This window comes from Nipponia nippon, unplaced genomic scaffold (assembly GCF_047370975.1).
Source record: "Nipponia nippon isolate SJK-2023a ecotype South Korea unplaced genomic scaffold, ASM4737097v1 scaffold_1, whole genome shotgun sequence".
Classification (NCBI taxonomy): domain Eukaryota; kingdom Metazoa; phylum Chordata; class Aves; order Pelecaniformes; family Threskiornithidae; genus Nipponia; species Nipponia nippon.
In genome coordinates this window covers 152,524,608-152,596,390 of record NW_028262290.1, presented here as the reverse complement: position 1 = coordinate 152,596,390, position 71,783 = coordinate 152,524,608, and the positions used below count along the sequence as shown (strand labels likewise).

General features: G+C 37.4%; 1 protein-coding gene across 9 annotated transcripts; it reads left to right on the top strand.

Annotated features, from left to right (window-relative positions):
• The first annotated feature begins 14,125 nt into the window (after window positions 1–14,125).
• On the top strand, window positions 14,126–69,961 carry CUL2 (cullin 2). 9 transcript variants are annotated; one of them, XM_087778520.1, is made up of 22 exons: window positions 14,126–14,304; window positions 17,748–17,886; window positions 24,082–24,184; window positions 26,078–26,199; window positions 32,847–32,952; window positions 38,315–38,397; window positions 41,182–41,268; window positions 44,684–44,780; window positions 44,872–44,982; window positions 46,907–47,069; window positions 48,225–48,349; window positions 49,961–50,068; window positions 52,303–52,362; window positions 52,756–52,884; window positions 52,989–53,075; window positions 53,586–53,738; window positions 54,135–54,212; window positions 57,878–57,944; window positions 59,150–59,352; window positions 61,877–61,978; window positions 62,712–62,828; window positions 67,607–69,961. In XM_087778520.1, exons 2-22 carry the CDS (start codon window positions 17,768–17,770, stop codon window positions 67,736–67,738), a joined length of 2,352 nt encoding a protein of 783 aa, XP_087634646.1. In that variant the 5' UTR covers window positions 14,126–14,304; window positions 17,748–17,767; the 3' UTR covers window positions 67,739–69,961. The 9 variants fall into 9 exon arrangements, with proteins under 9 accessions (XP_087634646.1, XP_087634671.1, XP_087634667.1 ...); XM_087778541.1 differs by having other exon boundaries at window positions 14,128–14,304; window positions 26,105–26,199; window positions 67,607–69,959; XM_087778527.1 differs by lacking the exon at window positions 14,126–14,304 and adding an exon at window positions 14,377–14,521.
• The last annotated feature ends 1,822 nt before the right edge of the window (window positions 69,962–71,783 follow it).

Genomic DNA, 71,783 nt, shown 5'->3' with positions numbered 1-71,783 from the left:
TTGAAGTACGACATCGTATTTTGTATTTATTCGGCTAAACAAAGCAGAAACTGCCAAGAGATAACGAAGGGGAGCTGCGTGCGTGTCTCCCCACTGGCTGCCACAGGATACGCTCAAATGTCATGAGTCATGTTTGGTTTGTACTGAATGTTTGAGCATTTCTTGTTCCAGGAAGTATAACGCCCATATTCTCAGTTTTAATAATATTAAAATGCCATAAATGCATGGGCTCTAAACTCTGGTGTTACTAGTGGTGTTTTAACATCATATGTCTTACTGCTGTTCAGTATTTTACAGAGTAGTGTCAGAAGGGATTATACTACAGTATATTTTAAATTACATGTTTATACGTTACTGCACTGACATTTTGAAGTCACGTAATGTATTTACCCATTTTTACGTCATCTTTTTTTCTGTGAGAAACTATTCAATAGTGTGCTAAATAAGAATGAAAAACCTAAGAAGTTAATTTCACATGACTCATTGTGATGGAAGAATTGGAGGATGTGTGTGTCAGGATTGGTAATATGTCTGTACAGGTCAAATATTCAGTCTTATTCATGGAGTGAAGAGAACCTAGGTGTTGATTTCCTGTGTTTAAAAAAAAGCCAAATAACTGTTATCTCTCTCTCATCTCATGAAAGATGAATTTGATTTATTTGCAAAGGTTTTTGCCTTTAAGCATTTTAAGTTTGTTAATTTGCCTCACAGAAGTTATTTAACACAGCTATCCAAATCACAATCTAGTGCAAAGAATACAAAATTGTTAATGTCCAATTGCTTATGCAAGTTTTCAGTTTTCATCCTACATTTCCTTTGTTGAAATATTGAACAACACCCCCTTCCTGTTTTGAGTTCTGTTTCCCTCCTTTTGTTTGGTGCATATATTTTATGTGTCTTTTCAGGGTTTTAAATAGGAGTTTCTCTTCCCGTGATGAGTAACGTTCTGGTTTGACAGGTAACCCATTAGGTACAAAATCGTTATGCCCATTCATCAAAAGGTGTGCTTTACTAGAAAACCTCTGGTGAATTAGAAAATATTTGATAGAATAATAAGACAATCAAATGAGCAAGCAAGGGTAAAACTACTGAGAATAACTCTGCTGAAGCCTTTGGAAGAAATTCCGTCTTTGGTTAGGATACTCAAAAAGGCAAAAGTAGCTGTTGTGATACTAGTAGCACCTCAAAAATATTTTTGAATGTAGACGTCTGATTACAAACAGGAAGGAATTTCAAATGAGTGTGTTGAATAACGGAAACCACTGGAATGAGTTATTTCTAAACAAGCTGAGAATTTCCATGGAACTCTTACAGTGTGAATTTGGAAAAGCAGTTATTTTCTATTAGTTTTCAAGTAAGTCATAAGCAGTTTTGAAATGTTTAACTAAGAATTTATTACTATTCATACCTCTTCTCTCTGGCAATTTAATGAAGTGTATCAGAGGAGTGAGTGAACTGCCAAAGGGATTTAGTCCTTGGTGATACAAAGACCACTAACCAGCTTCAGCTCTTGACGTGGCTTGCCAAAGTTGGTCAAGTTCTGCCAGGGTTTAGTCTGGCCACAGGGCTGGTGGGCTGGGAGAGGAGGGCAATGAAGAAGCGTTGCATTCTTACTGTGGCTGGGTTGGGGCGTGGTATTGGTTAGCTGAGGCCAAAACAACCTTTGCTACAGAAGTGCGTCACTTTAACTCAAATAATTCTGAAATTGTTCTAATTCAATTGGTATCAATCCCTGATATGAACCAATTCAATTTCAAATGCTAAGACCAAAAGCAATCCATAAGAAGACCGCACAGGTCAGGATTCTTTATGATTGTCATAATTTACATGGGATGGTACTGAACATAACTGTGGAATCCAGGCACTTTGCTGCCATCAGAATGACTACCTGGGTCATCCCTTCTCTCTGAGCTGAAACGTCCAACCTGATGCCGTATCAATGATTCAGTAGCAGTTACTTTTTCATTGTTTTTTGGCTTTGGTGGGCAAAGTCGGAAGTTCTGTACAGAGAAGTTAAAAGTGTAACTGAAAGAGCAGTGTCAATTTAAACAGCCCCCGGTAGCCTCCGGCATCTCATTCCCACCCCCTCAGTTACCTTGATACCACTGCCTGGGCAACCCAGAACCCTGTCTGGGGAAGTAATTCCAGTTAGAAACAATATATCAAGAAAGAAGGTTTCTTTCAACCTGCATCAGAGCTGAAGTCTGGTCCGCTGCACCATCACACAGAGAGCAGTACTACAGCAACTGAGGGGGGGGGGGGTAAATAGATGAGCAGGGAGTTGGAGCAACTTCAGCTGGCACTGACACCAAAAGAAATGCGATGCTCTTTACAGAGAACATAAATACTTCACCAATGCATATTACATCAATATGAATGCCATCTATGTAATCTTCAGACAGCTGATTTTACATACTGGGTCTTCTCAGCTCTCTTAAATAGTTTTTTGAAGGAATCAGATTAAAAGAACTTGGTTCATTGCAGTTATAATTTATGAAACGCCTATGTAGTTTTCTTGTAAAAAAAGTTCATAGATTGTCATGGCATAAGTAAAGATAGAAAAAGGGGGGTGCTACTTATATTGTAGATTTCTTTTTAATTAGGATCCAGACATTTGAAGATAATGTAGGTTAGACTGACAGAAAAACAGACTGGCGTTCTATTTGAAATAATAATGATATTTAATAATTTTGCTTTGGTTATCCATTATGGAAATGATCCCATTATTGCCATCTTGACTGACATTTAAATGTTTGTTCTGTGATATTTTTTTTTCGTCCTAGAGCCATTTGGTGTGTTACATATATCTCTTTTCAGCCCATTCCACACCTACACATCCTAAACATTTAGCAATGATAAAATATAACTTTTAGGTTAAAGAAAAACCTTTATTCAAATTATGTCTGAAATGCCCTAAATGTTATTTATATAAAGAAAATTATAACTTACAGGTAGTTTATTATGCCAGAAATAATTGTCACTGAATGCTTAGTTGAAAGATGTCCAGGAAATGTATTCTCATGTAACACTTAATGAAGCTCACCGTTAGGCTTTTCTAACAGTGTTCTGTTTTTCTTCACTTACGCAATGTGATATTTGATGTCTACATCTTTGTTTCCTTAAAGATTGCATGTTTATAATTATTGTCATAGGTCATAAATTAATTCCTTATTGGGTGTATGAACCTAGAAGAGACTGAATTACCATAAAATAATTGTACCACAGATCTCTTCACGGACCACTGAAATTTTAGCTGGTCATTAAATAACCCTACCTCTCCTCTTTCACTGCCTCTAAAGGAACAGAAGGACAAGTGCAGCACTTGTAGAGTGGTCACAGGAAAGTGCCGGCAACACACAGACATTGTTTTCACAACTTATTTTGTAAGTGTGATGAAAGTCAGAAGTAACCAATACCATCAGGCTGCAACAGAATCCTGATCTGTCTGAAACAGCGGACAGATTAGGCAAGAAGTACACTGTAATGAGTATAAAATATAAAATACTGTAATGAATATAAAATATAAGACATAATTTATTTTACCTATTCTCTTTTGATAAGCTGCTGGCAATGCAAGAAAAATGTGTATTTCAGTTGGCTTACAAATACAAACAGAAATGGCACACCCTTAAAAAGTCAAATATTGAACAATGTTGTAAAAGGTAAAAGCTTTATAAATAGGTTTGTTGGTTTTTTTTTCCCCAAATGTATATAGGTTTTAAAAAAAAATTATGTTTCATTTCCTAAACCTTGTTAAGATGGAACTAAGACTAAGTGACTGTATGAGTAGTATAAGAGCAAATTACTGCGTTTTTTTATTCTTATTTTTCGCTACTGCCCATTGCTGGAACCTCTGAAAATTAATACTGCCTAAATTAGTGCTGTGCTAAGGTACTGCCTTGACTTCTGTGGGCTGCAGAAGCCAGAAGCGCAGGAAGGAATAGCCTTGAGGAGTCCCAGGTACAGCATAGTGACAAGTGCGGCCGAACAGCTGTGAGGCTTTGCAGTACCTCAGCTAGCTCAGCATTGCCTTGTGTCATGTAAATAACAGGATTTCTTAATTCGGAAGGCTTGGAGGTTATTATTGTTGAAGGGAGTATCAAGTACTAATCTAGTTCAATTTTTAAAACTATCATTACTTTGATTTTCTTGTGTTTGTAATTATTTGATTTTGGGTAATAACTTGCAGTAATGCTACAATATTTTACACCCCAAAACACAGATGTACAGTCTGAAATACAACATTTCAATGTGTTTGTTTGTGTTTTGTTTTTTTCTTTTACTTTTTTGGGGATTAGTAATCAGAAATCTCATTTTATAAATACTGAACAGGAATCACAAGTGATGCGCTACTATCTGGTACGTCCTGTAGTTTGAAAGGAGGGGTACTTACTGATGCACCAAAACATGACAAAGTAAGCCAGAGTACACTAGCAGCTAAACTGCAGTCACATTATTAATCACTGCCTGAGCAACAACACAAATGACAAAAATGATCTGTGAATGTGTAGTTAGATATTTGATGTGGTGTTTGTAAGGAAAGCTTGATGAGAAGGAGAATTGACACAATTCACAGTGTCTGTTTTCTCATCTACCATTCCTAGGTCGTGCCTCCAGCACTGTTGTCTCCCCACACACCGGAGCCAGAACAAAGTAAAAAATGGGGAAACTCATAGTTTGGCAAATAAGTTGACGTTCTATGATTGCTGTGTACTCATTTGTTGCTTTCTCATTTCATGAGAAAAATTATTATAGTGAAAAATAATAGTCTGACTAGGTACCAGTGTAAGGTGGCTGAAATGTGTACAGGATTGACTGGTGAGTTCAGTGATGGTATTTCTGCTGCAGCAGAAAAAAAGAATGGCAGTTGAGATCTGTTACGTGACATTTTCTCATTTCCTCTGCTGCATAATGAACTTTCCCTATATAAAAATTTCCTTATAACATGAACATAATATGTACTTCACAGTATTCTTAACCATTTACAATTTATTACTGTTTGTAGAGAGCTGCTTTGGTGAAAAGCATAAGGTTTGTATAAAACATTATTTTGTACTTATGAATATTAATTGATGTCATTTTCCAAACAACTGCTTGGGTTCTATTTAAAGTGTAAATACATAAAACTTTACTATTAGAAGTCTTCTGAGTAGGCTGTGTTAAAAGAAGTACACAGAAAACAGAGTTTGCCAGTATGAAAAGCTTCCTGAAAGGTTTAGAAAGGCTCAGGTAGCTTAATGTGAATATACTGTACCACAGGAATACGCGTACCACAAACTTTGCTGTTGTACGATCATGCTTTGCAAAAGATTTATCCTGCAAAGCAAGGTAAGCCAATGCAAAAATGTGGCAGGCCCTAATACGGACATTGGGAAACTGCCTCACAGAAAGGTGAATGACATCAACCATTCAGATAATGCAGTAAAAAAATGCATAGAAAAATCTCATATTCATTCAAAAATATGCTATGAAAATATGAAAAAATACTAAGAAGAATTTGCATTTGGTTAACAGTGTGGCTGTAGATTAGATTTTCTAGCACCTGTAGGTTATTTTCGATGGGGGAGCAGACTGTGGTGGTGGTGGTGGTGGTGGTAGATGGTTGTAAATGACAGTGAAGGGCAAAAGTGGAGAATAAAAAACGAAAAGCAAAAGCAACTGAATAAATGGAGCTCACTAGCTGCAAAGTAGAGGTGTCTGGGAGCTATAAGAGAGGGAAGAGATATAAGTGGAAAATAATGAAATGGAATAGTATTCTGTATAACAGGAGATTATCAGGCTATTCACAGCCCAGTTTATGTGACAGAGCTTTTGTATTTCTTTCATGTCAAGAGTCCTACATTCTTAATCTACCAGTAACACACATAAATGGCTAAAGCGACATATTTTTCATGAAGAGGAAATCTCTTTTATCAAATGCTGGCCCAACTAGTCTATCTCCTTGATGATGCTATTTTGCCAGCTGGCTTCTTTACGAACTGTTTTATCTCGTTTTATTTATCCGCCACTTTTGCACATTACAGGAGGTTTCAATCTCCATTAAGTGTGAAAAGTGTGTTTTACTGAACTATTTGAGAAACAAATATAGATATTTATAAAATCATTTATCAAAAAACCCTGAGGAAACTGTCAGTGGAGTGATATCTAGTTTAATTTGGAAAATGATGTTTTAGAAATGGGCACTAGACATTTTCTATTTATCATATTTTAGTGAAGATGGATATTACTTGCTCTTTTTCCTTTTTTTTTTTTTTCCCTGGAAACAACAGCTCTGCAAATCCAACCTTGTCTCAAAGCTAAGCTGCATTGTCCAAGATTCACCGTCACTAAGGGTTGCGCAGTCACCGAGTTCAAATGTTTTTCTTCGGTCTACGTGTATTTATACATACCCTCCCCAGATGTCAAGGAGCAGTGTGCTGGGGCTTAAATTTTTAGTGTAGTGGTAGAACCACTCACGATTTACATGACCTTCTTCTCCAAAACATTGTGCCTAGCAAATAAAAAGAAGCAGACTTCTTCCTCTCACGGTATCTGTTGAGCAATATTTTCTTCATTGTGTTACAAGCACCTCCCTGTGAGGATTATTTTAATATGATTTTTAATATGATTTCACTGTGGTGCACATAGAATCATACAATCATAGAATCGTCAAGGTTGGAAAAGACCCTTAAGATCATCCAGTCCAACCGTTAACCCAGCACTGCCAAGCCCACCACTAAACCATGTCCCTAAGCACCACATCAACACATCTTTTAAATACCTCCAGGGATGGGGACTCAACCACTTCCCTGGGCAGCCTGTTCCAGTGCCTGACCACCCTCTCGGTGAAGAAGTTTTTCCTAATATCCAACCTAAACCTCCCCTGGCGCAGCTTGAGACCATTTCCTCTCGTCCTATCGCTTGTTACTTGGGAGAAGAGAGCGACCCCCACCTCGCTACAACCTCCTTTCAGGTAGTTGTAGAGAGCATGATCTATGCGTCTCTCACAAAAAGTCATACGCTAGAAAAGGGGGTCGCATCACGATCTGAAGGCACTGGCACTACTTCTGAGTTAAAGGGTCAGGAGATGAGGACGCTGGCCGGGTGGTGGCGGTTTGCGCGGTCGGCTTCGCCGCGCCGTTTGTCTCGGGGGTTTGACGCACACAAGCTAAAGCACGAAAACTGAAAGCAATAGCTTATTTACCATAGTAAACTTCAGCAGTAGTTTTATATTCAAATGAAAACCCTGAAAGCAAACTCCCGGTAATCAATTCAAACCCAGCCAGGTAATGACTCAGCCGGGACTCCTCCATTTCCAGCAAGTCAGAAAAAGGGTCACGTCAGAGCTTCATTAGAAGCCCCTTTATTCTTTGTCCAAGTTTGTTTAGATTAGCAATGTGATAAATAGCAACACTGAAACCTCTTAAATGCTAGATTACTTGTTCGTTAGTAAATTATATCTAATTCAACCCACCCTGTACCAAGTGAGTACCTGAGATGTCTGCTTTCGATACGCTCACCAAACAGGAAGGATATGCAATCTTGTAATGCAACAAATTAAAAGCTTTTACGGTTTTGATACCTCACATATAAAGCGATTTTATATCTGGAAAGTCTTCTAAGTAGAATCATTTAGATTCAGAGTTACTGCATTATAAACGTTTTACAACTCATTGATCTTTAAATACGCAATTGTACTTGTCAATAATGTTACAGAAAAATCTTTTTCAGCAACTTTTTTTGGCAAAAAACATAGGAAAATAAAATTATCTAGAGTTGCTCATACATACAGATAGTTTAACTGCTGAGCTACAATGACATGAAAATAAGTATTTAATAGTGAAGGGAAAAAATGACATTTGTGAATTTTTTTCAAGCAGTCTCAGCTCCTGGGGAAGGACAGAACAAATCTGGGAGCTGAACTAAGCAGTTGGTGGCTAGCTTATAAATGTTGTTTGGGAGAGCTCAACTGTTTATTTTCCTACTTCATGAACAACAAGACGTAGATTTTGTTAGTCTTAATGTAGGTTGTGGAAGTTCAAACGCCGAAACTGCTATTTTTTATATATTCAGCACTGCCATCTAGTGGACATGATTGGAGTGAGCGACCATTTCTTTTCAAGAGTCAAAGAGGTTTAGGCAGATAAAATAATCACACATTTAAAATTCTTCATAAAATTTAAAAAATGAAAGCTACAAGAATAATACTTTACTACTGTGGATTTTTATAATCACAAAAGGTACGCTCAACTTATAGTCATATTTTGTATGTCACCACATGAAAGACAAACAGCCACAATGAAAGTCTAGATTAAAAATAGCGGTAATGAAATAAAAGTTCATTCCTGCTTTCGTTTATCTTGTTTTTAGGAAAATTAAAATTATTTTAATATTATTATTGGCACCAATAATGCAGACTAAGTCATTTAGTGAAAATTTAATATAACATGAATACAACATGAATAATCCAGCATAAACCTTGTGCACAAACTAAAGGATGTGGTTGCAAGGGAAGGAGAAACAGGTAACTTGCTCAGAATTTAGTAAATATTCTCTTTTTCTACATGGAAAAGGCTAAAGGATCTGTTACTGTAAAAACGGGATTTGAAATCGGAGGCAAAACCCCCCGATAGTAGCATGGAAGAGATCTACAAATGAAATGGTGGTGGTGAGGAATGGTGACTATTTACTGGAAGGTCAGATTGCAGTCTGTAAAACAGCTTTTAAGTAAAGCAGGAGGTCATATAGTGGCATATTTCATACAGCATTTCTATTATCGCAGGCCTGTGGGATTCCTAATTTTGGACCAGAATAACACAGCGTTAGATGTAGCACAAACATAAACAAAATAGACAGCTCCTGCCAAAAGAGTTTATTATATAAGAGAAAAGAAGTTAATGCAAACAGAGGGAGAAACAGAGATATCAGATAAGAGAAAACAAATGCGTATAAACAAGAGGGGAATTTCAGGAAATATTGTAATACTGGTTAGAATGATGAGCAGACTCGATAGCAGATGTAATCATAGAAACGTTAAATTTGTATACGTGGTGTGGCAAAGTTTTAAGGTGGCATATGCATATATTACAAATTAACCTGTGTAGCTCACTACTGTAATCAAGAATTGATAAAGAATCAATAGGAATTTACTGAGAAGAAGTTGACTTCTCCATAGGACCATCCTATGAAAACTTCCAGTTTCCATCTGTGTCACCCATCTGTGACTCCACTGGCTACAGCTGCCAAAAGATAACACTGAGCTGGATTTAAAGTAGGTCTAGACATTTGCGGTCAGAAAGAAATGTGGCAAGACATGGCTAAGGTTGCTGAATACTCCATTGATTGATTAAGCTTTGTCAAATGGCAACTTTCTGAGCTGGTATTCTCAGGCATGCCTGCCCAGCAGGCTTAACTCACCTGGGCAACACCTGGGTTTAAGCAAGTAGGAGCAGCCCCACTGGAGAAGTAACACTGAATTAAACTCACTGATGCATAAATCATGGATCCACTCGTGTAAAGCACTGCTGCGTACACGCAAGTTTTAGTCTCGTTCTGAGCCGATACATTAATATTATTTCTTAATGGACTGTAGGAGAACCTCTGTTCTGTCGGATACGCAGGCAGCACTACGGGAGTGACAGGGTGGCTTTAGCAGCAGAGCTCGCAGCGTGCTCATCTCAGGCTCCTGCAGTACCCCTCTGTGTGTTTTCAGGCACTAATTCTCTGGCCAGCCTTGACAAAGAAACTTGATGAAAAGGGTATTCAGATTTTACAAAGTTCTGGGACTTAGAAATTGTTGTTTCCTGAATACATTTAAATCCAAGAACAATTTTTAAATACCTTACATAAAAAGCAATAATGAATGTTCATGTTCTTCCTCCTAATTGTGTTTCCCTGATCACGGTTCCTCAACTGCAGTCTTCCAGAACAGAGGTTGCAGAAGAGGAAAGGATTTGGTACCTAATGTAAAGTCTGTGGAAACTGTGAATATTTATCACCTCAGAAAATCAGTACGTGATTCTCCCATGCTGAACACCCAAAATTATTAGATTTGAAAATACCTTCCTTCCCATATCTGAGTTTCCAGTTCACAACAGTTAACTCAGGACAATACTTCCTCATATAACAGAGATTCAGAAAATATGTGCTGCGTAAAGTTTGGGTAGTGTACAGATAAGGATGGTTTCCATTAACTGCCGTCTAACTTGTGATATCTAATATGATCTTGTACAATTAATACATTCACACAGCATGATTAAATAGCATAATTCAATTGTGCCAGCATATATCTTAACTTCTAAGAGTTTAATTTTACAAGCTTGTTGCTAATGCTACCACTAAAAAAGAGCCTTCAGCCCTGCAAAAAGGTGAGAGTGCCACAGACACAATGTAACACTTGCAGGAAATAACAAGCAATCAAAAGCAGAAAGTTATAACCCCTCTCCCCCCAGCAAATGGAAGAGAGTTAAACCAGCAAAGCAGAAAAAGAGAGGGTTCAGATTGAAAACAGAGAAGGCTGAAATGGTGTTTAAAATGTCTAGAAAGAGCTAATAAAACTAATTAAAAAAACAGAGAAAATTATTAAGGCTTAATGAAAAAGTTGTAAGCACTGGAAATGAAACGGGCAAGGGCTTGATTTGAAAACAGGAAAAGGAATTATTTTGTTGAGTTCTGAGTAATTCGAACAATGGAGAGCTTTCCAAAATAAACGTCTGTTTTCCAGAAAACTATGTCTCTGTAGATACTTATACTGTATACTCTAAATGAATCCTTTTTTTAGCCTTAATAAAACATAAATATTGATGCAGAGACATTTCTGGAGAACCTCCTTAACATGCACAGGTTTTATGTAACACCTCTCACATTAACATGCTTTTAATTTTTCAGTGAAATGCTGCAGAAGCACGTGTATCCTTGGCACTCCATTTGCCCTGGTTAATTTTTCTGTCACCTAGGCGCTTCTAGGAAACCTGCCCCCAATACTTTTTAAATTTAAAATTTAAATTTTAAAAGATGAAACGTAAGATTCTATTCCACTTTGACAGGAACAAAGTTGGATCAGCTATATTTAGCAGCAGGTACTGGAGGGTCCTAAAGTCTGGCCAGTATTAAGGGATATATTCACAGCAGCAATGCATAGTCATATTTAAGGCTGATACTATACATATTTTAAAACAAGACGCTAAAGGTGCAATTTATCTGAACCAGTTTCACTAGGTTTCCTCTGTAACAGAGCCTTGGATGCTATTTATCCCATCCTAATGTAGAAATCTAAAATGAGGTAAATGACTTGCCTGCTTCCCTCAGTGTAAAAGGGGGGGGGGGATCTAAAATGACTAGCTCAGCTCTGGAAATCTACTTTGTAGATGCAGAACTAGCCTATTTGAGAATCTCCCTACTGCATCTCAAACAAAAAAAATGATGTCACCATACTATTGCTCACTACTTGAAGGCAAGTGTACTGAATAACCTCTGCAGTGAATGGATGGAAAGGAGATTTCCGGAAAACATTCTGGGTGTTTACCACGTTATAAACATTTCTGTATTTTGATGCTCTTTGGCTATATCTACACCCACAAAAGTGATACAACACATCTGTAGAAAAGAACTGTTGGCGCTGAGGACTTCATATCCACACTACATGATTTTCAGAGGTTTTACTTCAGACTTTTGATCCCGTGCACATTAACAGTTGACTGGCTGGACTACCTGCTGATGTACTTGCCTGATGATTACATAATTTTGGACAATTCTTTTTTTACAGCTGTTCACGTAAAGACCACTGGCAAACCGAGAGCCTAAAACATTCATATTTTTTAAAACTGAAGTTCAATTAGCTCTGTCATACTTTTTGAATATACATAGAAACAAGATATTTTGAAGTGCCATAATTATGTAAACCTGATACCTACATACAATTTTACAAAGATACAGAAATATGCACTATGACAATCTCTTATTCAATGTGGACTGCAGAGTGAGCACTCTTATCGTACGCCTATACGACTTGATTTTCCGTTTTCTAGTAAAGTGCCTCTTTATTCAAGACATATTTCAGCTTCCTTCTGCAGAACTGAGGAACTAGACTTGACTTTTAATAAAAAAGCAGCCTAAGCAATATTTTTGCACAACCAAGGGAAAAAAAGATATTTAAGAATTTGAAGTCAGTGGTTTTATACGTGCACATGTAGAAATACATCTCTGGCTGTCACCCAGGCCTGAAGAAGTTTGTTCTGGAAGTTACAAGGAGAACTGTAAAAGAATTTTCAGTCACTTTTCATAACACAACCTCACTGTACCAGCTGTGTATTTCCAGTGTTGCTGTTTTCAGTTGGAAAGGAAAAGAGTACTTGAATAGCACCTAAAGGAGGATACAGGTATGAAAACTCTCTTGCATAATAAGAGCAGCTGTGTGGCATTTCCATACTTAAACAAACAAACAAAGATGTGGGCTGAAATCAAACACAGGTTTCCCTCTGGCAGGAAACATACTCCAAGTAACAGAAAAAAGAAATTAGAATTATAAATGTGTTATATTTGAGTGATGCAGCAATTATATTAGTAATTACTATACTGAATTTGGTATTTTTCTCTGAGTTAATTTTCTTATTTTCCTCCTACCCCTCACATACCTGAACTTCTTAAGAGAAAAGAAAAACAAATTGAAATAGCAAAATTGATAGTGAGCTATTTTTAAGATTTTCTGAACATGGATACCTTTTACAAAGGAAATAAAAAGCATGTACTTTAAAAGTATTTCGTATGATATGATGGAACACAGGCACATGAGGGAAAAATAGTAAGGAGATTATATAATACCGTAAGGAGATACTACTTATTTCTTTGTAATCTAGTAAGCGTCTCTTAAAGGATCTCTTAAGAGCAATCTTTACCCACAGAAGGGATACAGTTACTGAAAAGGAAATACTTCAAGTTGTTCAAATATGTAAGAATGCATGGGTTCAGGAGCATTAGAAGATGCAAAAATTTGCGGAGGGAAGATGCAAGAAACTGCCACAAGAAAATTCAAGTGTGTTTCTGTAGCGTTGCATGTTAAACTAACCCCCAGTTCATTTGGAGAGGGGGAAGAGAAACAGGCTTCGGCAATCAGATGTCTTTCTCCTGCTCTCAGGAATTACAGTAGGTATCCCTCTGCCAACAGCTTGCAGAGCCATGGTAAATCGATAAAAAAGTTACACTTTTGCACCTAACTTTTTATGGTTTTACACGTTTTCTGATGTACTTCAGAACCATCCTCTCGTCTGTCAGCCCCATAGCCTTTCTTCCATGAAAACCAGAGATGGCTTTAAAACAAATCCTGTTTTTGACTCTGGGACAAGCCTCAGGAAACAGGCCCACACCTTCCTGCAAAATGGAAGGAACCAGACTTTCGTTGCTGTACGAACCGAGAAGAGAGGGAGCTGTGAGTGCTCTCTGAGCGGCCGGTTGCTGTTTAGCCCAGGGACTCAGGGCGAGCCCCGAAGGCACAGACACAGGCCATCTCTCACAGGGAAAACACACGGGCTCCGAGCACGTCAAGACTTTACACTACTTTGTCTCCACAGCGATTTCACTTGGTTACTTCGAGTTAAAAACTTTCTGTTGCAGTTTTCCGCCCAGGAGGCGGCAAGGCCAGCGGCGGGCGCCCTGCCCAGGCGGCTGGAGCAGGCGGGCAGCCGGGGCCAGGGCCGGGGCGGGGCGGCCCGGCCCAGCACCGCCGCTACACGGGGCCTTTTCCACTCGAGCCGGTGCTGGAAGTGGACGCAAGTCCCCGCCGGGAGCCAGGGGCTGGCGGCCGCCCGCTCCCTCCGCGGCGAGACGGGGACGCCTCCACCTTCTGGCGGAAACGGCGCTCTCCTCAAACCAACCCCCGGGCACCGAAACACCCCGCGCCCGGGGGAGGGACCCCGCACAGGGCTCGGCCTCCCCGACACCTGCAGAGCCGCAGACGGCGTCGGAGCAACGGCCGACGCAACCACCGCCCCGCCGCCCGCCGCGACTCCATTTCGGGTGGCGCGGCGGCCCGGCCCCGCCGTCCCCAGCGGGAGGGCGCCGCGCATGCGCGGAAGGGGAACCGCCACCAACGGGGGAGCAACGCCTGCGCGGGGGCCCGCCGGGACATGCGCCCTGCGGCCCCGGCCGGCCCGCTGCGGGGAAGTGCGGCCGCCCGCGCTTGCCGTAGAGCGGGCCGTACCAAGCCCCTCTCCTCGGGCGGGGGGAGCGGGGCCGGGAAGTGACGGTGCGCCGGGACCCGTCGGCCCCCGCCCCTCCTGTCGCCGGCGGGGAGAGCCCGAGGGCGGCGGCGCGGGGCGCGCAGCGCGGCGGGTGAGGAAGCGGCGCGGCGGCAGCGCGGGGGGCGCGCGGCCGCGCCGCACCCCGACCCCGGCAGTGGCGGCGCCGGCGGAGGGGCGGGGCGCGGGGGGCGAGCGGCTGGGTAATGGCAGCGCTGTGAGGACGGAGCGGGGCAGGGACCGCGGCCGCAGGGCAGGGAGCGAGGGAGGCCGGCGGGCGGGCGTCGCTGACTCGGGCCCCTTGCCGCCAGGTAACCCCGCTCGCCCGGCCCGGCCCGGCCGGGAGCGCCGCCGGGCCGAGGGGAGGGAACCCCGCGCTCCCGGGGGAGGCGGCGGTCCCCGTCCCCCCGCGCTGTGGGCGGCCGGGCCGGGCGCGTCTGGGGGCGCGGAGGCCCTGCCTCCCGGCCCCCCGCCCGCCGCCCCGCGGGGCCCTGCCCGCCGGGGTCTGCCGCTGCGCCGGGCCCGCCCCGAGCACCCGTCCCTGGGCGCCGTTGGGGCGGCAGCGCCCTCCCCCCGCGGGGGCCGGCGGGGGGGCGCGGGCCGGGCCCTGCCCTGCCCTTGCCCGGCGCGGAGGGTGTGGTGCGGCCGCCCCGGCGGGGCCGGTCAGCTCCGCGCTGCGCCCTGCCTCCTCGGCCGGTTTCGCTTTTGTTTTGGCGGGGAGGGGAGGCGGGGAGCGCCCGTCCCCTGCCCGCCGCCCGCCGCGGGGGGCCGTGGGCAGCGGGGTCCGCCCGCCGCTGCCGGCCGGGGGCACGGCGCGGGGCGGGGGGGGCAGCGGTGTTCCCATGCTGGACGCGGGCTCTCCTGTCCTTGGCTGTTCGCACACCACCAGCTTGTGACACCGTTTCTCGAGAGGGTTAAATAGTCTGGAAATTTGGGGAATGTTTTGACGCTGGCCAAAAACCTACATTTATTTGCGTGAACAAATATATTCAGTATGACAGCAGTAAGTTTCAAAGAATGAGGCGATGGAAGCAACGTCCTTTCGTTTTCCTCATGTGTAAATACGTTTCAACAATATCTCCTTACCTTAGGGCTTGTCAAACAGGTATGCTTTGGCCCCCCCTCCCCCCCCTGGATAGCATAAACCCAAGGGCAGATGTTCTGCTCTGCTGTAATTTTTGCCATGGAGGTTACTTGCATGCGTACCAGACATTTAATACTCTAAGCTGGTGAGCTTTGTCTGCTGCAGATGCTGAAGCACAGCAAACCCCCCAAACCCCAGCGTCTTACAGAAAAAGTTATACTGCATTTGTTAATGTGTCTATAAACCAGGTTTAAATTCATTTTGACATGAAAGCTGTAAGAGAATGCCAAATAACAGCCAGCTCTGTCTTAAACGGTTTAACCCCAGAATACCTTTACGACTATATGGATGCATAGTGCTTTAGATATTACTAGGTTTTGGTGATTCTAAACACAGTGTTACTGATTCTGTGTGATGTGTTGTTGGGAAGACTTTTTCTTCACCCTTCCTTCCTCCCCTCAGTTTTGCTTATTTGTGAAGGAATGGCTCTTTTACCCTGGAGGTACCAAGTGCATTTCAGAGAGAGCAGCCTATAACATAACACTCAACTAAGTCTAACTTCATTACCGCAAGAATTTCTTAGGTTTCTTAAAATTTTTGTGGACCGTTATTATTTTTTCTTGGGGTCAGCTGAAAATACTCTTGTGTTTTACAGCTTTTTATAATATTAGAGCTTTTAGAAGACTACTGTTTTTTTCTTTCTCCCCCCCTCCTTGCTCCTGGAGGTGAGCTCTACTGTTGTTTACTTCTACTGAGGTTCATGTTTCTTTGAAACATACATCAGTTTGTGTTTTTCAGCTTACTTTCTTTGATGGATATCTATTTGTTTTGTCAATTCTCACTGATTTTCTGTGTAGTAAGCTGCAACTGACATACATGGATTGAAGATTTTTTTTTTTTATTTCCAAAAGTGGTATTAGCCATGTTGCAAATATAACTTAAATGTTTCTGCTGGACTGAAAGTATTTATGCACCACTTACTGAGCTTTAGTTCTTCTTAAAAAAGTTTCCTGTTCATAAAACCTAGGATAATACCACTTCCTCGATATTACTTAGTTGCTACTCAGTTTCTTTATGAAATCAAAGCAAATGTGGGTTGGGTAATACATTGATTACATTTTGAACGGAAGCTGTTGTGTTGCAGGTAGAGGAGAACAACCCTCTGCGGTTCCTGAATTCACAGCAGTTAAGGAGCTTGGTTAGTCAGGGTGGCATTTTGTATGCATACAGTGTAAAAGTTGCATCTGGTTTTTTTTTTTTTTTCTCTTAAACTGAGAAGCTATATATCATGCAGTTTGAGAGAACTAATCTGCCACTTGAGAAAAATTAAGAGCTAGTAGCGGTTAAGGTAGTAAGCTGGTTGCTAAATAGTTTTTTAGCATAACATTTGATTCTTTCCCTTATAGAGGTGTGCCTCTTGTGCTAAAAGTCTGTTTGTCACTATCTTTTTTTTTTTTTTTTTTTCCCCTTCTGACCTTGAAAATTTGGGAAGACAAGTTTGAGTCACTTGTCCATCTATTTGAAATGGAAATAAAAGTATTCTTTCCACTTTTTTGGTTTAGTCTTACAATGTCGTGTTTCTGAGCAGGAACTAGCCTTGCTTTGTGCATGGAATGCCACACATCAGGTCCTTTCTAGATTAGGTGCATAGGACAGAGACAAATAGAAACAAAGAAGAGGCCTTCACAGTTGTCTCTCTCAGGACCTCTTTTTAAAAATTACCTTACTTTTTTCCTGGTTTTATTTAAGTAATTTAATGTTTTTCTTTCAGTGAATCTCTTCTAGAATTTTTGATATGAAATAACTAAAACAGCTTCTGTATTTTCAAGCCATGTCATATTTGAAAGAATTCACTGTGTGTCCTGCTGCACGGTGCAATAAGCTGCACAAGCTCTGCATAATGCTCTGTGTTTAGATGTGTTTTCTTTTTGTCATCCTGATCAGAGCTTTCGGGTTTTGTGGCTTTTTAAATATAACACTAAAAATGTCTAATGAAAGCTTGAGGTGAACATAGGCTACAAACTGACAGTAGTAATTTCCAGTATTCTGGTAATACGTTCAGTGTATTCCTGCCCAAAATTCTCTCAGATACAGCTGAAACAGTCTTTGCATAAAAGTGAACAAACAAAAATTTACAGGAAAGTTGTTTTCTTCATATGGCACTGTTAAACGGGCAGCTTGGTAAGGTGATGAACTTCATGAGGTACGATGTTTTTAGATAAATTGGTGTTATCTTATGGGCCGTTCATGCAACATTAATGTTCTGTAAGGTTAAAAATAAGGGCTTGTGAGCTTCATTTTGGAGGGTGGCGAAGCAGTGGTGGGTGTTCTTTGTGTTGCTGTATCATGGTGGTGCAACAGTGTACAAAGTTTAAATTGAAAAAATTGAAGGAAATGTATTTTTTTTTTTAATGATTGTGCAATGTTGTCTGACACGTTTAATTCTTCTACAGATTAACACTAAAGCCCCACAATGTCCTTGAAACCACGAGTAGTTGACTTTGATGAAACATGGAACAAACTTTTAACAACAATTAAAGCTGTTGTTATGTTGGATTATGTTGAAAGAGCAACGTGGAATGATCGCTTCTCGTATCCTTTAAGTGAAAATCTGACTTAATGTGCTTGTATGATGTGTTTAGCACGGAGGAGGCCTGCATTATATAACAATTTCTGTGGTCTTGATCAGAAGCCCCTTGTAAGGTTGAATCAGTTATTAAGCCTGTGGTTCAGTGGATATGTTGAAAGGGATGGGAAATTCTGCCTATTTGGGAAGTAATGTATATGAAAATCACCACGGTAATAAAAAGTAAACCAGTTTGAGTTTTACTCATTTTTAGTAGCTCTAATACTTAGGTTATGCTATAGCTGTTCACAAAAGTACATCTATTGAATTTCCCCTATTCTGATAATGAGTTTTTCTTGTATGCTTAAGTGTGTGTGTAGCAGGGGAAACACCTAAGACAGAGAATGCACACCTTTAATTTTGGGGAGGGGGTGAGGAGGGGTTAGGTTGTTCTGTTTAAAGATGTCTCCCTCTATTTTGCACTTGTAAGTGTACTGATGACTACCATATTAGACATTTCTATAACAAGGGTTTATAAAAAAACCCTTCCTTTCCCTCCGCTGTTACTGCCTCTCTATTCCTGACAGTTAGGCTATGTTTAAAAATAATTATTCTTTCTAGCTGTGAACATATGGTCTTGCTGTTCAAGTCACAGCTGTACATATATTGTTGTAGTGAAAGGTTTGCATTTTACTTATAAAATGGACTAGTAATTTTTTACAAGATTTAAGTTTCAGTGAACTTCTTGTAAAAGAAGTATAACTATTCTAACCAGTTATACTGTGCTCTGTGCCTATGCATTCATTAGCCATTACAGTGTGGTGAATAATTAGAGAATTTTAGGAGGCTTTGCAGCTGTTCTGCAGCAATTTGACTGAGTTTGGTTTAATTATAGGGGGGAAGAATGGTTTAGACTTATTTATCGATTTGTTAATTCTCTGGATGAAAAAAGAACCTCCTGAGAAGATCCTTATACATAGATTTTTACAACATAAGCTTGTTCTGTGTGCAGGCGCTAGACTCTAAAGTCTGTTCTCTTTCTGAATGTGTTACCACTTCTCGGAATTGCTTTTCCATGTGCCTGTGTTTTGAGTGTGTGCATGTGTATAAATACATAAAAGAAAAATTTAGTTGCTCATAGTCCTTGTGGAGCCTTGTTCTATGGTGCAATAATCTTTAAGGAGCTCTTTCATTTTAAAACTTTGTAATTAATTTCTGGGGGCAAGACTCTTCACCTGGTCTTGGAGTCAAGTTCAAATTACTCCAAAATTTACAGACTTTTTGAATTAATTAGCTGTGCACTTATGTGCTGACAAATTGTGCTGTAGTCATTCTTTGTAAGCAGTTTTTAAGAACTGCATATTTCAGTCTTCAACAAGTGGTTAACTTCTGTTGCTTAAAACTCTAGACATTTAAACAAGGGCACCTAAAATAGATTTAAATCTAAAATAATAATTAAATGAGAAATTATCACACTCGTTTCATTTAGAACTTCTTATGTGGGGGCCTGGTACACAAGTCTGCTGTTGATCCTCTTTTGGGATTTACTCCAGTTGATTGGACATCAGAAAGGGAATGCTTATGAATAGCAGACTCAGGAAGCAGTCTTGGAAGAATCATTTGGCATGTAATTCTTAAGACCTTACTTACTATCATCTCTTAATTCTGTTCCTTGGAAAGTGGCACTATTAGTGCCTAATTTGGCACAGGCAAGAGCCTTTTGGCTTATTCTCTATGGCTGAAGGGCCTGAGGAGCTTGTGCGCCTTGTAACTTCCAGCTTAAATGTTGGTTTTTCAGTACTTCTGTTACCTTTAACCAAACTGTATGTTTTAACACAAACTGCTCACTGAGTATTCAACAACTGGGTGAAAGTGGTAGTTCTATACAGCTGGTATGAAAGCTTTTTCCAGGTTTTAAATATATAAAGAAAACTAAAGTATTAATGATATCTTTTAGGAAGATGTGGCATTTAAAAAATACATCTTGTTCTTTGTTAGCTTTTTATTCTCTGTTAAATTCAATTTAATTGGAGTAATGTGTTTCTAAACATCTACAGGGAATTTAAAGGAAATGTCATATTACCTATTTTTCTTGCTACTTAATAAGCATAATAAAAAGGTGACAGATGATTTGAACTATGTCTTAATGAAATTCATACGGGTTATTTCACTGATTAGAGTACCACTTGATCTTTGTTGTCTCTCTATAGTTGAAACAGTGATGTGGAAACAAAGGGTAAGATAGAGCAAAGAATCATGTTTTCAGTCTGCAGCAGTGAATTCTAAGAAGTGCTTGCTTTCTCTTGTCCTGCTTGAGACAGCTGAGATCAAATGGTGTATGCAGACTAATAGTATTTTAGGGGTGAGAGTCTTGTACTGTGCAAGTTCCACTTGTAGAACTAATTTTTGCCTCACTACTTCCCCAAACTTGTTTGTCTTGAATATAATGTTTTCTTTGTAACTCTGATGGTAATTTTATTGTTTAACATCGTTTATCTTTAAATATAGCTTATCTCAAACTTGAAATGCTAGAACGGTAATGAGCTGGGAACCGCAACTGTGTAAGAGAGAAAATCTTATGGAAAAGATCACTTGAAAGACCATATGTCACTTTATTTAAACTGTGAGTCATCTTGAGCCACCTCTGACCTTCAGATTTCCTTTCAGGTTCTCTGCAGAAAGAAATGTTTCTGGAGTTGTTTCATTGTCTGGTAAATGAGTGACGGTTATGTCTTTCTATTTGAGGTATTTTTTACAATAATTTGGTTATTATGAATGCTTCGTATAACTTTTAAGACTTTGCTTCTAACTGTTCAGTAGGCTAGGGAGTGCTCTTTAAGTTAAGAGGCTGATCAAGCTTGATTAGAGAGTGGTAGTTCATCTGTACTTTGATAACTATCTTTTAGCAGTAGAACTATTTTGAACGGCTAGAACATCAGGATCTTCCTGTTGTTGTCTTGGGTTTTCCACCAACTGAGTAAATAGGATGAAGAGTACCCAGGGGGGAAGGTAGCCGTACTGCAAACAGAACTATTTTAAAAGTATGCAACATGGCCACCTGCTTTTTTCCACTTTCCTGCATGTTTGTTCTCCCTCCTCTAATCCTGCATTTTACCAGGATCCTATGATGAACCAGAAACTTCTAAACATGTATCTTTAACGTAAGAACCAACCCAAAGAGCAGGAAGAGTAAATAAAGTTCGTATGATTATGTTTCTTTCTGACCGTGAGTCCTCAAGTGCTCTATGAATTTTGATTCTGCTACACAGGAAGACCAACAATCACAAAAATTTTCCAAAAGCGCTACTTCGGTCTTCCAGAGAAGATCTATTCAAAACCTTCTGCTAATATATGTTCTTAACTACATACTTTTTTTAACCCTGAGGACAATATTTGTGAGCTTTTATGGCCTTGGATACAGTATTTTCTTGTTGATGGTCTTTTTTTCTTTTTTCCCCTTAGTTTGGAATTGCTTCAGTTTCCCATTGCTGGGTAACGCCCCTCAAATAGCAACTACTGGAGCACTTAAATTGCACAAGGCTTTTGATGTTCTTGTTGTCAACACAGAGTGAAGGCCCCTAAGCAGCAGTTTGGCTTCAGCTTCCTCTGACCTTTCTCACCCTGCAAAACTACATGCTGAACTGGAAGGACAGATGGCTTTCACCATTAAAGATAAATTATTGAACAGTAAAGGCTTCTTCCTGGTCTTCTAATGGACAGCAGCACAAAAAAAATGTGCTTTAAGTTTATGGAGTAAAATACCAGTGATGATTAATGATTCATCTCCCCTCAAAGATTTTTTGTTGTTGAGATTCACAACACACTGAACACTACACTTAAATTTGGATTCTGGACTGCAAGATGTAGTTAGATGAATAAACTACTACAAATTGAGCAAGAATGTAAACGTTCTATAGCAAAGCTATTCCGTAATGTGTTTTTGAGACTCACGGTAGCTCTTTTTTGTAGAAATCCAGAGAAACTTAGTATCCATCAAGTAGAATTTGCTGTTGATTTTTATCATTTGGTTGATACAGGAAAACGTGAGGTGCCAGTGGACGTGCTTCTGTGATTAAGCTGTTAGTTTAATTTCAGCAGGTATGCAAACTGCGTGTTGTCTGTCAAGGAAGAATACTAGATTCAGCTTTCTTCATTCGTAAGAATATGCGACTGTTCCCTAGAATAAGGAAACGCATGTTTGGAAGATGTGCATTTTCATGAAGGAGTACAGATACTGTTTTCATTATTAAATAGGTTTATGACAACTAAGAAACTTGTTTACAACAGTCAGGTCATCTGAACTCCTAACTGAAGCCTAGGGCACAGAGGCTAGATAAATTCAGAGATACTTGTTTGCTGCTTTCATCAGATAAGCTGCCACTATTATTTTCTTGTGCTGTTGTGGTGAAGACTGCCTGTTTCCTCTAACTTTGAAGTAAGTAGTTCTTGTAGCAGACATCCGTAACAGTTTTGGTGATTCAGATAGTGTAGTTGTGGATCTAAAGAGAAAAGTCATGTCCCCTTTGCTTGTGAGTAGCTTACAAAGATTTCTAATTCTGGAATTTGCATTCTCAGAAATCTCTTATCTGCGTAGTAAAGAGGCTTGTGATCTGAATGGTACTGAGGATGGGTTGGACTAAGGACCATCCTTGGACTGACAGCATTTGTTTGGGGCGGGGGGAATGTGTGAAAAACAATTGTTCTTTACAATCTATTTAAGAAAACCTGTCATTCCTCACTGCTAATTTAATAGTTTGTTTTGATATTTTATTGGTCATAACTTTGTAAGTTGGTGTAATGCAATGCTAGCTACTGTTACAAAGCAGTGAATGTTGCTAGTTTTGTTTGGGGTTTCCCTTTGATGCTTCTTGCTATTTTGAGGAGAATTCTGATAAAGATGATCTATATGGATGAAATAACTGTACTGGAGATTAGACTCTGATTAGGCTCTCCGAGATTCAAGTTGCCAAATAAAGGCTTTTTCCATTTAGTTGTCCTACATCAGTATCTTCTCTGTTTTGAGTAGTACTTCTATATAAAAAATGAAACATGCTTTTGCGAAAAACTGTGTGATGAAAGCTTGAAGCTGTTCTGTAGACTAAGCAGGTGACTTGTCAACTGTTCTTATGTCTTGTACCTCCTTTTACACAGGCATGTGCTTTCTTTAAGGTAGACTAGAGGGAAGCTGATCTTTTGTCTTTTCTTAATTAAACCACTTACCTTAAAAGGTAATCTATACTAAATCATTATTTGTAGCGTGGCAGGCTTCATAAAATGCCTAGACTTAGTGGATAAGCATGATGTTTTTAAATAATTTTTGCAGAACTAGTTTATTTCCCACAGTTGTTCACCTGAAGCTTGACTTAATTCTTGCTTGACTTTACTGAAAGCAAAGTTCTTAATCATAAATTCTTTTCCTGACAAAGTATCAAGTTTAAAAAAGTCACTTGATATAAACCTTACAAACCAAAGGTGTAGCTCTGCAAGGTACTTTAGGGACAAAACCACCTTAAGGGGTTTAACTGTTTGCTGCTGCCCATTTAAGTGAGCAAGTATAACTGGTTTGTGTGGCTGTGATCTAAACAGGGTTACTGAAATGGTAATAATGGTTAAAAATAAAATGAAGTTTTTTGCATCCCCACCGCCATTGTGATGACCTAGTTTCCAGTCTCCCACAAAATTGTTTTACCTGTGGTCTTGGGGGGAATATGCAAGGGCGGTAAATTGTTTTGGACCTGGGGGAGGAAAACTTGAAGTTGGCTTCACTTAGTGTTTGCTCTGCTCCATACTTGGCTAATCACATTCTTAACCTAATCAGTGCTGCTTTCCATTATCCGAAGAGATTCTCAATTTCACTTTGGCTACAGATACAGAGGGAGAATTTTGGATGAAACTTCACTTTGAGATAATCATATGTTATTCATAGAAGGCAAATAAGTGGTAGAAGCCATGTCAATGTGGGGCTACCAGAAGTTTCAGGATCTTAGCTCTAACATACCCTCACTTTCTACTACTTAAGATTTATTATTGACACTGAAAACTTAGCTTCTTCACAAATCAGGACTTACACCAATATCAGAAAATGATCTATTTTATCTTTTGTGCTCAACTGTAAAAAGGTCTAAAATGTGTGTGTGAGGAAAAAAAGGTTCTGTAAATCTTAAATTTTGTTGATAAGTTTTCACACTTTAAGCAGACACAAACCTTGACTCTGAGCCCAGAGACATTTATGCTTTGTGTGTGGCCTATCCTGAACCTCTTGGAGAGAGACTTTATACTGAGACTAAAATTTTTTTGGAAAATCATGTACGCCATTTGCACAAGGTAACCTATACAGTTACTGATGTACGTGTAGGTATTGTTTGTCCTTTTTTGACTTTAGGGAGGCGGTTTGTTTGTTTTGTATGTGTGAAGGTATGCAGATTTTATGAGACTAAATCACAGATGACAGAATTTCAGAGACAGAATGTATATATCTATGTATCTGATATATACAACACATATGTCACACACCACTATGTAGACAGATACATGGATATCTGTCTATATGCAACACAAAAGAAAGAACTTTCTTTTTTAAGCCAACAATTACGGTTTATATAAAATATTCATTGTTGGCTTGAAGAGTAAGTTCGTTCTTTTCTGTTGAATGCTTATAATCAAACAAGTTACAGAAATGTCTTCGTTTTCCAAATGTGCTATTGTTTGTCATTAGCCTTCTGTTACAGTGTAAAAGTGTCTACTTTAGTGTCTTGGAAATTGATTGTATATACGCTACTCAAGAAAACCTCTGACATATGTGAGAAATAAAATAACAAATATGCTTGGGGGGGAGGAAGTAATAACAAATTATTTATTATGACGAATAACAATACTTGTATACCTATATAGCTGTGAATTAACTTCTGTCTCATCAGCTAAGACACCGAATTTCAACAGAATCATGATTCATCATGTTGAATATATAGGATGGATGAACAGTGTCTCCTTGTATTTCAGTAAAAAGAGAAACAGATGTAAATAAGATGTCCGCCTGTCTTTGGTGTCTGTATAGGGAATGAAGAATTGCAAATTCTGGATAGTACTGCTAAATGGCTTGATGCTATTTTCTGAGCTTAGGTACCTGTGTATTTGACAAGGTAGGCTGGGTATCTTAAAGGGTAGTTCCACTGGTTGCAGAGAGGATATCTCTGATGCTTTGGTAGACTAAATCAGTTCACTAAACTGGCAGACAACTCAGCCAAAGAAGTTGTTCTTCATTTATTTAGTGAGCTGAATGAGCTCGCTGAGGATAATCAGGCAGGTGCCAGCACAGTTGAAGCTGTGGGAAGTAGCAGAAAGCATACATCTGGTTTTTTAAATTGGCTGTCCACCGTTTGTCTCGGAAATAATGTTGGAAAACCTTTGCAAAAATCATCCTGCAGAGGTAAGCACTCTCAATTCTGTTTTGTCTGCTAGCTTTCCTCTTTTACATTATTTTTGCATTGGCTTCTTTGCTGCTTGAGCCAGAGTTTAAAATTACACACTCTAGCTAGAATTATAATTGAATTCCTAGGATCTCATCCTCCTTCACCTATCATACGAATTTGTTTAAATTGTTGAACTTATTCCTTTGATGTATGAATATATTTTGAGAAGTTCAGTACATCAGCAACTTCATAGGTGATGATTCACTTAAGTTCCAAAAGATTGGGCCTAGATTTACAGAACTTAAGACATGTTTAAGTTTGCACAAATCTGTGCTTTGTTAAACTTGTTTTCTTCCAGGATTCTTGGTAAGTATAAGGGCTTGTCTAACCAGTAAGGCATACTGATATTAAGCAGTTATAGTTAAGCAATTCCTATAGTGTGCATGTGGCTACATGAATTTAAAATTGATCTGTGTCAGTGAGGGAATAGTTACGTGAGGTACGCCACCAGTATGATGTGAGAATGTGAACCATGCTTACTCAAGCAAGTACTTCTGTAAAGACGAATGCAAACTAATACATTATAGAGATTGTTCTTTTTAAATGCAAAACAACTTCAGGTAGCTGGCTTACCAAAACTTCGTAGTATGAAGATTTGTTAGTTTTCTAGTCATTGCAACAATGTTATTTTTAGACTGGCTAAAGCTTAGGTGTGGTCTTAATTTTGAATCTGTGATTGTTATTCCAAAATGATAATCTTGTTACAACTTTCTATGTATGTATTCTGTGTTCATACTAATTTTAGCAGCGTGTGTGTGTGTGTCCTCCTTCACAGAGAGTTCTGGAAGCTGAAGAGCAAGTACTGGTTATGTATCACAGATACTGGGAAGAGTATAGCAAAGGGGCAGACTATATGGACTGTTTATACAGGTAAGCTTTGCAAATGAGTTTTTAAACTTTTGAAACTATTACAATGATCTGCAGCTTAAGTCTAAGAATGTTGCTTGAAGAGAGCAATAGCTGAATATGTCCCAGGTCAGTTTTGGAGAGAATATAGTTATGGTAGCAGAACATGAGAAAAAAGGAATAATGCTCCAACAAGTTTTTCTGTGCACTGCTCCTTACCGCTGCAGTCGTTATCTAAGAGGATTCCTACTATTCTTTCATTACTAATATATTCTACCTCTGTTGTTTCTGACGTTGCAGTGCCAAATATGTTGGTGCTACTCAACCCTGCAGTGAAGTAGCTCATAATTCCAGGTGTTCTCCTACAAGGATGGCATTGTACTGAAGTGTCCAGTTGAACCAACATGGTTTGTTTCAAAGCTTAGCCATGTACATTGGCAAAAACATAGCTTTCCCTTCTAGAATAACTTTTCAGACAAGGCTATGTCCTCTTTGGGTCTTTTCGGGTGAATGTTTGAACTGAAAGGATTGGAGAGGGAGAGAAAATTTTGTTTCTTTTCTGAGAACTTCAGAAACTAATAGACTAGTAACTACAGGCAATCAATTTTACAGTTGTTTTCAGTAGATTACAGCCAAGCTAGAGCATTTTTTCCAGACAGTTATTATGCACACAAACCAACCTGTACATATATATAAGCTCAGTAGGGTGGTGTTCATATATCAGTGAAGCCAAGTTCTTAAACTCTGAAGTTAGTTATTTCATGCCAGCTCTGCCCATTCTGACTCTTCTTCCTGCTTTGCATATGGTGTTTTGGTCCAGAAAATGTACTTATTAGGTGTTCTGTTAGGACATAATTTTACCTCAAAGTTATATCTTCTTTCTTTGTGTTGAAATTCTGAGTTTTGTCATATACTATCTTTTAAAAGTCTCTGAAGGGTATGACTTTGTGAAAGTATGATTTTTCTCTTCAATAATAAAAAAGTACATTGTAATGAGAACTAAAAAGACCCTCTTACATGAAGGCAAGAAATAATTCAGTGCTTGATTAGTAGAGTCATAATGTCTTTCATGCATTGGAAACACTTCATTAAGTGTTATGTCACTTTTTTTTGTTTTTTGAGAGAGTGTTTTGGCTGAAAGTACTTCTGAGACCATAAGAAGTTATTCTGGTTTTTATAAAGCAGTTGGAGTTCTTTTCTTACTTGCATGCCTGCTCTCAAAAAAGTACCATAAATTAATCAATACTGTTGTATCTGGGAATCTAATTTGTATAATTCTTCCAGCAGTGACAACTGATTAATCTTTACATCTAGTAATCTTAATGTTTGAAATAGATTCCTTTAAAATTTAAATAGGCTTGTGTCTCTCCTTCCTAAACCTTCTACCCTGATAAGTAGTATTTGAAATACTACTAAAATGTGAGACATTTTACTTTTGAGCAAAATTTATAAAATGTGAGACCAATCATGTGACTGGCAATGCAGTCGAATGTTTTCTTTCTTTGGTGTTAGTTTTGGTTTGGGTTTTTTTTGGTTGGGTTTTTTTTTGTTTGTTTTTTTCAACCAACCCTCTGGGTGCATTTTGCTACGAAAACAAATTTGGATTCAGTTTGAAAACTAAAATCCCATACATGCTTGACTAAACCAAGATGATAAAACTGATGGAATAAGGAACACTTGATGTTAAATAAGCTTCTTCAGTTCTTTTTGTTAGTTCTGATGATAAACATACTAGATAAAAATAATGCTGGACATTGGGGCTTATCAGTGTCTTGGTGCTGTAACTGTTTTCATAGGTAATTGTACATGTAAAAAATCTGGTTTTTGTACCTTTATTTCAAGTAACTAGATTAATTTAAATTATTTAAAAAAAAAAAAAAGCTGAAGTTTTAAAATCTGCTCATAATAAAATCCTGAAAACTAAACACACATAGTGCAGCTTTTGCTTTATTCTTTTTTTTAAGCACTTGTAATAATAATAGCATATTAATGTATAGTAATTTCTAGTTCTTTAGGCTAATATTAGTTCTCTTTCTTTTTGTACTTTTGTGTGAGACATCTTCCTTCCCTTTTAGGATTAAACTTCAGCCAGTTTTGTCATGACAGGAGTAATTTGTATTCTGATTCTAAGCATAATATCACAGTAACCTGTAACACAATTCAAATTGGTATTAGTTCCAGTCCCCTTCTCAATTTTTCGGTGTTAAGAAGCTGCTGCTCTTAGTCTTCCTTGCTAATTAGGTAACTTAATAAATATGGGGAAGATTTAAACAAACAAGAAGTCCCGTCAACTTTCGAAGCCTAACATTAATGGTATTTTTCTGTTGAAACTTCTTCCAATGAAGCAACTGCCTTCATTTTAGTTATAGCATTTGGTAGCCCTGAGGGGTTTACTTCCACATCAGATATTTATTATTGGTCTCATCATTTTGATACGGCTGTTGGAATCATAAAATTTTAGTATCTGCAGTGCTTTGTCGTAATAAAATGGCTTTCATGTATTAGCTAATCCTCAAATTGTGGTAGATGACTTCAACCCTATTTTACAGATCTCTAAACCAGTGAATGCTTTATCTGTGCTTAAGAGTGAATCAGAACAAATACTGGATTATGAAAATTTCCAGTGCTGAGCACTTCTATGTGTACACTACTAGACTTATTAAAGCATTCTGCTTGTATAAAGCACAGTGGTTCTGCTGCTTTTAGTATAGCTCTTATGAAGTCACCATTGCATGTTTTCATTGAAACATTTAAAAAAAAAAAGTAGATGTGAACAAACCTCTGAAGGTCATTCATTTAAATCTTATGCTCGGAGTAGGGCTAGCTTCAAAGTTAAACCAGGTTGCTTAAGGTTTGTTGAGTCAAATTCTGAGCTGCTTCAAGGACAGAGATTTTGCCACCTTTATGAGCAGCCTGTTTTAGTGCTTGATTACTCTAATTCTGAAAAATTTTCCTGTACGTCTGTTTGGAATTTGTCATGCTGCAGCTTGTGTCCATCGCCTCTTGTCTTTTCTCTGTGCTCCTCTGAGAAGAGTTTATCTTCATCTTATGTCTGTTATGTCCTGCACCCTAGCTATTTCAGTGAGCTCTCTCTGTGCTGTTCCATTTGTCCAGATTTGTTGTATTTAGGTACTCAAAACTGGTCGTAATATTCCAGGTATGTCCTCACAAGTGCTGAGGGAACAGTTGACTTGCTGATACACTCTTGCTAATGCAGCCAAGGAGGTAGTTGGTTCACTGTCAGCTCCTCAAGACAAACTGCTAACTTAATATCCACCCATGACGAACACTGTTCCTAACTGGTCCCTGGATAGATTTAGCACCGCTGACCATACGAATGCACATGGAAATTATTGAAAACATTGATACAATTGCTAATTCCTATTGTACAGTGATGTACCCATTTATAACTTTGTCATGTGGTTGCATACACATTCTGTAGCTTGCTAAGCAATTTAATTGTGCAAGTGGTAGGTTGAAGAAAATCTTGAAAAACAACCTGAATGCTTCTTAAAACTAACTGTAATAATTATTCCTAGCTAATTTGTTACCTTTTTTTTTAATTTCCTCCTACATCAGAAGAGTGAGCTCAACTCGCGTGCTGTTTTGGGGATTAGAGTAGCAGTCTGACTACATGTGTAGAAGGAGGGCACGAAGAGGGACGGGAAAAAAAAGACTGGTTACTCAAAAGTTTCTTCTTTATCTTTGGAGAGCTTTCGGAGGAGGAAAAGGTCTGAATAGAGGGCATCTACCGTTTTTGCTTAAAAAAGTATGGTACTTCTAGAAATATATATAATCACTTGTGTTGTTTTGTGGTATCATATCATGGATGGACAAAGAGTTGAAGGAGGTAAATTCTTTTGGGCTTATCATGGAGAACATAAGAAAATAACCGGGAGCTGACTTGAGACAAGTACGCTTTTAGGTTTATTACATTCAAGCTAAATTTCACAATGTCTATTTTGCCAACACTAATGTTTGTTTCTTATCCAGGAGTATGTAATTGAAACTACTAAAACCAAATAGAACATTAAAAGAAAAAAATATACGTTTAATCCTTCTGACAAGGCTTTGCGAAGTCTGTCCCCCCCAAAGACGCTGTGGGCTATTGAGATGTGGAAACATTGCTTTTGGGAATGTGGTCACTGTGTCTAGAATAGTCATCTGTGGTTAGAGTATTGTTCTTGGTTGATCTAAAAGTACCAAATACATGAAAGTTACAAGGTAACCTGTCCCAATACTTAGCTAATAATTGTTAAATTAGTTTTTGCAGTTTATTTTTTTGCTAAATTCCTTGTAAAAGAACTTATCCTTTTATTTTGTTGAATTACCAAATCCTTTATACTGAAAAATGTGCCCACAAAAATACTCACGTACCAGACATTTTCCTGATATTGTTAATTTAGATGGAACACTGTCTTTCAGTATTGCACTGTAAAGTAGGTATTTGTTTTGAATGAACCTTGTAACACTCTCCTAAATTCCAAACTTTTTAACCTTTCTGGAGTGGAAGCTTGGTGGGTGTGTTTTGAGGTTTGGGTACCAAAAGGTATATTGCTTTGCTAATGCCATGAAAGGAAACAAACCTGAATTTTCTCATCTTGTTTGCCATTTTCCTCATTGGACAGTAAACCATAAGCCTGCACAGGTGCAGCCTCAAGTAATTGGGCCTGAGCTGTGTGATCAGGTATTTAAAATTTTCACCTGAAGGTTATATCTCAATAGTAGCAAGAGTCTGTGGGTAACTTCTGGTATTATCAATTCATGCCTAATCTTTGTCTCCACAGTAAGTTACAGATGAACCTTATGGATTGTCTTCTAAAAGTAAGAAACACAGATGAAGTGTTTGAAGTAGTTAGTCAAGGTGAAAAATGGTTTATGACTTCAGTGGAGAAGTTGATTTGAGATTATACTGTTTGCACTTCCTTTGCAGTTATTTGCTTCCGCTTGGTTCTGGAAGTTGATGGTAAAAGTAGGGGAAGGGGAGAGGAAACGTGGGCAAATTTGGTTTTGGTTTTGAGGCAGAGTGTGGTGAAGTTCTTGCCACGAGTGGTTCTGCCTGCCCACTTCTTGCCACCCACTTTTTGCTTGAATCAGGTAGGTCTTTGCAGGGGCACCTGATCTAGGTTAACTTGTTTAGTTATTTGTGGCTATGTTAGTTTTAAGATGGATCAGTTGTCTGATCTGGATTTGTTGAGAAGGCACGTACTGATGGAAGAGAGGGTGTGAATGGGGAGAGCACAGGGCTTTCTCTTTTAGCAAGCTTAACAGGAAGAAGCAGAATGGCAGCTGCTGCCTTTGTTCACGTGACGGGTGGGAAATATCATCCAGGAGTAAGCCTGCTTCAGGCTTGTGTTCCAACTCTTCCGGATGCCCACACAAGTTTTATATGAAATGGTGAGCCTGTAGCCTTCTACACAGACTTGCATTTACAATTTGTGAAGGTTATTGATGGTAGCAGAGCAGTTTACAGTACTCTGTAAGACTCTGGAGTCTGAAAGTAGGTTAGGCCACTGTATTCCAGTTTGTTACCACTGCACTATCACAACTCTTCCTTCTTTGGAATCTGTGGTGTCCCAAATTCTTTCAAGTTCACAGGTTTCCATGGCGTATTTCTCCTTCTTTGCCTGTCATTTGCCTTCCTGCCCAACGTGTTCAGACATCACTAGTCTGGTGCAGCCTCTGAAGCCTGAATCTCTTAAAGCACTTCAGTAATCTGGCTCTCTTCAGTGTCTGAAACTGGGCATCTCAAAACTGCTCGTTTGATCAGAATTTAAAAAAAAAATTCCCAGTTACCTCATGTAAACACTAACATAAACAAATATTATAAGTGTAGCTGTGAAAGATATTAGAAATTTTTTCCCAGTTATCTGTGAAAGAGAAGGAGAACTGTTAAGTTTAAAAATGTTATTATATTTCTTTTAAGGGAATACTGAGAATTAAGGGATGTTTTGTCAGGTCTTGCGCAGAAACCGTTTTCTGTTCTTTATAAAAACTATGCGTACAATAGTAAATACTAAAAAAAAAAGGCATTTATAACATTTCTTCTGTTAATTAAAATAATTTCTGCAAATTCTTCTCTTATCTTTAAAATTTGTAATACAGCTGTTTGCTAGTTACCATGGCCTAAGTAAGGGATCATAACTGACAAAAATTGGCCCTGTAAAAATTGACAGTATTTTTGTGTTTTAGTTTGAGAAATGCAAAATAATAAACAGTACAGGTAGAAAAATGTTCCTCAGTATCAGATATTTTTAAGTAAAATGTATTTTGTTCTATCATTAAAAATAAGTAAGTTGTTATCACTCTAGTACTAGTCAACGGCTCAGAATTTAGCAGTTATTTTGCATATACATGTATGAGTAATATGGCAATGTATGTTGAAAGGTTGGATTCTTACACAAGTATATTGCACACCAAGAAGATGCTGACAGTGCTATATCAGGCTACTGTTTGATATCTCACTTAATAACAATATACTGTTTTAATATGATGTAAGATCTTTTAAATTGAAGTAATTTGTATTGTAAGAATTTCCTACAGATAGCAATGGCATTGGTTAAAAGAGGTTATCTTTTGTGATGTGGAAGACATTCCACAATTCCAAATTTATTTTTTAAAAAAAAGCTTAACTTTTGCCTGTTTTGATTAAAATGTCTTTATTTCTATAGGTACCTCAACACACAGTTTATTAAGAAGAACAAATTGACTGAAGCTGATCTTCAGTATGGGTATGGAGGGGTGGACATGAATGAACCATTGATGGAAATAGGAGAGGTAGGTATCTCTGAAAGTGGGAGTGCGTATAAACTATATTCAGAAGCGCTACAAGTTCGGCTTTGTCCTTTTAAATTTTGACTTTTCTGTGTCACAGAATCTGAATAGTTAAGTATTGTAGAAGATGTAAGCACTGAATCCTTTGTAAAATGAGATTACAATTTTGATGTAGAAAAATAGTGACCTAGGGAAAAATAAGCAAATATGAAAACTATTGGAGAAGTTCAGTTTAAAATGTGATAATAGATACCACTTTGCAAAAAAAAAAAAAAAACAAACCACTTTTATTAAGTGACACTACTATCTAGAAAATATTTTGAACAAGCAGTGCTTTTGTTTTTTGAACCCTTGAAATACTACTTTTAGGCTTCTATTTCTTCATGTCACAAAGGGTAACAGCTTTTTTTGAGATTAGTCTTCTGTAATACTGTACATCTTATTTTCTAATGCAAGCTGTTTTGTGCTATCATAGCAACTCAGATTTAGGGAAAAAGTAATTCTGTGCACAAACGTATCACATAGGGAGGGTTTATCTTTTTAAAAAAAGGTAATTTGGGGCAAACACAAGGGTGTTAATGTAGTTACTAATGTAAATTGGAGAAGCTGAGACTCATTTTTAAATACCTATAAAATAAAATTAAAAAAAAAACCAACTGTCAGCAGTAGGACTGTGTTCTGAGATACCACCCTGTGCACTTCAGCTATGCAGAAGTGAAATATACATCGTTTCTGTCTCTTCATAGCTACTGTTACCATGAAATATAAGAAAGTGAAAGACAATTTTATAGTAAAAAAAAAAAATCTTTCAAATTTTTAAAACAAAGTGTGTCAGTATGTCTTTAACAAGATTTTGAAAACACCGTTTCAGTCTTAATCAGAAGAAAACCACAATCCTGAATACAGTTGAAGAGAAACTCTTGAATGCTTCTCTGTGTATCTGTTTGCTTTGTCTCTGTATGTATACACACTGCTAGCTGGAGAATTCATTTTATTCTGTCATCGTCTGTAGTGGTATATTGTTTTTTTCCTTTCCTCTCTACATTTGCCTTTTTCTCTAAAAGGGAAGCAAACAGTTCCTTTCTTTTGGTTTGGAAAGCTAGAGAAAATGCTGCTTTTTTCCTTAATGTCAGCACTTGACCTGTCGGTGGTTACTGTTCTGCCTCGTGGATTTCATTGTTTTAAGTAGGAGATCTCTGCTGCCTTTAGATAAGAGTAAGGAGAGATTGTGATGCAAGAAGCAGCATCTTCTGTGCTTCAAACCCAGCTACCCAGCTGACGAAGACATCACTGCCAGTTGAAATTGCCGATCCTCTGACAGGTTGGGGGTGGGCTGAAAAAAGCACCAGGAACATGATATACCGCAAGTCAAGGCAATTCAGGAAAGGAAATTCTTCTCTTGCGCTGTGCTGTCTGCAAGGCTTGCTAATCAGTGGCATCTTTAAAGGCTTACCAGAGCTTGGAAGTGCATATTGCTGCACCATTTGTGGTGTCTTCAAAATCACGTAAATGTTATTCCTTATTTCCTCAGACTGGGATTTAGCCGAGTATGTTCCCACGATTGTCGGAGGTAGTCCTTAGCTCTGTGCAAATGACTGTTAGTTCAGCTGCTTTGGGAGCTGGGAATAGTTCTGGGCTTTTTCCTGGGACTGGATGATGCTGGTATATTAATGAATTCTCCCCCCGTTCCAGTGTTCTACTCCGTTTTGAGGTATCACCCAAAGGGTGGTAGTGGCAACTTTTGTCCACAGCTTTCTGCCCTAGGATATGTTTACCAAAGAAAAACAAACAGCAGACCTGATAATTCAGCTTTTTTTGAGTATTCAGCTTCCCTTGTGTTTATGGAATCATAGATGGGGTGGAAGGACAATGATGCACGCTTCTCTTCAAGCTTCCCAGCAGTTGTTCGTAGGACAATACATCCCTAGCTTATTATTTGGGCAGGTTATGGGGAGCATCAAGATTCTTAAACTGTAGCTGGCAGCCTTTGGTTTTTGACAAAGATGTTCTGAATGCTGATATCTGGAATTCTACTAATGAGTTTTTGATTATCTCAATCCCCAAGACTCCTTCCATTTCTCTTTACCAAATAATGTCTTTGGAGTCGGTAGTAGTGGGAGGTAGGTTTTGGATCTTGAGGCAGTAAAGTTAATCTCTGTTCATTACTGGTGTAGGATTAGGTTTATGCCAGTTACTTACTCCTTTGCCCTGGAAAGAAATGGAGACTTGAATCCTACACTCCAGTAGTTCAAGTGCATTAAATTGTAACACTGAATTCATTGCCCCAGAAATAAAATTAGTTCACATTTCTTGACCTGCAAGGCATTCACCAAATTTATCAAGTCTTTGTTTTGAAAGGACCAGGGAGGTGATAGTGCCCCTGTACTCGGCACTGGTGAGGCCGCACCTGGAGTACTGTGTTCAGTTTTGGGCCCCTCACTACAAGAAGGACATGGAGGTGCTGGAGCGTGTCCAGAGAAGGGCAATGAAGCTGGTGAAGGGTCTAGGGAACAAGTCTTATGAGGAGCGGCTGAGGGAACTGGGATTGTTTAGTTTGGAGAAGAGGAGGCTGAGGGGAGACCTTATTGCTCTCTACAACTACCTGAAAAGAGGTTGTAGCGAGGTGGGGGTTGGTCTCTTCTCCTTAGTAACAAGTGATAGGACGAGAGGAAACAGCCTCAAGCTGCGCCAGGGGAGGTTTAGGTTAGATATTAGGAAAAACTTCATCACCAAGAGGGTAGTCAGGCGTTGGAACAGGCTGCCCAGAGAAGTGGTTGAGTCTCCATCCCTGGAGGTATTTAAAGAACGGATAGATGCGGTGCTCGAAGACATGGTATAGATGGACTTGGCAGTGCTAGGTTAACGGTTGGACTCGATGATCTTAAGCGTCTTTTCCAACCTTGACGATTCTATGATTCTATGAAATCATTTTCTCTTTCATTATGGTTCCTGTTTAGGATTCTGTCTTTTATTCTTTGGATTGCACTAGGATCTTTGACAAAAGTCTTTATCTCAGTTGTTCACCACTTTAGAATGGAAGAAATTATCATTTATCCCTTTTGGATGACTGAGATGATCTGTCCTTTATCTACCCAAGAGCAGCCTCACTTATTTTATATATAGTTCGCTTCAGTCTCAGCATGAAGTTACAGAAACAATGCCCAGTATTTAGAACTTAGAGAGTACAGTTGTGCTTCTACATGTACTGAAGTTTCTGTCTCAGCATCACTCCTGTGTGCTAACGAAGCTTTGGGAGCTTTTCAGTCATCTTAGACAAGTACATGCTTGCTTAGTAGTTCTGGGGTGTGTAACAGTAGGTACATACAAGAGACCGGAGGTGCGTATGTGATATGTATGGGCATGGCTTCAAACAGTTTAGCATACTGATAAGCGTTCCAGACATTCAGTAATTGTTGTACTAGGAAAAATACAGGATGAGATCAGTTGATAAAAGTAGTCTGCCAGTGCTTGCAAGAGATTTTTTTTTTTCTCTGTCCATATGTTATGAATGCATGGTGAAGGATACTGCTTTTCTGAGTTGAGCTCCTATCACCAGTTTCAGACTTCTCAGTTTTCAACAACTCTATGGGAGCCCTGAGCTAGAAGGTAGTTAAGATGTGCCTTCTGTTTTTTTCCCCCATCATGGGGCAACAGATTCTGGAAATGGAAGAAACTGCTATGTTCTGTGTCATCAGTCTAGGTGGAGAAGTAAGATCAGTCCTGCTCTTCAGGGAGAAATTGTCTCTTGAACTCATACATCAAGTTGCTGGATTGACCTGTCTGTAATTTACTTGACAAGAAAATTCCACCAGGCAACTTGGAGCTGTTTCAGACTGGTATATTGTATGTGAGAGGGACCATATTAGAGACCGCATTTCAGAGACCACATTGCAGATAGAGTTACCTGACGTCATCCCCTTCACCTCATAGTCACAAAACATGTCAGTCTTCCCCCCTCCACCGAGCTAGCTTCTTGCGGCATGCTCTGCTGGATGAGTTCCTGATGTCTGAGGGAAACTGTTTTCCTCTAACTCTTCTACAACTACTCTCCACAAGGCAAGACAGTGAAAATCACTTCTAAGACAACTTTGGTTTCAAAATGTTATCTGTCTTCTGATTTATAAGCAAACCTTTACCTCTTCTTTGAACCTGCTTATGATGCAGTTGGGTCAGCTTTACCTCCCAGACTTCTGTACCCTGTATTACAGCATGGGTGCTGGATAGCTTTGACAGACAGAGCAAGTTCATTTGTCTGCCCTTTAACAGGAAGATTTATTTCACAAAGTGGATCAGATTGGATACCTACTCGATAGCTAGATACCTACTTTCAGTTAAGACATAACAGGTCAATATTTTAATTTTCACAGCTAAGGACCTGTTAGTTGTGTCAGAGCTTTCTTAGCAGCAATATTCCCTCTGTCCTCACTGATTTGGGGCATTTCATTTTTTCCCAGTCTGTTACTCACTGGTAGGTGTTTTTAGAGGTCTTGTGTATGTGGGTATTCCCCCCATATGAGGGATCACATTATCCCCTTTGGGCTTTAAATCTGTTTTTGACTTCTGTGTAAAAACTCCTTTGCACGATTGCAGTTGTGTTTTTAAAAATGGTATGTTTTGGGAGCAATTACTTCATCCACAAAAGTTTGAGATATTTGAGTCCATTTGACAGATCCCTCCAATGATATATTAGGAATTGGGTGACCTATCCCTAATATGAAGGTGATTTGAATTCCATTTAAGTCAAATATTAGCTTGCCAGTGACTTTGCTTAAGCTGTATGCATCTTAGTTTGGAGATGCTCTCTGTGTTTTTGATATAAGGGTTCTGTATCTCTGGGTCTGATTGCTGACAGATTGGCCAAGAGACATTCCCTTTTATCAGCTGAGGCTTATTTTGCTGTCATTTTTAGAAATGCCAGTGTCTGCACACATTCAAACGCTTCAGGTAGAAAGGCATGTTACTTACCTATTACTGTGCAGATGTTTTGTTTATATGTACACTCAAAACTTACCCTTGTAACCAACTTGCTTAGGGTCCTTATATGCATTTGAGAATCCTTGATAGAGAGGAACCAAGGAATAAATCAGTCCTATTAGATCTGTAGGAAGCATGCAGACTGGGAAGCGTGCATTCAGATGCTGCTAGTGTACAGATCTATATGATCTTCATCCGAATGCAGTTAGATGTTCCAGAAGAAAAGTGATAAAATATTATATTAATATATTGACAAATGGGGGGGGGGGGCGCAAACAAAGGAACTTAAAAAGGAGAAAGAAGGGGAGTATCTAACAATTTAATTTTTAAAATCTTTGGGTTTGTTTATTATTATTTTTTATTGATGTAAACTTGTGTTGTGTCCTGACAGCTAGCTCTTGATATGTGGAGAAAATTAATGATTGAGCCACTGCAGGCCATCCTTATTCGGATGCTCCTCCGAGAAATAAAAAAGTGAGTGCTTGATTATTTTTTTCTTTTACACAATGTGAGAGTATTGTACTTTTTTACTTGGAAAAGTCTGGGGGCTTTGACTATATTCTTTTATGGGTTTTTTTGAAGGTAGCTTCTTACATGATGATGATGATGTTCTATCAGCTTTTCTCATTGTAGCTACATATTTGTGGTTTGCATGTGTAGAAAGAGTCTGAAAAGAAAACAGTTAATTCACTGTAACCCGAGGGTTGTTTTAGCAGCTGTTCTTATCAATGGGATTGGGGAATAGTTAAGATAATTCTCCAGGTCCCATAGGATGCCTTTTGCCTTTTTCTCCACCTGATGCTGACTGCTTATGGCTTCTGTGCTGTCAGTAAGCATAAGGAGCCGGGTTTGCTGAAGGCAGAAAAGCTATATCGCTTTGCATGGGACCCAAAACAGTTCTTGCTTATCTGCCAGGGTGACTAAGCTTCTGGGTTTCTGTTGTTCAGATGATTGACTTCACTGAACATTCTTGGTGCTTTACTTGAATGAAATGGAAATAATTTTTTTTTTTTTTTGCACTTTGAGGGAATCTATTATTTTCTTTCTGAATATCTTTGTTACTTTTAAACAAAGATCCTGTAGTTACAGGGCTTGGGGCTTTTTAAGTTTTGATTTCAAACCTTTATACTATTTAATTCCTAAAGGATCTTTTTATTTATGAATAAACAGAAATTTTGAAATATACTACAGATCTTGTGTGTAGTTGTAAGTTCCATCAGTTTCTACACTCTTACTACTGTTGAGGGTAGCTCTGGAGTTGCCTAATGACTGGGGGTTTTTTAAGTGCTTGCATGCCTGACTCAGGTGACCAGGCTAGTGTAGGTAAACCGAAAGGGTGAGGTAATTTGGCTGACTGAGGTGCCTTGGACATGCACTTGGTCAGACAAAAAGCTGTATTTGTAAGGCATTAAAAAACTGATTTTAATATTATAATTTTATTTTTTCTTCTTGAATTAAATTTTTGATGACTTAAGTAACTGACATGATGTCCCTCTCAGATGGTATTTCTGAAGCCAGGAAGTATTTATTTGCTTTCAGTTGTTGAACTATGCTTCCTTTCTAACCAATGTTAATAATGCTTTATCCATATGTTTACTATAACAATTTATTTTTACTAAATGAAGATTCCCTAATTCATGGTGAAGAAAATTCTGCTTTGTTACATCAAGCACAATGACACTGAAGACTCGTCTTAGTCAATCTGTATATTTCACTGGTGGGTGGGAGTGGAAAGCTGCGTTAAAACCTCTTTCAACAGATATCTGATGCCTCTTAAAAGTAATGGTATGTGTTTACCTTGAGGCTGATGCAGACCTCACAAGAGTATTTAGATCAAGACTAGACTGTCACTGGCTCCGTGGGGCATTAGATATTGAGGCTATAACAAGTTGACGTTATTTGTTATTAAACCATTAGGAAAGTTTTAAATAAAACTGGAGTCATTGTCGCTAATGGTTGGGTCTGGATTTTTTTTTCCCCCTTCTCTGTTAAGGATTCTTCTGTGTGATCTCAAAGAAGTTAATTCAACTCTATTTCTCAAAATATACACCTAGCAATTTGTATTAAGTTTGTCCTAGCCGCTTTATGATCTGCGTATCATGTAATGAACTATAGAAGAGAGAACTTCATATTATAGCTGCTCTTCCTGGTATCATGAAATGTAGGGCTTGCTATGGGTATTCTGAGGATGGCCTTTGCATGTTACTATAGGCTTGTTGCTGTTCTTCGCTATGATTCCAGTGGTCAATACAGCTTGTAAGAGACAATTTTAGACTTTGCTGCAAACGCCTGTTAAATGTCTTTTAGCATTGAGTGCAGCAATTCAGAGATTAAGCAATGTCTTTGAAGAAATGGATATCCATAACCTGCATCTATCAGAGGTGCAAGAATATCCGTGGGAAGCTTATTACCTAAAAAAATTAATACCATTACTAATACATGTATATACTTAGAAACCTCTTGATTAGGTGCCTTCTTAAGTGTAGTACTAAAGTGTGTGTATGGTTCAATTTATTAAAATGTTTTACAAAAAAATTAAAATTTCAATAGATGGGACAGTTGAACTTTATAACCACAAGATTTTGCATCGTATACAACGATATGCAGAATTGATAGCCAACTCTGTAGTCAACAGGTTGCATATAAAAGTATGTTTATTACTGTACTGGAAAAGGTAGGGGGAACAGAGCCACAGATTTTGCTTTCGGGTTTTATTTTATCAGTGCATGTAACTGGAATTTTAAAAAGACTTCTGACTAAAATCTTGGACACATCTACTTTTTAGAAGCTATAAACTTGTGTGATACACTATACATTAAAATTAACAATAAACCTTTTTGGCACATGAAAATAAAGAAATACAAGTAGTGACTTGTGGTTCAGCTGAACAAGATGGCTAAATTGGTCTAAGAATTTGCTGATGCCAAAAAGGAGCAGGCTGTGCTCTACTACCTTTCTTGTGCTGAATTTGGTGCTCATCTAGTCCCTTAGTGAACCAACTCAACCGCTAACATGACAGAACACCATCTTGGCTAATATTTCTGCAGATTGGCATGATGAGTCAGTTTAGCAAAGAACTAGATGAGTGCCAAAGCAATGCAAGAGGCATAGAAAGGCCTCATGTCTGAGCAAAAGGGAGCAGGATTAGCCCCTTTGAACAGCAGAGAATTGTTAAATCACTTAAGCCTGTCTTGTCTGACTGCACTCCTCTTAATATAGAGTTCTGAATATAACACACTTTCTTCCCCCTCCCTCTAGCCCAAGCACTCCTCCTACAAGGCAAGCTGAATATCAACTTACGCATTTTTGTTTCAACACAACAGGAAGCCGACAAGATTTCGAATTGTGAGAAAATTCATCTATGAAATTCTTAAAAAGAAATAATTTGGAAATTATTCAGGTGCTATCTCAAATGACAGTGTGATTAGTACAGACTAACCAGGAGAGGCTTCTCTACTAAAGATAACTAACACTTTCTAACTAACTGAACCTATTCCTGTCTAAGCTGATAACATTATTTATACCATTTGTTTGAAAGGAAAGCTGTTGGAAGTTGTTAACTTTTTAAAGTGTTTGAAACAAGCTCTTCTAGTTCAGTGAATTCTGTAGTTAATTGGTCTCGATAGGCCATTGGTTTGACACAGCAGAGCACTTCTTTTGAATGATGGAATCTTCTTTTAATGAATACAGTATTTATTATTGTACTTCAAACTTTAACTATGTTCTGTGGGGCTATAGTAGTACACTACACAATACATGTTAAACTTCCACTGTTAGCTTTAGTCTTAAGATAGGAACAAGATGGAGTTGATAGAAAACACCACAACTTCCTTGAGCTTGTGTTTTGTAGTTTTCTCCATTTCTTTTGAAAAAAGAAAATCGTCATCATCCGAATTAGTGGTACTTGTTTTTCTAGTGCTTTGTCTTTTTGTCCAGATTCCCCACCAAACATCATCGTTCCTTTCTGCCCTCCCAAGATGTCCTGTGACATCCCGGCTTCAAACTGTACAGCAGCTGCTCTGTAGCTGTATGCATCCGTATTGCTTGCTGACTACTGCCGAGAAGGAAAATACGCACTTCATAGACTTCCACCTTGGTGGGGTCACCAATTTCTCTCATTTTAGTTTGACGGATGCTCTTAGTACTACAACTTTAATGAAAATCATCCTTGAAACTTCTGTCGAATTTTGTTGAAATTAGCCATTTGCGTTACAAATTCTTGGGAGCAGAGTACCATTGGTGTAAATAAAAACCTGAAGATGCTGCGAAAGTGGAAGAATGATAGTTTTGTGACATATGCTATTTATCTTGGAAATAGTGTAGCTTTTCAGATAGGTTCATGATGAAGTTCATAACACAGTTCTGTCAATAAATTTCATGACAGCTTTGCTGTAAATGTATAATACTCACCTACTGAGGAAACCTATGTTAAGCTACTAAAAATTCTGGGAGCGTGGGAGAAAAAATGGGGAGTGTGGACATCTGTTAAAAAGAAAATATGCTTACATGATCCTGGTAGTTGTTTCGAACTTGTCATTTGATTGGCAACTGCATCCTCACTACCTCCATGTTCAGAAGTGGATTTAAACTCCTTCTCTTTGTTGTGTACTACCAGCTACCCTAAAGGCAGGCAAGGCCAGTTCTACATTGTGTTCCTTTTCGTCTATCGCCTTCATGCTGCCTGGCCTCTGCTTCGAAAGCCTGTCTCCTCCCTTGCAGCTCTTCAAAGGAGCATCGGCCTCCTGTACTTTTACAGCTTTTTCCTAATGATACATTGACTTTCAACTCCCCTGGGCCTGGCCTTTGCTGCCGCTTCTCCTTCAGCATCTGCGCGGGCTAAGGTCTGTGAAGTGGCCTGTGAACCGAGCAGAGGGGAGCTGGGTTTTCATCGGTTATTACAGTAGTACTTCTTGTGTTTGTGTCACCAGTATCTTTTCAGGTCCAGAACCCCGTGTGCTAGAGGCGGAATGGACTGTCTCTTGACAGAGTTCTGCTTTGTAATATGCTTAACTCTCAGTTACAGAGCTTCCTCCACTCCGTGACATCGTGCCGTGTTCACAGGCTGCACGCATCCTGCGCCTTACTGTGCTCCTGGGTCCCTCTGGGATGGAGCTGGGTCCAGGCCCTGGTCTGGTGTTCCACTTCTTCCCTTCTGTGACGTGCTGCTGCCTCTGCCGTCCTATAACCAGACCCAGCAGAGGGACACTGGCAGGAAGGCAGGGTGTGATTACGTGTACCCAAACCCAGATTTATTCCATTGGTTCAGCTACCAGAACCAGAGGAAACCTTTCTCTCCCCCAAGGGGAAAAAAAAAAAAAATTGAGACCATTGCTGCTGGAGCAGTTACCCGTCAGGTCAGCTCATTTGTAATGGGTGGCCAGGCTGTGTAAACCATACAGTGACTGCCCATAATCTGTTAGAGAGCTAGTTCTTTGCAGCCATCATGAGGTTAAGTTTTCAGATCTTGAGACACAGTAGTATTTAAAAGCAATACACACAATTAACAGTGTTGGGAACATATGAATATGGTCTGGTGTACGTGATACGATGACTGCTGGTGTGGCTGTCCTGGTAAACCTCCCTAGCTCATGGGCGTCCTCTCGAGTTTTTATCAATTCCAGACCAAAATGACTGAAATTAGTAAAAATCCCCCGTTCCACCCCAGCCTAGATGGGTATATGGTAATGTTTGGGTTTGGAGTATTTTTGCTGGCTTTACTTTTCTTTTTTCTTTTCTTTTTTTTTTTTTTTTTTTAAATCATTCATGTAAATGACTCTCCTATACCAACATAAGTTTCTAACAGAGAGCTCATTTTGTTTTTTCAGTGCAGACCAGGTAAAGTGAAAGTTTTTATTCTATATACGTGTATATATGTGTCCATATGTATTTAAAAAAGGAAAACCTTTGAAATTACAACTGCTGATGCTTAAGTGTAAATATACTTTCATAAATCATATTTTAGTCCTATTTAACACCTTAGGTGTTAAGGAATGTTTTTTTACTTCTTTGTAATGTGTATGTGAAAAGTGGTCTTTTTTAGAACATTTCATGTTTTAAGAAAGTCTGCTGCTCTGAGTGTGGGTCTGTTATTTCCAATCTTTGCAAAGGAATGAACACTAATGTTTTTAGCGTGCAAACCACTTGTTTTAATTACTTTTCTTTTTGACTGAATGGGACTAAAGATTATATTTTCTTCACTTGAACTTGCTCATTTGAAGCTAAGAACTTGACTGGAAAACATATGGTTTTCCTGTTGCAATGTATGATTAAAAATTGTGACAATGCGTCAAATACGTTATTTGTTCCACTTGACATCTACATGTTGAATAGTGGATATTCAGGAAAGAAAATAGCCTGCCTCTTGGTGATGCTGGAAAAAGTGATTTTTTTGTTTTTGGCAGGGGCAGGAGTGTGAAGGTAGTCTATTTAATAAAGGCTACAGATACAAGATGGAACTTACTATAACTTTTAAAGCTTAAAGTATGTAACTTGCAATACTTACATCTTTAGCAAACACTTGGAAATTTCACGACCTGCAAATGCTTTTGAATAGCTTTTGAATTGCTATCTCAACAATTTAAACATATAGGAGAGAAAGAAGAGTGCATTTTTTTATTTTAAGATTAATCTTCTTCAATTTTGCCAATTAAAGCAGAGGAATTTACTGGAAAATGTTTTCATCCACTTTTATTTCATTCGGCTATCGTACAAGTTACACTAGATACCGACATCTCATGAATGTTTGCTTTGCCTATTTCAGTGATCGCTGTGGAGAAGACCCAAACCAGAAAGTAATCCATGGGGTTATTAACTCCTTTGTTCATGTTGAACAGTATAAGAAAAAATTCCCCCTAAAGGTAGATACACATTTCTGATTTATGTTTTTAACTTTGAATGCTATTCTAGTGTATGCGTTATTTGTCCTTTAAAAAAAATTCTCCCTTTCAGTTTTATCAGGAAATTTTTGAGTGTCCTTTTCTGAATGAAACAGGGGAGTATTATAAACAAGAAGCTTCAAATTTATTGCAAGAGTCAAATTGCTCACAATACATGGAGAAGGTAAGAGATTCTTCTGTACACATGCAATAACTAAAATCTAATATTATCCATTTACTGAGGATACATGTTTTTCTGTACAGTTCCCATAGTTGTCCTTTGTTGTATGGTTTCCTGCAGTTTAAACTATGTATTTTGATGGCATGGTTAATCTGAATATAAACTACAAACCTTGCCTATGGATGGAGTGTCAGCTTCAAAATAATAAATAATAAATCAATCGCATGAAAAGTTAAAAAAAAAAAAAAGACAAAAACCAAAAAACCAAAACACATTGCTTCCTCACTTCCTTATTTTCCTTCTGTTTGTAGTAGCATAGTAGCATAAGATGAGAGTTTTAGCAATATAATGGTTAGAGAAGACTGTATGTCAGAGTTGTTACAGAGCATTATTAAAAATTACATACTCTGAGGTGGATTTTCTTTTGTTTTGCTTTGTGGTGTATGAAGTCAGGTTGTGGTTAAATTACTTGTAATTCTTACACCTTGCTTGAGAAAGCGAAGATTAATACAAGACTAGGAGTCAGTCCTCGGTGCCATGCTGTCCACACTAGCAAGATAGAAAAGCTAAAGAGAAGGTTGTGAGATTGCTTTTAACCGTAAGGAGCATAAGCTAATGGTTGCACACTGAGGTGAAATTCAGAGACAGGCTAAGATTTCAATTAAACCAAAAGAAATGCAGATTCATTTTGGCTATCATTAGGAGTCTGCAGCTGCATTACTCTCCCTAGGCTCCCATCATATTCACTGGATATGAATATTTTTATGTCAGTATTCATATGACTTAGAATCATAGAACGGTTTGGGTTGGAAGGGACCTTTAAAGGTCATCTAGTCCAACCCCCCCCTGCAATAAGCAGGGACATCTTCAACTAGATCAGGTTGCTCAGAGCCCCGTCCAACCTGACCTTGAACATTTCCAGGGATGGGGCATCTACCACCTCTCTGGGCAACCTGTTCCAGTGTTTCACCACCCTCACTGTAAAAAATTTTTTTCCTTATGTCTACTCTAAATCTACCCTCTCTTAGTTTAAAACCATTACCCCTTGTCCTATTGCAACAGTCCCTGCTAAAATGTTTGTCCCCGTCTTTCTTGTAAGCTCCCTTTAAGTACTGAAAGGCTGCAATAAGGTCTTCCCGGAGCCTTCGCTTCTCCAGGCTGACCAACCCCAGCTCTCTCAGCCTGTCTTCATAGGAGAGATGTTCTGTCCCTCTGATCATTTCTGTGGCCCTCCTCTGGACCCACTTCAACAGGTCCAGGCCTTTCCTGTGCTGAGGACTCCAGAGCTGGACACAGTACTGCAGGTGGGGTCTCACCAGAGTGGAGCAGAGGGGCAGAATCACCTCCCTTGACCTGCTGGCCACGCTGCTTTTGATGCAGACTGGGATACAGTTGGCTTTCTGGGCTGCAAGTGCACATTGCCGGCTCATGTCCATGACTTATGTTATGATAATGCCTATTTCCTTCACTGAAGTTATAAAGACAGTTTTTATTAGTAGTTCAGATGTATACGTTTTGAGCAGATGTTTATGTACAAGCAGATGGGTTTGGAACAGAAAAGTAATTCTTAAAGTCATATAATTAGGTATTGTGGTAAAACTTTCTCAGAAGGAATAAGTGTGTTAGGAGAAATTGGTGAAGACTGGTCACAAAGTTGAAGAAGAAATTCTGAGAAGAGAACTATTGAGTGCTATTAGACGTCTAGTAGTGACTGAGCCTAGTCAGTACTCAGAGTAGAAGATTCTGTTAATTCAGAAATAGCCTGATTCAAAAGAGCAAATTTAATTTTTCAGTATCCCAGACAAGTTCTTTTTTAACTTTGTTATTTATTTGTGTCTTTCATTCTACATACATACACTTCTATATTCATGGTTCTATATTGGTTGTTAGTATTTCATCAGCTCTCAGTTTAAAAACTTGTCTGTAGGTTTTAGGTAGATTAAAAGATGAAGAAATGCGGTGTCGGAAATACTTGCATCCCAGCTCCTACGGCAAAGTGATTCATGAATGCCAACAGAGAATGGTAGCTGATCACTTGCAGTTTCTACATGCAGAATGTCACAATATTATCAGACAAGAGAAAAGAAGTGGTAAGTCTCAGTGGTCGCAAAAAGCATGAAGTGGATTTTTTATTCATTTAGCATTGCAATTTACTTTATTCAATGACCTTCTATGTGCTTAAGCATTTTCAACTAATATATGTTACTTATCTAGAAAGCCCAATTAAACCCTGAATGACATTTTTCTTTTACCATGTAACTCATCATCATTCTTCCAAATATATAATCAAAACCTTCTTTTTACTGTTAACAACCCTTCTTTCGGCCAGTACTCTTTCTCTTTCCTTGTCTTAGTCGGCTTAAAAACACACTGAAGTCCTGTGTCCTGTAGAATTGATCATATTTTATGCTTGTGTTTTCATTTGTAAACCAATGGCTCTGTCTTTACAGATTTCTTCGTCATCATTTGACAGGTCAGGATTATAAAATATTTTGGCTGCTTTTCATAGCCACTTTTTACTGTCCTGAATCTTTTGTGACCTCTCTTCCCAAATCCTTTTTACAGAAGCAGATACTCTTGTAGTTATATTCCCTACCTGACTAAAAAAATTACGCTTCCTGATGACTACAAGTCTCTTACCCTTGAAAGAATGCTTGTTCTTGCGTGGAAGGTGGTATCTATTATGTGAAACAAATTATTTTCACAGTCAAACTCAAATTGTATCTAATAATAGTGTTCAGTTTCCAGAGAGTTTTGGTAAATTGATCAGAGATTGGATCCTTTTTTCCCAAAAAAGAAAAAAAAAAAAAAAGGCAGTTGCTTATTTACAGCTTTTCTAACCTGAGAAAAATGTCAAGCCACCAGTGGAGGAAAACAAAAAGTCAAGAAGATATCTAAACTAATTTTAGTTAGCTGCTGCTAAGGGAGATTCAGGGAGGCCAAGGATTAAAAAAAACCTGACACAATACTTTTCCATACTAGCCCACCTCTCCTCTTGGAGTCTCTCCTAAATAAGCAGTATTGGAAGAGTGCGGTCGTCACAATGGCGGTACTCAGTGAACACTGATATAAGCCCTACTCTTTCCTTTTTTTTCTTTTGTCAGTGATCCAGTGTACATTTTTTTTGCAAAACAGTTGGTCTTGTTTCAGTCTCTGAAAAGCGCTGTGTGAAATTATGATACTATATTAAGTGTTGCTTTTTAGTGTTTCTAAGTATATTCTATAAAAATGTATCTCTGTTACAGACATGGCAAATATGTATACTCTACTTCGTGCTGTGTCAAGTGGTTTACCTCATATGATTCAGGAACTACAAAACCATATCCATGATGAGGGCCTTAGAGCAACCAGCAATCTTTCTCAGGAAAATGTGAGTTTTCTTAGGCAGCTGAAATTACCTATTTGATTAACATTCCTGATGAAATGTTTACCCTTTTCTTTTTAGTCTATTCTGTTTTTTTAATTTTGTCTATATGAAATTGGTTTGGAACATTATGAATAAATTGTAACTTCTAATCAGCACGCTTAGCTGTGCAACACATACCTATCCTGAGAGTTGATTGTTGTGATCTAACCAGAAACAACTACAGCTAGATATTTCTCATTGTTGTTTGTTTAATGCTGTCATGACAAGTAGGTCCTTTTGTTCCATGTATGTATTTTTTTCCCGAATTTCTCTAAGTCAGTGGCATTTGCTGTTCTGGTATGTTAGGAACCAATGATTCCATTTAGTTTAATTATATGTTATTTGTAAAGACTTGACATCCTGTCCTGATTTCAGTGTGGTATTTTTCACTAATAGCTTTATAGTCTCACATTTTCATGTAATTTCTGAAAATATTGTAGCATGATTATTTTACTAAAGTGTGTTAAACTTTTTTCAGTTCATATGTGTTCAAATTACTCAATTCCATTTTTGTTCCTCTAGCATTGCTGTTCAGAAACAACCAACCAACCTTTCATTTGGCATTATATTTGTACATGTATACATCTTGCTGTCTAGATCTGTGCTAACTTCAGGATGGTGACTTCAGCCATACAGTGTTTCTGTCTATAATAATACATAGATACGAACTGTTGTAAATTCACTGTTTATTGACTGCACAGGACTGCTTACTCTTCCGTAACTCCTGTGTGCATACTGAAAATGGGCTGAAGTCTTTAGTAGTATAGTTTGCTTTCAAATTATTTGTACATTTACTGAGCTTATTCTTTCAAACTAGTAGTGTCTACACAGGGACATGAATGCAGAGCCATGAGGGTGATGAAAATTTACAGCCTTATGTAGAGAAACTCAAAATGTGAAATACTTGCTCCACTGTGTGGATTAAGTAATTTGTCATCAGAACATTTTTAATGTGCGACCTGAGAATGCACTTGGGGAGTCATGTGGTGCAGCCAGTGCATTGCACATGCTTGCATTGCTGCCTGCCAGCTTGGCTGTTTAGGGGCTCCTCTAATTCATGTTAGTCATTTCTATACAAAATGTTATGCTGAAATGTGGTGCGCTACATTTGATTGGTAACTGTCCTACATAGGCAAATTCAAGGGGTTCATCTGGATTTTCTGTCTCTGAAGTTAGTGTGTAGGAGAAGCAGCAGTTTACTTATTTCAGTAGCTTTTTGGCTTGGTTGCTGTATTTACATGTTATCATTAATGATTTTTGAAAGGGCTAAGAAAGGATTTTAGGGTATGATGGAAAAGATTAGACAGCATGAGAGCAGTATAGATTAAAATCTATGTTTGATAGCAGGACTGTAAATGTAGCTGTAGACTTTTTATTTACAAAACATGCTCAAGCACAGTGGTGTAAGAGTACAACAATGCAGAATCAATCCTCTCAAAGACTTAATCACTATGATTTTAACTTCTATCGAAAAGAATAATTAGGAAAAAATGTACAACTAATGTAGATGTATTTGTGTGTAGATAATACTACTCTTCTCAATAACTTGCTTTCTGTTTTATCTACCTTTTTTAGATGCCAACTCAGTTTGTCGAGTCAGTTTTGGAAGTACATAGTAAATTTGTTCAACTCATCAACACTGTTTTGAATGGTGATCAACACTTTATGAGTGCCCTTGACAAGGTAACTTTTACTTATGAAGTAAAAAAACATTGGAAAACAAAATGCGGGACACTGTTTCAGGCTCACCAAAATTCTTCAGGGCATCAACACATGTTCAAAGATAGATAGCAGTTTTTCTAGTTTAGAAATGCAATGGAACAAAAGACAATACAGTGTTAGGGGAAAAGATATATACAAAGGAAACCACTTTAATATTTAAATGTTTTCTGAAAGAAAGACCTTTCTTTTCATCATAATTCAAAACACAAATGGAGCAGACCCATTTAATGTAAATTTAAGTGCAGATAATAAATAGACAAATTGTGGGTTTGGGGAAGTTGGGCAACTCTTACATGCGTTTGAACTTAAATTTGCTTGCTGCCATAATGTTTAAACTCTGAATGCTGATAATATTACTTACATAGAAGCTTTGTTTAGATTTTTCAAGTTGACTACAAAGAATGTCTGGAAACTTACATTACTTCAGTCACTGTTGCAGTAGCTAACTTTTTCCAGGAGAGAACTGCACTTGAAGTTAAATAGGCCCGTTTAGGGAAACAGGCTTGCTGCTCTTTTCTTTGAAATGTATAGCCATGAAGGTATTTAAGATAACAGTTTGAATTGTTATAGATTTTAATAATTATTATTATTTTAACTTTATTGTTATCATTATCATTATTGTTATTATTAAATTCTGCAAAACATGCCTGGGCTCTTGAGGGATTGAGTGGCTCCTCCTCAAAAAAGAAGTACATTTTATCTAATCAATTTGTTAATATCCCACTCTTCCCCATGTATCCTTGTATCTTTCTCCTAGCAAGTGCACTTACTACTTTCCTGTCTATAATTTCCTGTTATAAGATGCATGCATACATTTCATTGCTCATTTGTGGTGTTTGCAGAAATTGCAGTTTGTAGTTAGGGTCATAGTCTAAGTTTTGATAATTTTCAGCCACGGTTAAGCTGGAAAGACATAGTGATGAAGATACCAGTAATGATATCAGTAGTAGTTACCCATCTGTATTTGTGATACTGAGAAAACAATTATTTAGTATTTTAAAACAAATGCTTATTTCAATATCCTATACGTCTGTCTCAATTGCAATTAATGTCACATACCAGAAGGTGGAGTAATATGAGATTGACAACTACGTTTGCTGGTGCATAGGCAATGTACTTTTTTCTTAAATACATAATGCTTCACTTCAGTGATCTTTATTAGAATAAATATTTAAAATCTTAACCTGCTGTCAGTTTTTCATGGTAGATATCAAAACTGCTATTGTTGCCTCCAGTATTATTGCAAAAGAGTGCTCTAAGCTTCAAAGAGTTTCACATTTCTTGTCAAGTCATGCATTCCTTTCTCAGGGATTCTAGGGACATATTACCAAATATTGGAATGTGGAGGCATTGTACAAAAGAATTGCTTGTCGGTTCTTCTTTATAATAATAACAAAAATAATGTTTTCTTTCCATAGAAGGAACCATATTTCCTAGGAACTATGGTCATGCAATATTTTTGGTTCAGTATTAGTTTAAAATGTTAATTTAAATGTGATACATAGTTCAGAAACTAATGATGATTCTGATATCTTTGTTTACAATTTCCAATTCTAAACAGCCATTATCTCCTTCCTTTTCCACATATTCAGGTTTTTTTCAGCTACCATATTTTTCACACTGCACTGCTTCAAATTTCCACTTTCAACAATATTGTTTTCTCCTGTTTAGTCTATCAAAAAAATCCAACAACCAAAAGATCTTTCCTTTCTTACTGTTGTGAGCACCCCGTGTATGTTTTTCAGCTCAAGATACATGCTGTTCATGTAAGCTGCGTTTGATGTGCTGCTGCTCAAATCTGCTTTATCTGCAATTATTCCTCAGTTTCGTTCTATCCATACTTTTGGAACATACATATTGCTGTATACCAAAATGTTCATACTTTTACATTTAAGTTTCTAATCAGAACTTAATTTGTTTTCCTGCTTCCTGCAAGTAACTTCTGTTCCTCTAGTCTTGGAAAGACTTTTACTTAAATCTAAACTTAAAAATGTTCAACACACAAATTCTCACAGAGCAGCAATTCAAACCCTTTTATTAATTGTTTCTTTTTTGGTCCCCTTCTGTGTAGTTCAGTTTTATAGGGTCTCGGATGGTCTTTGCCCTGAACGTTTTTTTTTATTTCTTCAAATTTAATGAAAGAAAAAGTTTTAAGTCATTTACATTTTTCCTCTTTGCTCTATGTTCCTATGTAGGCTTTGACATCAGTAGTTAACTACAGGGAGCCCAAGTCGATCTGCAAAGCACCTGAGTTGGTAAGTGATATATATTATTGTAGAAAGTAATAATACTTTATTATAACTGTCAAATGAATTGGCATAGGGTCCATCACATGAATATCCATTTCTCACACTAAGTCAGCCTCAGGTGTATATTTCGGGAGTAATAAATAACTTAACCTGCACGCATATTTTGTGGGCATGCAAAATTGGTGCAGTTGTGATTTTTGATAGAGAATTTGTATTTTCTGTGGACGTAGTATGTAGCATTTGCCTATGAATATGGCCCTTGTAATAGAACATGAGACTATGGACTGTGACTTATTTCATGCTTTAACTTTTGTGTAGAAGTTTGGAATACCTTGGCATACATTTGTTCTCCAGCTTGACAAGTAGGTTTGGGTTTGTTTTTTCTTTTTTTAACTTGAGCTGGCCAAGTACTGTGACAACTTGTTGAAGAAATCAGCAAAAGGAATGACAGAGAATGAAGTAGAAGACAAACTTACAAGTTTCATTACTGTTTTCAAATACATTGATGACAAGGATGTATTCCAAAAGGTAACTTTTGATATTCAATAAATGTTTAAATGTTGCATTTAAAGTACCTTGAAGAATGTGGCTATGCTTTTAAAAATCCTCATATCTGATTTTTTTTTGTGCAGTTCTATGCCAGAATGTTGGCAAAAAGATTAATTCATGGTTTGTCTATGTCTATGGATTCTGAAGAAGCCATGATTAATAAACTAAAGGTAATGTAATATTCTTCTAATGCAGAATAAACAAACATAGGAGTATGTAATGTTGAGAGGGGAGCAGCAGAGGGTGCCAGAGATAGCTTAGCCATCAGTAGAACCTGTTTCCAATAGCTGAAAGGAAAAACTAGTTTCTTGGTAGTCTGTGAAAGATATGTGGCCCAGTATCACTTAGGTATTTGAGATTTTTGTGAGATATTGGGTAGTTTTATTAAGTGTGTTCAAATAATTCATATTTACATTATAAAAGTACCAAGGACTTTCATAAACTAGCTCTTCCAATTTTATACGATAACATTGTTCATAAAAATCAATGTATAGAAAGTGAAACGGAGATAAATCTGATAATTTTATTTTATTATGTTTGTTTTCTATTGTAACTAGTGTCCTCTGTAACTATTATAACACTTCTGCTGACTAGATTTTCATATTTTAGTAGTGAATGTGCATAGTTTATATAATAAGTACTGTTTTCACTGTGAAACCTGTTACAATATTTCTTCACAGCAAGCCTGTGGTTATGAATTTACCAGCAAGCTCCATCGAATGTATACAGACATGAGTGTTAGTGCTGATCTCAACAATAAATTCAACAACTTTATCAAAAACCAGGACACGATTGTAGATTTGGGAATTAGTTTTCAGATATATGTTCTACAGGTACTAATGTATGTTTATTACTATTGAGTTATTTGTACTTAATTTTTATGTTTTGATAACAAGTGAACAATTTTTCTAACTAAGAATACTTTTCATGTGGAAACTGACACCTTGTTATCATTGTGGAATAATTTATTTTCCTAGTTTTTGTTTTTAAAATTAACCCGCTAACGCACTAAACGATAGTGATGTAAAATGCCTTGTGTTCTTGTCTTGAATTAATACCTCAGTGGGGCATGTATAATGAGTAGTAAAAAATGAGCAGTAAAACTTCTGGTCTAAATTGAATGTCTTATCGCATAATATATCCTATAGATCTGTTTAATAGTGTTATTTTTTCTTAATGTATATATTGTATGAAAATGTTAATGCTTTTATTTTTCCTGATACCTCTAGGCTGGTGCATGGCCTCTAACTCAGGCTCCTTCTTCTACATTTGCAATTCCTCAGGAACTGGAAAAAAGTGTACAGATGGTAGGTTAGTAGGAGGCTTCTTGTAAACATGTGGAAAATGTAAAATAACTGCAAATAAAAGATGATCACTCTAACAGAGAAAAACCTGAGCTGCTTCATTTTAATTGTAAATCATGGCTATCCTTTTTCCAGTCTATATGAAATTTGGAAAGGACATGTAAATGACATACTGAATTTATGTATGTATTTGCATAGCTTTTCTTTATTTCTCTCTTCTACACTTTGTGATTGATGAGGGAGATACTAATAAATGCAGTCAGATGAAATGGGTTGATTCTTAGCTTTAAAACCAATTCCTAATATTTAGAGAAAAGACGATTTTGTTTTTAATATTAAATCTGAACAGATTTAATTGCAGATTAAAGTGCAGATACAGGTTTCTTGTCCCATATTTCATAGGAGCCATTCAAAATCAAGCTTCATGCAAACTTCTTTAAAGCTAATTTTGCGAATTCTCAAAGTAGTAAAGGGTTTACTTTGGCCAAATGTTGTCTTTTTATGTGATTATTTCTGCTTTGTAGAGGTGGAATATTCTCTTAGTTTTGATTATATTATTGTGTTCTAAATGTTATCTGTACAATGTTTGTGTTAAAATACAGAATGTGTGTGTTGATCTTTGCTAAAGTGTATTTAATGGTGAAGTACATTTTAGGCAATAAATATGCCTACATAGACTTTGCTAAAATGTGTTTTAGTGGTGAAGTACGTTTTACTCAATAAAATTTTCATATTATTGGACATAACAGATTTTTTAAGCAGTTTTTATACCTTAAATTGCTATCTGATCTAAATTATAATGACAAATGTCTGTTTCTGTGGTGAAGGAACTTTTTCATGTATTACTACTAAGTATTAGAACTATTTATTCTGCTTTTATTTCCGCTGTGTATTAAGTGGCACTTGGTTTTAGCAATATAATAGTTTCCAACCCATGCTATGGGATCCACAGAAGGTGATTGATGACATTTTGCTGTTCTTTGTGGGTTTAAAATAGGAATATTATCAGTTGTGCCTCAGTTGGAAAATTGTTACGGGCTTGCGTATCAGAAGCAGCTCAGACTCTGGGTTGCTTGCCTAACTTCACTGTTCTGCCAATTCAAAGGAGAAAACTTATTCAGGTGTCAGCTAGCTAGAATTAATGCTCTAAATTGTAATCCCCTGAGGAAACAGAACATGACTTTGGGGAGTCTTTGAAAAATTGACCATGTCTGTCTTTACTGTCAAATTTGATCATTTAACCCAAGAAGAGAGAGTTCTCGCAGGATTCTGGCCAGGATGTAGAAAGAAAAAAACATTTTGTGATTGCACTCCAAAGTATGGGAGTACCTCTGTAACTGGGCAAACTGTTCAGCTGCTTTTTCAGGCTCTGAGATTGCTGTAGCTTCCTATAAATATATATTTGTTTGAATGGTATACAAATACTAGTTTTCATACTATGTAACCTTGTGGGCAGAGGAACATCTGATTCTTAAAGAGGTCAAAAGTCCCCCTTTTTGTATTTTCCTTCAATGTTAATCTGAGTTGCCAGACCAAATCAGAGTAAGCCAAATTGTTGTGTACACAGTGTTGGCTACATGGGGTGTAGGGAGGTTTGATCCAATTTTAAGGAAAGGTTCTTTGAATCTGCTTAAGTTTTTCTCATTGCCAAAAAGTAGTTAGACCTTAAATTAGGATTAGTCTGCAAGCCACACTTTCTTGTTTCTTTCAGATGGGAAGTATGAGAACAAAATTTCTGAATTTTTTTCTTAAAAAAAAAAAAAATAAAGCTTAAATACTAAAACTAAGGTCTAGAAGGCACTTGCCAATATATGCAGTCTGATTTGTTCCTCTTGGCTATAGGGATAATATGGAGGATTAAGGTCAAATTTATATTTTAATTTTTCTATTGGATTTTCAGCCAAATTTCAGTTCTTTTCAGAGGGCATCCAAGAGAATAATAGCTACTAAATAGCTACTAACATGCTACTAAAAATCCCCATTTTTATATTTCTTCTTACAAGCGAAATGATCAGACTCTTACATTACATATGTTAAAATGAAATCTGGCTTTTACAAGCTTTGCCATAAACTTCCACTTTAGTCTTTGAAGAAATTTGTCTTTTCCCTCCTGTCAGAATAACTTTTCTGCATCAGTTTAGCCCACAAAATAAGTAAACTGAAAGCCATGTCCTCAAAAGTTGTTGGTTTTTTTTAAACATTCTGGAATATCTTTATTTGTTCTTCAAAATCCAGTGCTTCATTGGTTTTCTTATTCTCTCTCCACTGCTTGCTAGTTTCCAGGAATGGCAGGAATGATGGATTGCATATAATATGAGAATAAGATGATTTGCTGCTTCTCAGTAAATTTGATTTTTCTTATCACAGTCCACAGGTCATTTATGCCCTTCCTTCTCTTGTTCTCTGTTGGTGAAAATGACATTTAAACGTACATATAGCTTTGAAAGAATCTTCTAGGAATTGCATTCCTAGAGTCTTATGGAGAGTGGTCTCATTTACAGTAGCCAGATTTGTGCCTTTTAGTGCCAGATTTCAAACTGCATAGCTAATTTTCACTTGCACAAAACTAAAAACTTCTTTTCTTAGAGAGGAATTTTAAAGTTGTTTTTAAGGTCTTTTCTTGTTTAGAGGTAATTTTTTTCATATTCTTGTTCTGCTATATATTTGTGTGTGTATAATTTAAATATCAGGGAAAAATGCTTTCCAGAATGACTGATGTAGCACTTCTCATAATGACAAGAGACTCATGTAAAAATCAAAAAAAGAAGGAAGAAATTAGCATTACTACTAACGCTAGTTTTGCATATAAGATTTTTAAAATACTGATTTTGCTGGGATGCTTCCATTTTTGGGTGTCAGCACAACTTTGAAATGTTACTTCCTAAGTCATAAATGTGTGCTTCTTTGTAAAAATGGGTTTTGGAAGGTTTCACCAGAAATTCAAGGATCTGTAGTCGCTTCTTGATTCTGAGATGTTGCAAACTGGGTAGTTGTGTTTAGCCTGAAACCCAAATTGGAAGGTGGCAAAAACTGTGCCCACTTTCAAGCTTGTTCTTTTGGAATTACCCCTAAAAATACACTCAGGAATGTAAGATGAGATTCGTCATGGAAGTCAATGTGTAGCTAACTGTGGGAAATACCTGTTAACTAAAAGTTTATGTTTTTTTAAGGATATCGTTAAAAAAAAAAATCAGTAAAACGGATTTTCTGAATTTATTTTAAGTAGGATATCAAAGCCATGGAATATAGAATGATTTCAGCAATGTGAAAAAATAAAAATACACTTGTTTTTATATGGAATTGGATGGAACAGAATAATAAAACCTAGTAAGATTGATTGCTAAAACCTCCTAGAAATGCTTTTAAATACTTCTTTGGATCACTGTTTAACTACAGTATTTTATGCTTTGAGAGTATGAATGTGTCAACAATCTTTTTGATTTAGTCATCAAGTGATATGTTAATATGGTCAAGTAGTTCAGTAAATGAGTGATGTTCAGTTCATCACCCATCTTCTAAAGGAAAATGCTGTCATGAATTGATCTGCAGTATTTGCATCCAATATGGTGAACATAAGCTCAGTATTTCTTCACTGGGGTGGTAGTGTGATAATAAACTATTGTAAGTAGTTATATGTGTGACTAATTGAAGTTCATTTTGTTTTGCAGTTTGAATTATTTTACAGTCAGCATTTTAGTGGAAGGAAGCTTACTTGGTTACATTATCTTTGTACAGGTAAAAATAAGTGCTTTGCTAAACTTATGTTCTATACAACTGACAATTATTTGTTAAAAGTCCTTTTTAAATGGCAACAGACTTTGGAGTTGGAACATTACATTGCATATAAAGACAACTGACTTACTATGCATTATAAATTAATTTAATATTTGCTGCTTAGTATTACCAAAATTTATGTTTCGTAAATTTGCATATGTTATCTGTAATTTATTAAATCCAAGTAAAACTAGACTTGTACATTCTTAACTACAAAACAGTGCTGCAAAACTGCTGAGTTAATAACAATTGCCCTGGAATTGGTTCTGTAGTATCAGATGTCCCTTAGCTGAATATTAAATAGTTTTTAAAAAGCATAGTATACTATTTTACTCAGATATATAAGTATCTAAGTAAACACACATATATATTTACTTACGTTTATATTTACTACATAGAAATATGTGTTAAAAAAACATCTTAGAAGAGAGATATAAAATTGTAGCTTAGTTTAGTAAGCATCAGTCAATCGTATTTTATTTCAAATGCTTTCGGTATCAGGCTTTAACAAATGAGCACCACAACATGTTTTGTGGAGGTGAAAAGCAGACTAGCATGCAATATAGTGCAATGAAAATTTAGTTCTGAAGGTTGCTGGTAACTCACACTCACCTTCACAGAAAAAATCTGAATCTGCTTTCAGGCAGACTTCTTCAGTGCTTTTTTTTCTTTTTTTTTTTTTTTTTTATTTCAGAGGAATTTAAAGAATATAAGAAAATTGTGAAAAAATTTACCGGACAAGTCTTTTATTTTGCTTTTAAATCTTTCCTTGGAACAACTTTCTTGTAATCGCTATTCTGTGATTCTGTGTAAGCTATTACTAATTGAAGTTTATGCATTGCAATGCGTTGAGGCTGTTTGGAATTTCCTTTTTTTATTACTATAAATTATATTGCATTATTCAAATTCAACTCTGTAGGTTTCCTTTTTTCTTGAAAACATTACTGTTCTAGTATTCATAGTTAATCAGAGTATTTTTGTTGCAGACCACATTCTATATGTGTAAATTCACAACATCAGTTTTCATCTTCCCATTCCAAGTGTTAAATGCATACTCAGGTGTGAATTGAATGTCTGGATATGTACGAAGAGCTCTAGTAGTTAGGCTTCAGATGACTTTTTGGCACGTTCCATCAGTTTATAAAATACTACTTGTATCATTACAGGTGAAGTAAAAATGAATTATTTGTGCAAACCTTATGTAGCCATGGTCACAACATACCAAATGGCAGTGTTGCTTGCCTTCAACAACAGTGAAACTGTCAGTTACAAGGAGCTTCAGGATAGTACACAAATGAATGAGAAGGAACTGACAAAAACCATCAAATCCTTACTTGATGTCAAAATGATCAACCATGACTCAGACAAGGTATGCAGTAACGATATAAAAAAGTTTCATGTTTTCAGTCTTGCGATTCTACTATTTGTTGAGGGCTTTTTTTTAACATAAAAGAATCCACTGTTTGCTTTTTTTTCTAAAATGTGTTATTGACCCTTGTGAACAATTGTAAATCTGTATTTATAAAGAAAGAGACAGGAGGAAGTAGGCTCCCTTTGTTTGCTCTATATGCCTATAACAGCATGGTATGCTGAAAAGGTAATAATGCTAGGACTCTCTTGGTTTTGTTGCATTTCATCCACATGGCTTTAGACTCACTGCTGTTGGAAGGGAATACTCTTTAAATACACCACTTTCAAAGTTGTACTGAATCATGAGAAGGAGCCCGAGTAGTAAGCCAAAGAGTATTACAGAGATACTAAAAAAAATTGTGGGATTAAGAGACTGAAAGTAACAGCAACCATTTTCTTCCTTGCTGACGTTACAGGAGAAGGCAGGAGGAGAGGGAGCAAGGGGAGCTTGCGTGAGAGGATTTTTGCTGCCATTTGCTATACTCTATCATTCCATGAGATTCATGGAATTCCAGTAATATCTGAGCTTTGTTTGTGGTTAAGGCAATGGTTGATACAGGTTCTGTTTCTGACCCTGCCTCATACTTCGTACGACCTATGTGAAACCAGTTACCCTTTTTCCCATACAGCGAAGGGCACAGATGTCTGTTAAGAAACGCTACAGAAGTGCCTGTGCATACCATACAAACTTCAGCATGTGGTTCCAGCTAGCCCAGAAAGCCCAAGTTATTCAGACAGTATCAGGCAGAAGAAACTGACATAAGCTGTTCGCTTCACTTACGACAAGAAATCCAAAGCTGCTCTGATAGCTGCTTTTTTTTTTACCGGGAAAATATTAGAAAATGGAAAGTGAGATCACAAGGAAGAACTGATGCCTGGCTAAAGCATAGGACATGCTTCCAATATCTAGAAATGAGCTCAGGTTGGAACAGTGGCTGGGAAGATGTCTGTTAAACCATGGGTGAAATATAACACTGGGAGCTATTACAATGAGATTTTTTGTAATCCTAGAAAGTAGCCCATTATTTAAAGGATTTATATTTATTTATATCTCGTATAAGATTTGGCCAGTTTCTTTAAGCATATGTCATTGGAGAGTGAACGGTATAGCTTTCCAACTCTTTTAGCTTTTAATGTTTACCACTGCATTTTCTGGTTCTTTAATTTGCAGGCTATTGTATTCAAACATCTCTGCTAATTCTGTTTTCCTTGTGCTCCATCCAGCAATGTGAAAGCTGATCTGCAGACAGTCTATCAGCTTACTTACTGAATAAGCCAGTGAACTTTAGTGGCTTAAGCAGTGAAATTAAATACACTAACTTCTCTTTACCTGTATCTGAGCACAGAAAAGTACAGTGTGTTAAATGTTGTAGTTTGCTTTTGTTTGGTTGGGTTTTTTTGAAAGAGGGAAAAAAAAACAAAAAGAAAACCAAACTTTTGGCAAAATCTTTGTTGGCTCATTAGAATCATGCTTTTTGAATTCATGCGTAACAATTTATTTTGGTTTATACTCAACCACGTAAGCACAATAGTGCTAAAATTTAACGTTGGCTTATGTTTCTTAAAGTTGTTGATCTTCGCCCTTTCATGTTACATTTTCTATACTATGCCTGGATACTATAAAGTATTATAATGAAGAGTATTTGCTGCAGAATATAAAATTAGAATCAATATTGTTTTGAGTATATATTTAGATAAATATTGACTGTGTTTGCTAAAGTATTTGCTTTTGAGGCAACCATGGTTTGGCAAGGTTCCAAAGTCTAAGAAGCCCAGTAAATTTATTCTGCTGGAAATAGGTAATACTTGTACAGACTCTTGCCTGGAAACTGCAAAGATTGGTCAGGTCATCCTGTTAGTTGAATGCAAAGGTGTTTGGACTGCAGGGAATAGTTACTGTTTATTGAAAGAAATGGACTTTTTCATGTGTGGAAAAGAATTGAGATTCTGACAGGAGAAAATGAGAAACATAGAGCTAGATGTAGAATCTGTAGATTCTGTAGAATCATAGAAGTTGCAGTTTGTCAACTGTTTCTGCTACAACATAAAATGCTTAGATGTTCTGGAAGGCAATGTTAGTAATAGTTGTGAAAGCAACAGCTTGCTCTCTCTTGAGGTTCTGCCATAAATAAATGCAAATCCTACTTTCTTTGAAGGGAGAAAATGAGTTTAAATGGAGAGTGTTTGCAACGAAGTTGCAACGAAGTATTAAAACACAGATTGCTTTAATCATATTGACTTGTTAACAATATTCATGTGTGTCAGAGTTCTTCATAGTGTTTTCTAAAATAGATTTGATTTCAAGGTTAGTTAAACTGTAGCTTGAAAAATTGACCTGGTTCAAGTGGCATTTTAGAATTTCCAACTACAAATCTGCTGAAATTGTTTGTATGTATACAAGCCCCTAACTGTGATTTTTCAAAGTAAATTGTTATCATTTTTTTGTTCCATTTCTGATTTTTTAAAAAGATTCTGTATTGCAGGAAGATATAGAGACAGAGTCTACGTTTTCACTAAATATGAACTTCAGCAGTAAACGAACAAAATTTAAAATTACTACATCAATGCAGAAAGACACACCACAGGCAAGTATTCTTTGGTGTTTCTAGCTTGAACAGCTTAGGAAGCTTATTTTTCTAAAATCAAATTTATTGTACTGGTTTGGTATAAGCAGATGTAAGAGTCCCTGTGTAAGATTTACATCACTGTAAAGAAATTGTCTAAGTTTAAAGCTCAAGCACTGCAAATTTTTTGTTCTTAAAATATAGGCAGGAGAAGATGGAATGGGGAATAAGAAAGAGGAAGAAAAAGATAAACAAGAGCTATTCCTCTTGTACCAAACGGGATTGACATTTAGCTTGTCTTACTTAATGAGACCTTTTTGTGGGTGGTGCTTATAAAAGCAACTTACTCCAGGAACAGCAGAAGCAGTCTGTTTTCCTATGGTTTTGTGTCCTTCGTCAACTAAAATTAACTCCAGTGTTGATAATCCGTGTTCCCTCTGTATCTTGTAAGACATAGGATTTTGTACAAGAGACGTATGTGCTTCCAGACTCAATACATTATAGTAAATACTGCCTGCCTTTCTCCCTAGCAAAAACGCTGGTTTGGATGTCTCTCACCTACCTTCCTGCTGACTTTCATGAAACCTGGTATTCTTGATTTATGGAAGTACTTTGCCTGGAATTGAACCTCACCTAGATTTTTGTATTAATTGACCACTTTTAATAAAGTAAAAAGTATAGATTCAAGATATTTTTGTGAAGTGTTTATTGATCTTACTATATTTTAAGCATTACTGTTCTTCCTGTATTGCAGGAGATGGAGCAGACCAGAAGTGCTGTAGATGAAGACAGGAAAATGTATCTTCAAGCTGCTATAGTCCGTATCATGAAAGCACGTAAAGTGTTGCGACATAATGCTCTTATTCAGGAGGTAAGATGAAATCCTCTTCTTGAACGTGATTTGGTTAAAATCTTCAGGATAGTTGAGTAAAACAAAACTCTCCCATGTCAAAACTAATACTTCAGTGAAATTAGTGAGAATTTCATTGGAGTCTACTTTGACCTGCAGTACTGGAGCACTAGCTGTGATCCCTCAATCTTGTAAATGTGTCTTAGCACTAAAGCATTGAGTGCCTCTGTGCTTGCTCTTTCCTCTTGGCTGGTTCTGTGCTGACAGATGTCATACCCTATAAGAATCATTGCCAGAGCTATAGGTTCAATTGAAAACCTGAGTATGGATATTCTAGGCATGGAATTTCCACAGAAGCACCTAGCCAAATTTTGAGCTCTAATTGTGTTTTTATTCTAATTCATCACTTAAATTTTAAAAGTTGTCCGAGTATGTAGACATGCACTTCTTAATCTCCCTTTTCCGTTAAGCAGTACAGTTGTCTAGATTTCTTTAGATTCTAGACTAATGATCTGTGAACTGTCACAGACTAGCTGGGAGGGAAGTGCTATTTCTTTTGTTTTTCTCCCACTTTCCCATCAGTGCTAGTTGCCTGCCTAATTGTATTTCTTATTCCAATGTAACCTGCCTACCACCCAGTTCCCAGTTTTAGTTTTCTCAGGCTTCCAAGGCATTCAGTCTTCAGTCTAATTCATTCTCGTGTCTCCTGAGCCTTGCTCGAGCAAGCCTTGCTCGATAGCCTCAGACCAGACTGGTGGGAGAGGGACTAAAGATTCCTGCCTCATTGGACCATTTTGAGCATGGAGGTGGGGGGGCATTCAGTCACTTTGAGATCTACTGTATGCTTTCTGTCTTGTGGTGATGGAGAAAACAGTTTACCACACCCACCACTTAATTTTTATTTCCTAAAAACATTAAACAGCTACAGAGAGCTTGTAAGCCCAGAAATTGCAATGTGAGACATCTTAAAGGTTTTGGATATTGAAATAGTGCTTGTACACAAATACTCCGAAAGCAAGCTTAATTTAAGAAATCTGGTTTTGAATATCTAAAAGACAAGGCAGCGTAGGTCCTGACTGCTTCTCAAAATCTTTGGTTATTTGGTTTCCTGTTACTTAAATCATCCATGCAATTATGTTTAAGTCCTGTAAGAATTTACAGTTAAAACTAGAAGATGGTAGGCAAGCCGTGTTTCATCTTTGAAAATACTTTTTTCTCCCTACTCTCAAATTCTTCGAAAAAGTTTTCAAAGTGTACTTTGCTGGAGACCAGTTTATAAGGGTGGAATAGATTACAAATTTTTATATTTTGGAAACAAAAAATCCTTTCTTGTTGCTGCTTCTTTTTTTTTAACTCAGGAGGCACTATCTGACATGCCTCTGCTGCATTTTGCTCTTGCAGAACAGTATGGTCTATTAACATCAGGAACTTTTTCATGCTTTGCACGAAAGGGGGATATTTTGATTGTCACTCGGTTAAAAACAAAGTAGAGAGTAAAGTTGGAGATCCCTTTATCTATCACCAGGCACATCCACCTGTATTGGTTTTTTACCTTAGCTTTTAACTAAATTTATGACACTTTTGAAACTCATATCCTTTATCATTTTGTCTTTTAGTTCTCAATTTTGAATACTACTTAAATCCTAGATGGATTAGAGTATTTAAAACTGAAGGCTGGGCTTCTAAATAATTTATATCTATGCTGCAGTATAGTGTAGGGACCTGATGTAGCCTTAAATAAGCAATTGTGAAACCTCAAGCAATAAGGTGAAGCAGTACAGAAATATCCATTAGGGTTAATTTTTCCTCTTTTTTGCACTCTGAATTAATTTGTGCCAATCTTCTTGCTGCCTCAGCTAAGCTGTCACGGGGACCTGAGACTGGTTCTTTAAAATGTTAGGTGTCTTCTCTACAGTCTGTGATAAAGATGTACTCTTAGGCACTTCAGAAATTATTGCCAGGTTTTAGAGCAAATTGTGGGGAGACATGTTTTTGTACAATTAATGCTTAAACACAAAGATGAAAATCTCATGTTAAGTGGAAATTTTACCTAGTTATGTCTGCATTGAGCTCAGTTACTTGTTTTGCTTCATGTTGTATGAATAAGGCCAAACTGCCAGATGGTTCTGAGTTGAACGTGCTCAGCTTTCTCACTGGACTGACCTTTATTAAAAAATGAATAATCATCACTTCTATTAAACTTCTAGAGTATGCATAACTAACTTCTTAGCTGTCCAACTTCCTTTTCTTTTTTGCCTGTTAACCTTGTAGTAAGATGTCGTTTACTGTCAAGAGACTTTTTATTTCTTAAAACATTCATTTGTGATATTGTTACTAATTATGGTGACATTGTTACTTTTATCACGATGTTTATATACTTATATATAATGTATTCACTTAAAAATTCTAGTCTGACTTCTTGAGGAGTAAGAATGAATGTTTTCAAAGGAAGTCTGTTTACTATGAATGGTTAATATTTTCTCACCTCATTACTATTTTTTTCTGAGGTATAAGGGCAGGATTATACTGTTGTTAGAGATAAGATCGAAAGACTCCTAGCCTTAATGTAGTTAGCTCTTGATTCTAACAGTTAGACTACAGCACCACGCATTTCATTTAGGGTGAGGTGTCCAAGAAAATACTCAAGGCCCGTGGTAGACCTGTATGTGTCAGCATGTGGTCTTTGCTGAATTGTTAATTGTGTTAGATACACCTTCATAGTTTTACTTTCAGCTCCATGCTGCAGTCCCTTGCAGGACGAGGTAGCTTTTCCCTTAAAATGAATAGGGTCAGTGGGAGTAGTGGAGGGGAAAGGTCAATGCAGTCATTCCCAGGAAATTTTTTATTCTGACCATCAGGTATTTCTATCCATCCTTCTTATTTGTGTTATCTTTGATAAAACAAAACAAAAAAACCCTTTCCAATACAAAATTCTATCTTTTGTTCTCTCTGTCCTAAGTAAATACATGAAGTATGATGATGACAGTCAGTTTGAGTACAGGGCTGAAGTTAGGTGAAATCTGAGCAGATCTATTAGCTTGTTAGCACCAAGTTTCTTCTCATTTGTACTGCTGTGGAACGTACCAGACCCTTGGCTGCTAGCCCAACAAAACTCGCTCTTTTGAGCTTTTTGTTTGCTTTGCGGGGTGAGTTCTACCTGGTGAGCTCTGTTGGCTCACAGAGAGCTCCAGCAAGCTCTGGAGCTGGGACAAAGCCAGCCATGAAGAGTTGTAAAGAAAACAGGAAATCCAGCTGAAATAAAAATCAATTTCTTTACAGAACAAATGAGAAACTACAGGCAAAACATACTGTGACACTTGAATAGTAAGATCTTCTGTTTGAAAAATTTTCCAAGTTAATAGATATGCACATTCCGTTACTCCACACCATTTCCTCCTCTTCTCTACAGAGAATGGGCAAAACTGAGAACTATAAGAGACATCTAAAGTTTTGCCTGCAGTGGCAGTTTCTCCCACAATGCATATATAGATTTGTTTTTACAATAAATAATTTTTTACTGTATGTATTTCAAAGTTCCAGCATAGCCAGATGGAACTTGCCAAATCGTAGGGCTATCTTCAGTGACTGAAGAAAGAGAGGTTCATCCTGGTTGTCTCAAATTGTATAGGAAAGGAGGTCAGTGGTAGGAGGACTCCATTTACACCTTCCAGGCAGCTGAGCAGTTCAAGTGTCTTCCAGGACCAGGTATACAGCACTACATGGGCTGGAATTTAGACAAAACACAACAAATCCAGCTCACATCTCATATCCTGGCAGCTGCAACAGCAATGAAGTAGTGTAACTTTACAAAATGATTACTACTTGGGCTGTGTCTTTTCTGATCAAAAGTGTCATCTAGGGCTTAATCAGCAAATTTTCTGAAAGAGAAGTGTTATTTTTTTTCTTGGAGATTTGATTGTCTAGTAGAATCTCTGAGGATAGATTGCATTTTTAATATATTTAAACTGTGGTATTAAAGAATGAATAAGGTCTTATTATAACATTATAGTCAGATTTTTTGGTAATTTGCTATGTACCTGTTTACATGTCTTCTAAACCTGTCTTTTTAATGCTATAAAGAAAACACAGGTTTCACAAATCTTTATTAAATGAAAATGTCTTCTCTGTCTTTTTATGACAAAAGGAGTGGTGGATGAGGCGAAAATTGCATTCAACTTTAGAGGTAGTTTTGAAAAATACAATCAAGTGAAATTTAACCGTTCAGAATTGTATAAACTATTATGAGAACTAAGATTAACACATTCTTCAGGCATTTAATTTCCAAGTAAGACTGACATAACTCAAACAAAATTTGGGAGTTCATAAATTAAATATTCCAGAACAATGAAAGTACATAAACAGAAGTGAAAGCGACCTAGTCTAGGAAAAGTCAGTTAGGAGAGCCAGCATGGGAAGGCACATATGGTTTTACAGAATTTTCACTTTGCTTAAACTGTGATAATAAAAAATTGAAGAAATATGTTAATATTGGATTAATTTTTAACCTGAATATTTATATTCATTTGTACTGTGACAAATTAAGCAAGAGGACTGAAAAGATCTGGTTAACGTGCAGGCAAACTAACCAATGAGCCGAGCAGTCAGTTTAAGTGTCCTGACACTAATGTGTAGAGATGCTTTGTTGATTGTTATAAATGAACTATTCCAGGTTTATTTAATCCTGTCTTTAAAAGAAAAAAATATACTGAATTTGCCTTAAGGTCCTTAGCAGATATTTCTATAGCATTTATAACTGTTGTAAATAAAAATAACACAAAAAATGTGTCTTTCTTTTGCAGGTAATTAGCCAATCAAGAGCTAGGTTTAACCCAAGTATCAGCATGATTAAGAAGTGTATTGAAGTTCTGATAGACAAACAGTATATAGAGCGAAGCCAGGCCTCTGCAGACGAATACAGTTACGTAGCATGATGTTGCTATCCTGCAGGTATGATTGTAGGGAGATCATTGCTGTCACTGTTTGGTGTGTTCCTGTGGGAAGAGGCAGGCCTGTGCCTCCATAATTGGTCACTTGGCAGCCCCCGTTTTTCTGCTGTTTACAACATCACCAGTGCCATGTCATGAGCGTCAATGAATATGCCTATAGATATTTCAAGCTCATGTCATTATGACATTTCTTAAAACTTTACTAAAAGAATGAGTGAAGTATTGCTGAAATGTGGAAAATTGGTTGGGTACCATGCTTTTTTTTTTTTTTTTTTTCCCCCCTCCCCTTTCACGTTTGCAGTTGATGTTTTTTAATGTATCTTAAGACAAAGTAAAAAAACAAAACAAAAAAAACCACAAAAACAAAAACCCTAAATATTGTAATATGACAGATAACCTAATAATTGTATCTACATTAAAATGTAAAAAGAAGACGAACATGATACTGCTGCTTGTCAAATAAAAAAAATAAAGTTATATAATGTGTCTCGAATGATTGTAGAAATGGATATAGCATTAATGTCTGTAAATATTATTCAGACCTGGAAGAGTAAAAATAATGTTATGTGTTTGAGTTTTGGATAACCTCAGAAGTAGATCTGACGTAAGAACTAATTTATATAAAACTGAATACCAGGTATGTTACGTTTGATATGATTATAAAAAAATATTTATGGTCAAGTGCACATCTTGTTTTCTTGAGATTAAGCTAACTTACATTCTTAGTGCCTGAAGGCCTACCATGTGTCTGTTAATCTCACATGGTAGGAATTTGTTACGAGAGAAAATAAACAGACATCTGAGGGAATTTAAGTAGTGTAGTTGACAAAGAGTTAGGAATGGTTATCATGAACATCAAAGATACAGTTCAGTGGCTTGTGAAACCACCCTATTAATGGGAAAGAATATAGCAGACTGGTAATTGAAAAAATGTTGTTTCACTAATGCATTGACTAGACAGACTACATGGATAGGTACCTATGTTTGTTTCCGCATAAGCCCATACTGTTTTTTTCTTGTTTTCCCTCCTAACTCATATGGTTGTATTTATCATATTTTGTTTTCCTCTGCCCCAATTAGATTTCTAGCTATTTTGGCAGGACAAGAGATCCATGGGCTATTTCATGTCTTGCCTTGTTCATCAGGGATGACACGGTGACTGTTCACTCGCACATAAGCACAGTATAATTTTAAAAGGTACTAACTCTACCACTGGAAGTAATTAGAGTTTAGTAGTATTAAGCGTGTGAACACACTGAATGCCTGCTGCGGAAAAGAGCTTCCTCCTGACTATGCCTGCAATTATCATTGACAGGATAAATATTAAGTTAACTTTAAATGTTCTATTTTTGCCAAATTTTATTTGTGTGCATATAAAAATATATATGTAGATATATATTATTTGCAATATTTTTTTAGATTGTGTGATATTTCATCACCTACTAAAAGTCCACAGATCAAGAATTAATTTTAGAGGAAAAAATTCTTCGGGGGAAGCTTTTTCCTTCTTTTTTCTTTTTCTAGTTCTTGACTGTATAAAAAGTTTCTCTCTGACTCCCATATTGTTGTTGTCTCTTATTTCTTAAGTGGCATCGCATTCATATGTCATCTGTAGGCTATAGGAAACTTCTTATAGTTAACTAGGAAATGCATCAAGAAGTGGTAATATGTTTTCCTTACGTGGATTTTGCTGAGGGCAAATAATGGGCAGTAAACAATGAAGGGCACTAAGCACTTCTCCCATATTTATGGTATTTTATCCCACTGCACTAAGATCTAGATTTTTTTAAATGGATTTATGTCTTAAAGAAGTGGGTTTTTTAGCTCATCGTAATACAGTGTAGTAGGCGGTCTACAGTGCTAGATCAGAGTTGTATGCATGTGTTGGGAGACAGCAAAGGTGCTTATAGTGTAGTAAACAGGAGACACGTTAGCACAGATTTTGACTGGAGTGACTTTTAATCTATTTCAGTGTGAAATGTTTCTGTGCTTTATAACAAGTAGTTCATTACTTCTTATGACAAAAAATAGAATAGAGGGAATATTCTATGACACAACAGAAAAAATACACCTGAACGTTGAATCATCAGATCCTTTCTCCAGAAAACAAACTAACAGTGACACCAAAGCTTCTGGAATCAAATGTGTTTTATCTTGTACTTGTGTATGAGTCAACAGATTTTAAGCTTGTTTCTTCATAAAAGGGTTAATAAAAGCTTTATTTAAATATAGATTGCAGTAGCAAAATTTTAAGACTGAGTTTGAAAAAGCCTTAACAAATTTATTTTCAGAATAATTTCATAGACAAAACAAAAACTTCACTGCTCTAGCCCAAACGTGTAAGGTTTTAGCATTACCTTATCTCTGAATTTTTGCATACCTAAAACATCAAAAGTAATATTTTGTTTTTTAGATAAGCATGCTGCTGAGTTGAGACATGTTTAGTGAGTTAAAAACATTCACATATTTCAGCGCAGTTGGCATCCCCAGACAACGTCTTTCATAATTATGCACAAACTCAGTCTTTTCAGTGCCTCTTGGGAAACATGGCTATAGCTGGGAAACATTTTGAATTCTACTTTAGAACTCACACCTTCCCCCTAAGGAAAAAAGTAGTGCAAAGATGCAGCCCTCTGTAGCTGGGTTAGGTCACTGAAGTCATTGCTGGCACCCAGCGATGCAGCTTATGATGTGGTGCTACAACCTGGCAACTCAATGCATCTGGCAAGAGTCATTTCCAAATACAAAGTGCTAATGGGTATTAACAGGAGGGGCAAATTCTAAGACGACATCCAAAAATGCCGTACATTTTTAATTTTTCACTAGAAGAAACTGGTATAATTGTACAGATTTTTTTTATTTGTTAGAAGCTTGTTAACGTGTATGACCTGCTAGTTTATTGGGAGCCATTCAGCTGAGTCTGGAAACATAATGATTTCGTACATCTCATACATTTCTAATATCAAAATGCATTTTACCTCTACTACTGAGTGTTAGTGATAATTCTTACGCTAACTGAAAATGTATTTCTATGATGTTTTAATTTGTCTTCAGATTGATTATCTTATTCTAGGAAAGAAAAATGTGTCCCTGTATTTCAGTGGGTTCATACATACAGGGCTGCTGGAGCTATGAGAGGTACTTAAATCACCATAACGTGAGAAACAGTTTTCAAAGCGGAGACTATCATTACTTTTTAAGAAACCTTTACAATGAGTACATCACTTTTCCAAATAAGGAGTAGAGTACAGAAATTGGTCAAAGGAGAAATACATTTTATAAGCTGATATCTTTCAGCTGTGCTTAGAAAGCCATTTCTTATCCTTAAAACAGTTAATTTTAAAAGCAAGTTTTACAACTCTTGAGCAGTCTAAATTCTTTGTACCCTAGGGCAAATATGTTAGGACTGTCCATGCTTTACAAATATGGTAAGTACCTGGAGTTAATTAATCTAAGGTATTACAAGCTATGAAAACATATTCTCCAGACGCACCTGTTCTTGCACTGAGTATTTTCTCTTATTACAAATCCGAAGTTATCCTTGCTTACAGTGAGTTGTGCTGCACTTCCTAGCCGATAACAACACAGAGTCTTTGCAAGTTGACAGGCAGAAGAAGGGGAAGGATCAAAACATTGTTCGGGTATAATAATTTTAAAACAATGCAAGACTTTGCTAAACACAAGGATGTGTTTGCATGGTTTTAAAGAGGGAGGGTGAACAAATATGATAGTAGAAGTAACCAGACACGTGTAGCTTGGATGTGCATTTCTTATTGTCTTCATTCTGTGGAATTCACAATTGCATCAGTAAGGGAAGAAAATAACAGCCTGCAAAAGGAAGGAGGTAGATGAGGAGGCTGGCCAGTTGGCCCCCCTTGTAGAAGTGCTGGAGTTGTATTTTTGTGTTCTTTATCTTTGAATAGTTCGAACATGCATATGTTAATTAACAAGATTACTATTGAGTTCAGTATTGATGATTATTTGTCACGCATTTGAGGAAGAAGTGTGCTAGAGTGTTCAAAGAAGCAAT

Bases quoted from the DNA above. Each gene is read 5' to 3' on its own strand.
- CUL2 (XM_087778520.1), top strand. From the start codon at position 17,768: ATGTCCTTGAAACCACGAGTAGTTGACTTTGATGAAACATGGAACAAA. The intron at 47,070-48,224 runs GTAAGTCTCAGT...TCTCTGTTACAG, and splicing joins CAGACAAGAGAAAAGAAGTG to ACATGGCAAATATGTATACT. The intron at 52,363-52,755 runs GTAAGTGATATA...TTTTAACTTGAG, and splicing joins TCTGCAAAGCACCTGAGTTG to CTGGCCAAGTACTGTGACAA.